This window comes from Ostrinia furnacalis, unplaced genomic scaffold (genome assembly GCF_004193835.3).
Source record: "Ostrinia furnacalis isolate ACB-3 unplaced genomic scaffold, ASM419383v2 OfSCF2637, whole genome shotgun sequence".
Lineage (NCBI taxonomy): Eukaryota > Metazoa > Arthropoda > Insecta > Lepidoptera > Crambidae > Ostrinia > Ostrinia furnacalis.
The window spans coordinates 4051-64998 of NW_021132876.1; the positions used below are offsets into that span (position 1 = coordinate 4051).

Consider the following 60948-nt stretch of genomic DNA (forward strand, 5'->3'; position numbering starts at 1 on the left):
GGGATTATCGATCAGCGCAATCAGTAGTAAACCAGACATTATTGCCACTCGAAAGAATTTGAATTTAAGATAGATAATAAGCTCTGACGACTTATGATTGAGTCTACCAAATGCACCTATACATTTGTGTGTAACTGTGTAACATTGGCAACACGCCGAAAACGCCGCGATAGCTCGTAAAAAGATTTTTATCACTGCTACAGTGATTCGAGACAAACAGTGATTCGATACGAGTGTAAATGTCGTTACGAGACGACTAGGTGTGAATAGGGTTGCCACTTGCCAGGTCCAAAAACCCAAAGGCCGGACTCGGTGCTTAATTTGGCCAGATTTTACCCTGAAAGCCGAGCATACCCTAAAGTCGAAAAATAATTCTCGTCATGGCTTTACTTGTGCGCTTGACTTTCGACTAGGGCGGCAGCGCCGGCAGCCACATAAAAAGCCTAACAAAAGCCGGAGAGGCCGGACGAGAGAATATTAGCCGGACACGTCCGTAAAAAGCCAAACATGTCAGACTAAAGCCGGACGCCTGGCAACCCTAGGTGTGAAAGGTGTGGCTTGACACCGCCGCGTGCCAAGTTCCCTCGTATGGAAGCCATATTGAAAAATAACAATAGCATGCGTATACGTTACCATGTCGATATAATTGGGAAACGGCGATTGATATCACATTAAATAACGAGAGAATCGAAACATGAACGGTACCTATTTCCATATCGATATCACATAATATCGGTGATTTTGTTGTTGTAACAAGCCATTATGTCATGTAGCGCGTTGTCTGAATCTTTATTACATAGTTTCCATAGCTCAGAATATAAGGTAATTCTAATTAGCTGACATGTTTAGCAGGGAAGCGCTGGACGCAGGCCGCTACCAATCGATCAACATGGAAAGCATTGGGGGAGGCCTATGTTCAGCAGTGGACGTCCTATGGCTGAAATGATGATGATGATGATATGTTTTTCTAAAAAAAAAGGAAGCTCATAAGGCTGGATCTCACCTGATGGAAAGTGATGATCATAGTAAAATAGTTCCTTCCTGGTTTGGCGCAGAATGCACATCGTAAATCCTTCTGTGTCTCTTCCCTTTTGAATTGGGACCTTCGTGCCCGTCTCACTTCAATTTCCTCTGCTTTCGAGCTTTTTCCGCTTTTTTGTAAAAGGTAACTGAGAGAACACTAAAGTGTGCGATCGTTTGATTGATTCGACTCTTACGATCCTGCAACATTGATTGCACATGTTGTATTCTGATTGGTGACTTGAGTTTCTTCCGCCACTTCTTCTCAGTACCAGCCAATATGTTGTCCTGAAGTTGTGGTAGGGCATGCTATTTGGGACGTATGTAAGTGCCTTGAAAAGCGCCTACATACTAATAAAGAATTTGAATTTCCCTTGTACAGACGACAGCATATCTGACTTTACATTTTTATAGCACGTGTAGCCAGGATCTACAGCTTCTTGACCGCTATAAAAACCCAAGCAATGAAGGTCAAGTTTGTCCTGGGGAAAGTTAAACTGTCATTGGACCCGCAACGAAATTAATCAGATGAACATAGGAGTTCGAAGTTAAGGTTCGACTTCCCTCCATTGTAAAGCGGACGACAGGTGACTTTAAATTTTTATAGCAATATGGCATCTATCACAAGTTATTAAGATGGCACAGTGCTTAGCTTGAAGTGCCGTCTGTATACTGAATTACTGATGTAGGTACTGAGGTATCTCCAGGTTTCTATCGAAACTCATTAGAATTAACGACTCGATCGGCGTTTTAAGTTAAACACGACAAGGATTAGTGCGTTTCGGGAAATTAGGATGTCGTGACTAGGGATGTGAATGTGCCAAAAAGTATCGATATTTTTGTACGTACATACGACAGCACGTAAGTTAATGTGGGTTCTTGTGTTATGTAGTTGTAATAGTTGCTATATTGCAACTAAAATGTATAGTTTACCTACCGATATCTTATTTTTATTGAAAAAAGATATAACATTGATTGGTTTTGAAATCGCATATTGGAGATCTTAAAATAGCCTACATCCTAACCTAATCCATCGCAATAATATTACACAATCACATAAATAGCAAATAAGCAATCAACAAACATTACGTCTCGTATATCAAATAATCATTATTTGTAATCAATCACCACGATAATAAATAACTGCTTATAATCTTTCGTTAGTTGTTCTGAAAGTAAAACGATTTTAGCGAAAAAATATTGTTTATTATTCAAATTTTTAAATAAACATATCAAAGTATAAAATAATATCCAAAACAAAAAAACAACAAATTGTATGCTCTTTGAACGAAACACAGTGATGACCATTTTAACGTGTCATCATTTTACATATGCTTCACAAATAAAGATTTTTGCATTTGAAAAAAATATTAATTTTATCGATGTTTTTAGACGGGCCTAGTCCTAGCAGTTCGCAAAGTCAAATTGAGGAGTTGATAAGCCCTGCTCGCTTTTAATGGCTTCCTGAACCTTTAATTAGGAAACTGGGATGGTTTTATATTTTCTTCTTGTATTTTTAATATAGATTTTTGTTATTAACTTCTCGACATGGTACAAATTAAAATATTTTGCAAAAAAGGGTCTTGAATAGTCAAGTTGTTTAGCTAAATTCTAAATTACAATCTAAGACCTACAAATTAATTGCACGTAATAATAAAAAATATACTGAGCTTGTAACTAAGGTAAAAAAAAAACAAACTAAGGCAATAATAATAAGTAATAATAACACCTATGCTGTAGGAAAAATATTATATTATTGTACTGTGTAGATAATAATATGATTAAGTCATGTCGTAGCGGTACATAGTCTACCTAAGTCAGTTGTAGACTTGTAGTAAATAAAAATAAAACCTAATTAGAACAGTACAATTCAAAACAGTGTTTCACTAAAAAAAAGTGTTATTAAACCGTATGTATGGCTTTCGGTCAGTTTTTAACAAAAATAAGACACAAAACCGTGTTTTAATCATTGTTTAATAAGAATATCAATTTCAGCTTCATTACAAACAGGTTAGAATTACAACGCCTTTTCTCATAAACGTCCAAATTTAATTTTGATTTACATCCGCCGTGTTAACAGGGACGTATGAAATTAACTTCGCGAACTTCTCCAAGGAAAATTAATGAAACATTGTAAACTTCGTATGCTCAAGGGATCGTAATCGTGAGTTAGGCGTATTGAGAAAAGATAATTAAATTAATTATATCACAATTTGAGACTGACTGACGTGAATTGATAGTCTTAAAAATAGTTCTAGTAAGTAAGTTCTTCACTGTTTTGTGGTTTTCATTAATGATTGGCTGTCGTTAAGTTGGATGATGTATCATGCATGTCACATTACAAATTAATGGTACATTATAATAAAGATACAGGCATACATGTGACGACCTGAAAAATCATAGCAAAAAATCAGATATCGAAAAAAAAAATCGAAAATGTTCTTCCGAATTTTACACAACATTACAATGCGTATTGGCCTATAAATAAATCAATATTATTCCATAAACGTTACTAACAATTGCCCCATAGCTGTAAAATCGCAATAAAATATACATAAAAAATACAGGAAGAGTATCTAGTCTATGACAATCGTAATCGTTACGCAAAGTTCCGACGCGGCGCGCGCGCAGCTATTGCAGCGTTTATGTAACGCCTTTTGCGGTCACACGTTTCGTTATTGAGAATAATTGAGATATAATATGCAGTTTCTGCTTGTGTATAAACATCGAATNGTAAACATATAAAACTGTTTCAAAATAGTACCAGTGAGTGAAGCAGTGCACCTAAATGTTGATATTCTCTGAGTTGCACCACCTAACTTTGACAGTTACTTACTACGTTAACCGATGTGTTTTGTATGGAGTTTGACTTCAGCGGGACAGTCCATCCCAAAAAAAAAAAAAAAAAAATGGAGTTTGACAGATTTTTGACGTTTGTTAAAGTTAAAGTAAGATGGTGCAACCCAGCCTAAGTTGAAGCATTTTTCTGGATAATTGAAAATACTTTCTTTTAATTATACTGTGTAATTTTAATTTTATGTACGAATAGTTTTTCTTTCTATCTTTCATAATGATTGTAACCCAGAAAACTCGTTATTGTACCTTACCTCATCTTTTAATGATAATAACTTTTTAATGATATTTAGTCATAGGGGCAATTAGAGAACACAATCGATACTTTACAAATTATTGAGAGCTGTTATCAAAAATGTATTTCCGATAACGTATTCTAAATGAGAAATTGATAACCTAGATTACTCCCCTCTCTAAATCTGAGGATGGGTTGCACCATTTTACTTTAACTTTGACAAACGTCAAAAATCTGTCAAACTCCATACAAAAACACCAGTTATCGGTAGTTACGGTCAAAGTTAGGCGGTGCAACTCAGCCTAAATATCAAATCGTACACTCCACGAAAAAATCTTGTCAAAAAGAGTTTCCTTTCTAGCCAAGACGTAAACTATAAGAACTCATAAATAGATCACAAAACTAAACGACAAGGGCCTCGAACTTGACCAGTGGGTCTGTCACACAAAAATTAAACAATCTTTTAATTCGGCCAGATTAATATCTTAGCTGTCCAGCATTTGGCAGCGGCATGCACGGATGTCGTCGTGAACACGTTTGATACCTTTTGATACACAATGGAGACATAGGTAGAATGCCCATGCTTTTCTCAGTAGATGGGTTGCGGGATTATATCAAGATGTATTTATTCTACAACCATTTCATTATAGTTTAATATTTGATATACTTTGTTCGTTGTTACTTATTTATAGTTCTGAAATCAAACAATCGAATTCCAGATAGTAATTCATGCTTTTCTAAATGCTGAAATAATTTATAGAATTAGTTACTTACTTGATTATACTTTTCCTAGCGGAACCCCCGTACTACTCCGCCCGCACGCTCTGCCCCTCCCTTGTGCGTAAACAAGTTGGTGCGAGCGAACAACGTCGGTCACGACTCACGAAACGTGGGATAATATTTTTTACGGAACCCTTGCGGCCTTTCCACGGAACCCCAGGGTTCCGCGGACCACCATTCGGGAACCGCTGCCCTAGACAAAGTCACAGTTGTAATTTCGTAATCGTTTCGCTCAGGCGTTTGACTTTCTCGAGCCTACTCTTCGCACATCTACAATACAGCAGAATCGAAACGCCTCATTATCTCACGCACGCCGATGAGCCATAGCCGCGCACTTGACCGTGGAGTGAGTCATCGCTGGCGCTCCTCAATCTCTAGCAAACCAGTCTTCAAATAGCAAGTCTAATACCCCCTAGAGTTACAACTGTCACTATGTCTAGGCACTAGACAAAGTGACAGTTGTAATTTCGTAATCGTTTCGCTCAGGCGTTTGAGTTTCTCGAGCCTACTCTTCGCACATCTATTACAATACAGCAGAATCGAAACGCCTCATTATCTCACGCACGCCGATGAGCCATAGTCGCGCACTTGACCGTGGAGTGAGTCATCGCAGGCGCTCCTCAATCTCTAGCAAACCAGTTTGCGAGTAGCAATTCTAATAACTGCTACGAGACGATATTATCGTAAAATATTGTTTAGACATAGGCGCGCATTGCGAAAGGCACAAACCTCGATTCTAACCAGAAGTTTGTGATTGAAATGAAATGAAAATATTTATTGCCAGAATCAAACAATACAATAACTAAAGGACAGACCTCCAGCTCCACACTAGGCATTGCCTTTGCCTGTCCTGTGGAAATTGGGCTAAAAATTTAAATCCTGAAAGTCCAGAATTTGCTTTTTGATTTGAAAATTTCATTAAATCTAATTTGAAGCGTCAATTCGTAATATTATGGGCTACGAATAAACAGAATGAAAAGCTCAATTCCACCTAAAACTAGTTTGAAACATTAAAACCACTCAATTTCTAGGACTTGACCAAGTAATTACATTCTGGCTTTTGCTTGAGCTTATTGAAATTCATAAGCCTTTTTGAGCAAGAGGACTGAAACGAAGCAGCGATTTATGCACCCTCTATTCTATATTTTAAATCGCACCTACTTGGTGGTAAGTACATTGATGAACGATGAACCCATTCCTTCTAACACTAGAATAAGATTACTTGGGTTAATTAATAGCTAATTGACTAAGTAACAACAATCCGAGTCTTCACCCGGATCGCAAATATTAGACGCCAATTTTAATGGTATCAAAGGATCCGTCATTAAAATTGGGGTCTTATGCTTGTTAATTAGCAAACATCTCGTTACACAGGATTATGTTATACATGTATTTAATATTGTCAGTTCCTAACAACCTTTGAATACTTGCGTCATTTGCTAGTCGGCTGCTATTACCTAAACCAGGATTAATATCAGGGGTATTTAGTTTCTAATATACTGTACAGTCACCAGTCTCCAGTTACAGATCAGGGAGAGCAGACAGTCTACCTCATTTTTTTTAAAATATTATTAGCAATTTGTATTGTATAAATTACTAATACTCCCGTTAGCGGGTCGTACTAAGCTAAATATGCTTGTGTCACGCACGAGTGATCTCACCACTAATAGTCGAACGCGGCGTGGACCGAACCCGCGTTCCCTGGATCACGAGTCGAGTCACTTCACCGTTCGGCTATCGTGGCTTTAAATAAGCGTGGCGTTAAAAATGCCGGTAATGACTTTAAGTACTAGTTAGACAATTATGAAAATAAACATGAATATTTTGTTAATCAGAGGATAAGAGTTATCATCAATAAATGGAACTGATTGCAAAATAGTTTTTGTGAGCTATAATGTGATTCACAGCGTTTAGGAGTTTAGCACATAATGTAAGATACTGTATGATAATGTGCGAGTCCGCTTCGACTCCGTGTGAGCACAAAAACGATCAGGATGAGCTATGTATTTAAAAACCTCAAGTAAAACTGCTGACAAACGGACTTCTTAACTTAATTTTCTGCAGAAGCCGTTAAATCTTGGCTACAGCACAATGTACAGACGGCACGTCAACGTAACCACTGGGTTCTTGTGCGGTTGTAATAGGGGCGAGTTTGCAACAAAAATGGGTAGCCTGATGTGCTGTCGTGTGTACATACGAAATTTGGCATTGGGCGGGCGATTTGGGATAAATAATCTTGGAAATATTGTGCTCCGAGGGCCAGTTCGGCCCGACTTAACTTCTTTTGGCGTTCCAACTTGGCCCTGTATTTGCCGAGCGTATCGGTGGACGTCTCTTAAGACCAGGTACACGAATATTTAATAAAGACGAAATGATAAATTCCTTTGGTGTATTTTCTTGTAAAGAGCGTTTTTTTTGTAGCCCTTTAACCACCCCGAATCGAGTTCTAGGGACAATAATAGATGGTCAAGTGTCACGCGGCCTTATGCGAACTCTTGGGTTTGATGGGTTAAAAGAATATTAGTAATTTTTATTGCACAAATTACTAAAGGTCCCATTAACCCCTCGTGGTAAGCCAATATGCTTGTGTTACGAGTGTGTTCACCACAATTAGTCCAGCGGCGGGGTTTGAACCAGCGTTCCTCGGATCTCGAGTCGGCCAGAACAACACCTTCACCGTTGGGCTATTTTCGCCAATATCTGTCATCTGTTCTTTAATTCTAAAACGTTCCCTTGATTGCTGATCGAGCATTTTTGGATTTTCAGTTTTGTAGAAATCATAATAAAGAGTACTATCGATAATAGAGCATTTCTAACAGACAAAAATGAATTTATTCAGTCAACGTAATTGATCGTGATCGATTTGGCTTGCTATTGCGATATGATAAGTATCATGTTTATCTTTAATCGAGCCAAGTTTTCTATCAATCTTATAGTAGTCCTACAAAAATGTTAATGGATTCCAAGTAAATAGACTCCATCAAGGCGGAATTTCTCTTTATGTGAAATAATTATCAAAATTTTTAATAATAAATTTAAACGCGTTATATGAATGTTCTAAGCTTAAGGAAAGTTACAGACATCAACCAAAATTATCATACGATTACAACTGTCAAGTGTTTAGACAAAAATAAAAGCACTAACGACCAAGTTCGTCCATTCTGAACGTTCTGGTAAAAGTAACAAGTGTTAATAACCACCATTGTCTACGAAACAATGTGACACGCAAACTGTTAACGCTAAACTCGTAATTAACTAAATAGCCTAGGCAATCAACTATTTTTAATTTCATGTAAATTACTTCACAACAATTTGGAGCTAGAACGTTCTGAAATAGTTGTCTATTTCGGAGTATTTTTGACATTTTAACCGACCGAAGGTTCTCGGTTAGACCTGTATTTTATTAGAGTTGTTAATCGTCCTTTCTTTGATTCTTTGTGTGCGACCAAAACAAAAACAATCACAAATTGATTCCGAATATGACGCAACAAGCAAACGAATGATAGCATGTGGTCGCCAAGCACAAAAAATAAACAAAATCAAATCATTAGTCTCAAATGGATTCACTTGAAAAAGTTCATAAATACTAATTGAAGCGTGTGACACGTATAATTTGACGAGAACAGCTGTTCCAATCAGATCATTAATTGATCGTTTCCAACGTTGATGACTTAGATTTCTTCCATCCACAAATGAAGTCCGGTGGATCTGACGAAATGTGGTATAGTCTGGTAGCAAAGTTATCATAAAACTAGTTCGATGAAGCACCTGAATGTCGTGCCCTGAGTGCCCGAGCAACTGCACTCAGGAGGATTTGATTAATGCTGCTGACAACGCCACTCTTGTGGCGGAGTTTTGGGCTGACACTGTGTAGGTTTGTTGTCGACACGAAAAGAAGAAGAATAAACTAACTTTTAATTAAAAACCCTTCCAGATCGGTGTAACGATTTGTTAATTAGATGCCATAGACATGGTGAAAGTAGAGAAGGTAGAGAGAGACTTCCCGATTCATATGGCATACCAAAGGCACAGTCAGGTTTTTAGACTTTTTAGTAGGTAGGCTCTGCCCTTCTGGCAGGGTGCCACATAACCCTCTAGCTGCCTCCTGTCTGGTGGGTATACAATTTATTGTATTTTCCTGACGATAAAAAAGAGCGATCAACTTCTAGCAAAAAAAAAACTACTGAATCAATTTCTAGTGGTGGAACAGTAAAGAAAGCATTGTCAAAGCGATGTATTGTTTAAGAGTAGCCTTGACGGAGTTCTGCGTTTGCAAAGTTCACGGCATTTGTCATGTGAAAGGGGACAGGAACTTAATGGGCCTCGGAATTCAGCGAGATTTTACTGACGTTTACTTAGTAACTGGGTCTTTCGTCATTCTTTTTAACATTCTTCAAAAAATAGTTCTCAATTCGTCTATTTTTTATGTTTAAGTTGGATCAGTCTTTTTATGCTTCATAGCAAACAAATAAACATTCTGTTACGACAATATTTGAAAAGACAACACGAACTGCTTACTCTTGAAACCAGATACTTACATGGTGTTATGAATGAGAATGAATGACGCTCGCAAAACGCCTATTGGCCAAATTACAATAAAATCAGTTCCAGTATTGCGAAGAAACAGATACGTAAAAACCTTTTGCGAGTAAAAATACCGCGTATTTTTAGAAGGTCCCCAAGATACTCGACTTTCATTTTTATCTCTCCATTGACGTGCGCCTATTAAATTTTCCCCAGTTTGCCTTACACAGTAATCGAAACGGCCTGACAAGTCTGCGGTCTGCGGGAAATGAGGAGTAGATCCAGCCAATTCAATTTCATTACTCGCACGTAGGGTTGCCATTCGTCCGGGATTCCCCAGATTAGTCCTAGTTTAGAGGGCGTCCGGGCGGGGTTTCATTCGTAGTCCAGGCTTAAACATTTAATTCTTACGACGATATCTGACCTTTTACCTTAGGCAAAGACCTGTTGACTCTATTTGTTGACCTGGGCTCCAATATCCGAGGGATATTCGCGTCTTATCCTGGTTGCCAAATTTTAGAGATGGCAACCCTACGCGCACGGCACTCGAGGACCGCCAATGACACAATTTAATTACGTAAAGTAGGGTTACAGACAGACTGAGTGTGTGATAATGTTGTCCACCTTGATGAATTCTATTATTGGTAATTTCAATTCCCAGTTATGGCGCAGGTTGTTACTTTACGTGGCCCGAAATACCATATAGCAAGCGTTAAATGTATTGATGAATTCTATTATTGGTAATTTCAATTCCCAGTTATGGCGCAGGTTGTTACTTTACGTGGCCCGAAATACCATATAGCAAGCGTTAAATGTATTCTATAGGACTCTCAAAAAGTAGATTGAAATGATTCTTCAAACGAAATATGAATTGTGTTAATTAATAGCTAGGTCTAAAGACTCAGGGCTGAGCATCATGTAGGAGACTATTACCTAACCTAACCTACTTATAGCTACACTGTTAAGCTACATGATTGATGATAAACTAGGCTTAAATCCACCTGTGGATCTGAGGTGGAATTGTGTAAAGCAATCGTAATCATTTGACAGTACATAACGTACGATAAAGTCAGTTAAACAAAGCGTTTGACAGAATAATCGTACGTTATGAACTGTCAAATGATAACGATTGCTTTACACAATTCCACCTCTGGTCTACAATTTGTCATGTAAAAGGGATCTAATATTTCAAAATTATCTACTAAGTTACAAAGGCTTGGACAAAGGTTACTAAATCATATTCAGGTGTATTAATAAAGATGAAACGGATAGTATAGAACTGACCGATCCTCTAAAATGGATCGCATTAGGAAGGCGCTTACTCTGCGGGATTTTAGACGAGAAGCGTAGTTTGAAAGATGAGTATGTTGCAATAAAAAATGGGATTTAGAAGATCAATGTTACAGCATCAAAAAATGCTTTAATCATGTACCTACCAGTCGTTATCAACCTAGAATCAATTGAAATACATATGTAGCTGATTCAATCTTTCTTCTACTTGCTAGAACTATTCTTTCGCAGAACTAGAAGGCAAATGACCAATTACTTAAGCAAACTGCTCAATAAACCAACCAGTTGCAATTTGCAGTTGTAAATGCTTTAGAAAGTATTTTTTGCGGCAACTCTGATGCAGTATTGTCAGCTCTCACGACAGGCCTTATATGGAGGTGCCCAGAACAGGCTTTACGGTTTTAAAAGGTAGCCCATAGCACAGGTTTTTCAATGTATACCTACCTGATCTGGGCAATACAGTAAGGCTTAAAATCGTATGATGTCCGTTCGATCCGAATATGAGATTGTTTTCGGTGGGGTATCACGGAATATCAGACCGAATAACCTCGGGCTACTGAATAATTAAAATATCGGTTTCGGCTGAAATATTTCCAGAAATTCGATTACAACGAAAATGCTGATGATTTTATATTACATTGAACGAAGCTTTTAGTAATGTCTGCCTACAAAATATTTGAGTACTACGTATGTTTCGCAATTGGAATGAAAAATCAGCCTCAACTTAGCATTTAGCAATAAAATCATTCGATAGGACTGCATTATATATAGGATTTACAGGCCAAATAAGACAACCTTTAATTCATTTTATAAAATTTAAACTTTTAAACAATAATAAGACTATCGCACGTATCTATACCGTTTTCAATCATATTTTCCGCATCCTCAGTATTTTAGTATAACCTAGACAAAATGACCTGCAAAAGTAGTTACATACTAGAGATGAGACGTATTTACTAGAACAGGTCCACACACTAGATATTTTACAGTACTAAGTGGCACCTATTCCAATTTTTAAAATACTTGATCCACTTAGTATTTTTTAAATTACACGATTTCCGACCCTACCATCAAAGTAATAGAGGTTATTATTGCATAATACGTAGTCGTGTATTACACGCACCGCGTATTTCTCGCTAAGTATTTTTTAAATTACACGATTTCCGACCCTACCATCAAAGTAATAGAGGTTATTATTGCATAATCCGTAGTCGTGTATTACGTGCACCGCGTATTTCTCGCTAAGCTTATGTGCGAACGTAGAGATTCACTCCGTCTCTGTCTGACAAACAAATTTGAGCGCAGGCAGGTGTGAGATAGGAATAGGTGTTTGATGTATTACGTAATTTAAACTCTATTTGTACACAGGTAAGGTTTTGAATATTTTAATTTTTGTTCTCTCTCATCCAGCTCACTCCTTGTTGACTAGCCGGTAAAAAACCAGTTTTTATTCTTCCGACAGGTTTGTTTTGGTTTGTTGTCACGCGTCCGTGATAATTGCATAATTTGTATTGAAATAGTAATTTGATAATTAGATTAAATTGGAATAGTTTTCGAGTGTTGATTAGATAGAATTTAACTCCTGTTTCTGAGAAGTTACCCGCTAAAATACCGGTGGTGACAAAAGTTCCCAGAAATTTTTGGTAGTAGATGACCCATGGGGAGTTTTGTCACCAAGATTTTTTGTCTGTGTTTCTTTGTCAATTTGGGCGTGTTCCTTTACATGTATGGAGATTTGCTATTTTTGACATCAACGTTGATAAATTTAGCGATATCTGTGNACAGGCCAAATAAGACAACCTTTAATTCATTTTATATAATTTAAACTTTTAAACAATAATAAGACTATCGCACGTATCTATACCGTTTTCAATCATATTTTCCGCATCCTCAGTATTTTAGTATAACCTAGACAAAATGACCTGCAAAAGTAGTTACATACACCAGTATGTCCGACCTGCATTATGTGTCCGAGGTTGATCGATACTGCGAACTTTATGAACCTTTGCGGTAAGTAAAATGTTTTATGGTGTCATGTGGTGACCGTGACGTAACTGGACCGTTATCAACCCGTTACTGTAACTTATAACTACGATTATACTGTACTTAATCATTAACAAATCATCGGTGATGAGGATGACTCACAAAACCTCGGCAAAAAATTAAAATCATTACATTGAATACAGTAACCTAATGATGTGCTGTTTTTGAACTAAATCAATTTTATTTGATTTGACAGAGACAGAAAAAGAAAGCCACTTGATAAAAGGAACTAAGTAAATGGATACGCCTTCAAAAATAATATTAGTCGTTTAATAATCTGCTAAATTAGGTTTTCTGATAGTTTAATAGCTATTCGGGCAAAAGATATTACCTACAAGGTTAAGTTCATCAAAAAATTAATAAATCGGCCATTCGTCAGATAAAAGCTCTGCGATTGGGACAAATAATAATTGGAATTCTTATTTTTACACAACTTAAATAATTATTTATAAGGTTTTGAAACTATAAAATAGGATTGCGGTACAAGGAAACATACAAACGTATTTGATTATAGACAATTTCAACAAACATACTATGTCTTTGACGTAAAATAATAATCATTTATCCAAATAAATGACAGCAATTTATTGAACAAAGACAGCAACTAAATGCAATAACGGCTGATTTGTTGTATGTTTGTACAAAAATTACCAAACAAAATATTGACCGAAGTAAAAATGAATAGAGGCAAAGGAGAGTCTTCTGGTCTAATAAGATATCATATGCTCAACAATGACAGTTTTACCATCATATCATGATATCAACGAGCAGTAAATTAAAGCACCATAAGCATCTTAATATGTAATTATATTAGGTGGTATTTTACAACAAAATTGTGTAGTACGATATCCTCGACTGTGCTTCATGAAAACTAATATATTATGTATGATATAGTATTGAGTATGACATCATTATGACACATTTATCGACGAAACGTGGACAGAAGTGGCTAGTTTTTTTAATGGGTCTTCCTTGGACAAATAAATACACANGATACAAAGCTTGCTAATGTGTGAACATTTTCTTTTAGTTACAATTTTATTGTTTTAAGGTAGCACTTTTTTGTAAAAAACAAAGCAGATATTTGACTGCAACCACACCTGTAGGCCTAAGATGCGCGCCGCGATAAGCGGTTATCACGCCATTTTATCGATTTTGCCCATACATTTTGACGTCGATAAAAGTTACCACGGCGCGCATCTTAGGCCTACTGAATCCTGATTAAGTGAGAAGCACTAATATTTATGAGCATCCTTCATGTCAACTTTAAATAAAATTATGTCTAGTTATTTACTAACTAACAAGATCTAGAAAGTTTACAAAAGTGCCGCAATATTCCCTAGTCCTCAAATCTCGCATAAAATTATCAAAGTTTCAAATGCAAATACTTTGTGATTAGATTCCGATAAAGGCTTGCGAAGCGAGGTTTCCATTAGTCTGGTCTGCCCACGCTACGGGTAGTTCATTTATCCTAGAGCATTGGTTCCCAAATTTATTTGAGACGCGCCCCCTTCCGACCATGTACAAAAAAATCCGCAGTTGAGAGCAGTTCGACTCCCTGTCGAACTGTTCTTCACCAAGTTACCGGATCCAGAGAGATCTAGCGAATCTCTCAATCGGACCTTGAAGAATTTTCTAATAGAGATGGCGGTTTGAAGATGAGCTTCATCGAGCAATAAATAATCTTGACGGGAGGAGGGGGGGCGCGGAATTTTTTGTATGGTCGAAAGAGGGCGCGTCTCAAATAAGTTTGGTAACCAATGATCTAGAGCTTGCTTTGTCAATAAGGGAAAGGGGAAAAGCTACTGGAGATTTTTTATCCTTTTTGATTTTGAATGCTGCCAATATGGCAGATTAAAATATAATGGAACCTATTCATATTATTTTTGATATTATGACTCAATTCGATCATTGCCTTACATGTATGTTGCCAATATACCTACTTAATTAACAGATTGCGATACCAATGATGCAATTTTTATTGATAATGCGTGTACTCAATTTCACCCGAAAACGCCTTGGTGATCGAGTGATCATCGAATGATTTTCTCGATACAATACAGTGATTCTAGGTTCGGTTACTTACAAGTATCTACTGTAAAAACCAGTATGTGATTTTGCTTCCAGTTTTGTTGAGACGTGGTAGGCTTGAATATACCTGATTATCATATGATTTGGTGTTTGAAATTGACATGTTTTTTTAACCCTGAATTCGACTGAGCAATATTAAACGCCTATGAAAGATTCATTAATTCTGACACTAGGATTGATACCTCCACTTGTTACCAGAAAAACACGGACATTTTTTCTCTATTTCGAGATCTACAAAGAATTGTCTTAAAAAGGCTAACAAGCGACATTAATTTCGATCTTCTTGACACGATAGAACGCGGCACATCCATCGTATACTTAAATATCCGTATATTTTCGTATTCGTAGTGGAAGACAGTCGCCCACGGCGTTTCCCGCGCGTTAAAATTAGATCCTGCATCGGGTGACATAACCCGACTCGACCCTGGTGTTAGAAAGTGCATGCCACTGGATGTTTCACGTGATTTTACCCTTTTCAAGGGTTTATTCTACTATTCTTCATTCCCAAGGTGAAAGGCTTAATGTCGAATCAATTCACCTGGGTGAAATGGTTCAAAGATGATATGAGGAACCAAAAAATCTTTGTTCACCCAGATGAACAATAGTGGAATAATCCTTTTCAAGGAGTTATACTTTATGCTGGTGTAGTTTACGGCCTTGTTTTCAGCAATTCAAAAGACAAATGAGTATATCCGAATATCTATTGTTCTGTATAATCAGTTACGTGTGCTAGTATTATTTACGAGGTTTAGTCCTCATACCCATAATCAATCATACGATATTAATCTCGACTAGATATTATTTTGTTATGAATAACTAACACAGGTTATACTAAGTCAATATAGTTTTAAGTTATACTCATTCACTTACATTTAGTTGTAAAATAATAATAAATGGTCGCGTGTTAATTGCAAGTGATTTTTTAAGTCATTGTAGGTGACTAGATACACAATAGATTTTTTATTGTTCGTGGCTCACCGGTGAGCCGCGTGGCGTCCAACGTGTTATTTTACAATAACACTGGCTACTCATAAAGTGTGAATATACCACGTGAGAAAAAATTGTATAAACAATGGCAATATCAAGAGAGGAACCTGATAAAATCAGTTTATATTGGGATAGAGTAGTTTAAATACCTATCTATACTCATAATAATATGGTTAGATATTATTTTTTAAGGCACAGTAATCAACGTAAGAGACCCAAAAGTGATAAAATTAGATTCTAATACAGAAACAAATAAGAATAAATTACATTATTCCACAAAGTGGAAAATAAGCTCACAACGTAAGGGTATGGCGGCCTTATTATTACGTTAGTGTGCGCCAACCCTGCGTAGTTTATGCATGAGATAGCCTCCGTTTCAGCGTAAACAGTGTCCTATGGTATATCTTAATACACGTAGGTATAATGTGAGCTTATTTACAGGAAAGTTCTCCTTAGGTTAGGAATAAACAAGGGTCAATATTCCATAAAGGATAATATCCAAAATACCTTGGCTGATCAAACATCTTTAGGGTTGATAACTGTAGGCATTATTTTTTATTAGTTAAATAATGTTATAGAGATTTCAATATTTTTGATTACAGCAGAACACTGTATCAAAAAGCTTACTTATAGCAAATGTTTAAACAAATATGATTCCAAATAGAATAATAATATGCTGATGAATACACCAGCCGAACGTGGCACACATAATATAAAACATTGCAACTTTACACAAAAACACACAGATTGCAAATAAGGCGGAAAGCAATTGCATAAATTCCCCAAATATGTATTTCATCGTTCACAGAAATAATTTGATAATGTGTTCGTCATTGCATTCAAGTTATGAATAAAAGATATCTAGGTAACTTGTTGTACTATGTTTTGGGTAAGGTTTTACTAAACTACCCTTTTTAAAATCTTACTGTGAACAGTGAAATACTGTGATATTGAATGTTAAAATCAACGAGTATTCAACAAAACATGAATACAAAATTTTCTCTACACAAACACCAGTAACACATTATAATGTGTTGGATATTTTTAAATGTAGATGACACATTGCACATCTGTTTTTGAATAATGTATTGATATGCTATGTAGTTCTGCAAAACATTCAATATTGTATTTTCACCTAGTTTCTTGAACATTTTAATTATTACTAATAATAAATTTTGCATTGTATTTAGGTGTGAGTTTCATAAACATAACACATTTGAAATATAGGTAATGTATTATGAGTAATTGACAAGTAAGATAAAAAATTACACCAGCCACAATCGGTTGGATGTGAAATACCTATACATTGTATATTAAATCTAATATGTACTTCAGTAACTACTATAAAGCAGGAAAGACTGAATTACTTGCAGTAGGTAGGAGAAAAACGATTAACAATTCCATAATATTTAACTGAATCAATAAAATATGTTACTTATGTACACAAAAATGTGCATTGAAATGACAGAACACATTAAAATATATTTTGGCATTTCAATAGAAGGCAACAGAACTGATAGGTACTAGGAGAAACTACAGCACTAATGTTTGTGTTCTTGGAACTTATAAATAAGTAACAATAAGTGCCATTGTTATAAAGAAAATTGATTATATTACCTTAATTAAGGCAGTAATTAGGTATTGAAATGTCTACTAAATATCTAATTACTTTTGAGTATGACAAAATTAAATTATTTAAGTTCTTACATCATTCAGTGGACAACACTTGCAGTTTCTTAATTGCCTGTAGTTTTTTTTAACTAAATATCTTTGTTTGTTTCATTCACTAATTTGGATTCATATAAGTATTGCATTTAAAGTAATTACAACACAATTGTTTTTAAAGCATTGAGTGCTGTAATAATCAAGTGAAATAATTGACTTCGTTACGTAAATAATATTATGTCCAAAACAATTTTAAACGTCTTTAACAAGCGCAGATGATCTTGTTACCCTGAAAATATGCTATGAAATAGATCATACTAAACAGAGTGTTCTTAGCTGGCTAAGACGAACTGACATGGTACACTGACCATACTTTCTAGCCTCAGATCTAGGTTTGTTGCTCAATTATTTTCCACATATTGATGAAAGACTACTGTACATACGTAACAGTAATGAAACTTTAATCATTCTGGCATAGGTTGATTTTTCACATTTTTAATTGAATATTCAGCTGTGTAACTTTTCCACTTAGGTAGTAAAATTTTGTAGCATCAAAGTAAACAATAATAAATGAATGAAAGAATTATCATAGGGTTACTTTATCTCAATACCAAAATGCTTCATGAAAATCTGTGTTATGGCCTGTGAAACTCACACCAACATAGTAAACATAGAATCTGTGCTAGCAAAAGTTGACTCACCGAAAACAGGGGCCTCTCCCTGGCCGGAGCCGACGCTGCCGTAGTCGTGGGGGGCGCCGGCGTCGGACTCGTCACATGGTCCGCCGGGAGCGACTCCGGGACAGTCTGCAGCGTTGGTCGCATCGTAGTCGACATCTTTGCAAGTTCACCAGGTCAAACACTTTACAAACACCTAGCCCGCCGTCACCTCTCGCATCCTCCGCGGGGTCCCCTCGCCCGACCGCCCCCGACCCTCACCAGCACGGATACACAGCACCAAGGAACGACCAACAACGCCCATCTAACCGCATTTTCCACCAGAAAAATACATCGCGAAACTCTACAGCGACAGCCCGAATTATAAGATTTATAAACTAATAACACTTTCACGATATGCTAACGATCGTCGAGATGGAAAACGGAAATAGACTTTAATATAGACACGCAAAAAACTATTAGAAAGCTTACGGTGTCTTCTCCTGTCACATAAACACTAAGCAGGAATTCGGCGTATCAGCCCTTTATCACTACGCCACACGATTTATATAACGCGACCGGCTAGTTTAAACTATTATAAATCATACGGCTACGAAATAGTGGGCCATTTAATAGTAAAATTATTTAAGATATTCACATAACTCCGATAAAAGTCCTCACATTCTTGAATTCACTCTCAAGATGGCGGATTTTACCAACTCCTCGTAAATGGGCACAAGGCTGACACGAAAACATCAACCGGCTCTCTATCAATCCCTTTCTTTTCGTATCACATAAAACGAGATAGTGATATGTGAACAATATCAACGGAGTTTTGTGATACGACGAGGATACGTCACTGAAAAAAACTGCCAGTGGACATGCGCAAAAATAACGAATGCTATGAACGCACCCATGAACCCATCATGCGTTCAAGTTTTTTTTTTCTAAAGTGTATGAAATAGTAAATTTTTTTAAAAACGTTTACTTAAAATACTAGCTTTCCGCCCGCGGCTTCGCCCGCGAAATTTAGTTTGTCACAGATCGTCATAAATAAATATAGCCTATAAGTTATTCTGAGTTATAAACAACAATACTGTAATGTTTCATCAAAATCCGTTCAGCAGTTTTTGCGTGAAAGAGTAACAAACATCACAAACATCCAGATGATCCAGACATCCAAACTTTTGCATTTATAATATTAGTAGGAAGTAGGATATTAGTAAGAAGTAGGATAATGCAAGTTTTTTGTAAATCAATAGTCTTGTTCTTGTAACAACTACTGCTAGACCGTGCTAGAACTGTTGTTGTTTTAAGGTAACTTTAGACAAACTTCGTCTCCCAAGTGTTTCAGAGTTATACTATAATGAAGCATCGCGTTTTCGCAACAATAAAATTAGATAAAAAGAACAGAAAGCGTACCTGAATAAAATAAAGATCAATCAAAATGCGATCAAAACGTCACCTTCTGGAGTTTTGTAACACTAAATAGTATTTTTTTTACTCATTTAGTAGCAACATAGAAGTATGATTTTTGGCAATGGCAAGTTGGGCGCGCAAGCGCCATATTGTAGAAAATGGCTGCCTTGTTGTTGGCGACTGTTGGGTGCTTGTTTGCAAATTAATGTTTATTTCTTTCCTTTATTATGAGTTGAATTAGTTGTTTGTGCTATTTATCGTGAGATGTAATATACGACTACTTCCTTTGGTAAGTAATGTTTTGATTCTATATATTTTATGTATTTACTGTGCAGTCGTAGATGTAACTGCTGAATTAAAAAGCAACGTGAGCTTTCCTTGGCCATAAAGTTTCCTGTGTTTTCATAATAATCAGGTTAGATATCGACTATTTCTAAGTATACATCTTTCATCTAAAGGATTTACAAGATCAATAATATGCAATTCACTTATTTACCTACGTTGTGACCTTACAAATCGTCACACGGGGAGTAACAAAAGATTTCAACTATGGTTTCATTGTTACTGCAATTTTCTCGATGTTTTGAAGTTTTCATCTCTGTGTAGCTCAGCCAAGGTTTAAATTGAATTGATGGAGGGTGAAATAGTTAATTTACTGTGCAGCTGGGATGTTCTTCGGGAAGTCGATTCGTTTGTATTCGTGGTAATAAAATAAAAAAGTAGGTTGAATGAACCATGAATCTATCCGAATAACTGCTTTCTACGTTGCTAATGTTTGAGTTGTATCTTAATAATAACCCATTTAAGCCAAAACACTCGTTAATTCCATTAAGTCTTCGTAACTACAATGGCGTAATAAATACCTACCACAATAATTAGGGGTTCACTAATGACAGTTAGTCATGAAGGATTACTAAGATGATTTGCATACTTAAAATCCATTAATGTTACGCATTTGGTCATTAGAAATGTACTTGTCAATGATCACTTTACTATTAATTAACTACCCCTTTGAGTGTTCTATCATAAGCTAAGCACCATATTTTGTGCTAAAGCTCAAGCCCTATTTAGGTATTTGGTTGAAGCAGTAGCAGTTAGTTTTCTTCCAGCTTTGGTTGAGATTATTTGTATCAGCTGTTGTGTGTGTGTTTATAAATAAAGTGCAAATAGGCTCTTCATTGTGACCTTTGAGAGAGATCCCAGTTAAATATGATTCCTGGTAAGTTTAGTTTCTAAAGATTGTTGACAGTGTTGTCTTTTGGAACTTTTGATAATTTACTAGGTAGGTACCTACCTATTTTTAATTTTAAGTAAATTTATTTGCTAAAATAAAATATTACAACTACATAATAATATTTAAAGAAACTACTTAATTAACTAAACTAAACCTAATTTAAAAATAATAAAATAAAATACAAGTCTTTAAATAGAATAAAATCACAAACATTCATTGACTTTCAAATCTGAACATGATGTTACAAAATCAATATGATTTGATTTGTGTAACTTTTTTCTAACTTTAATTTATCTAACTTCAAAGAAAAAGTATTTAAATAATTGAAAGCATCAAACAAGTGAATTTTAATATGTACCTTCAAAAAATATATTTTTGTCTGTGCTCCATACAATAATGCCTCTAATTAAAAATTTTCAATACAAAAATCTCTTTAGAATCTAAATAGAATTCATCAAATTGTATCAAACACTGAATCCAAATTGTATTAAATGTTCAAATTATTAACTACATACTACAATAAATTCTCAGTTACAAAAGTAAATCTTAGTCAACAGCATGTGGTGTTTTCTTTATCAGCACCTATTGTTATTGAATTAGCACTTCATTGTTATCACTTACCCCTTCCAGTGTTCTACCTTAAGTACCATTTGTAAAGCTCAAGCCCTAAGTATTTGGTTGAAGGAGCAGTTAGTTTGCTCCCAGCTTTGGTTGGGGTGACACTGTTCTAAGCACAGCTGAAAGGCTCTGTGTAAAGTGATTATTTTGGATAGGTGTTGTGAGTGTTTATAAGTAAAGTGCAAATAGGCTTCATTGTGACCCTTGAGAGATCCTAAGTTCAATATGATTTCTGGTAAGTTTAGTAAGATTTTTACCTATTCTACTGCAATATTTTGTTTCTTAGAACTTTTGATAATTTAACAGGTCTATTTTTTGTGTTAAAGTCACAAACATTCATTGAGTTTCAAATAAATGAAAAAACTTTTAAAATCTGAACATGATGTTTAAATCTGAACATGATGGATGATACTAAATCCATAAAATAATGCCTAGAATGACAATTTTTAAAAATCTATTTAGAATCTAAATAGAATTCAAAATATTAGATTACCCTGCCAAATTGTGTCAAACACATAATCTAAATTATATGAACACATTTTTTATTTTACTCATTAAGGTAATTTTGTAATTTAAAACTACATTATACAAGATTGCTTATAAATTTATTGACCTACTACAGTCCAAAATTAAATCTTAGTCAACAGCATGTGGTGTTTTCTTTATCAGCACCTATTGTTATTGAATTACCTCTTTATTGTTATCACTTACCCCTTCCAGTGTCTACCTTAAGTACCATTTGTAAAGCTCAAGCCCTGAGTATTTGGTTGAAGGAGCAGTTAGTTTGCTCCCAGCTTTGGTTGGGATAACACTATTCTAAGTGTTCTGTGAGTGTTTATAAGTAAAGTGCAAGTAGGCTTCATTGTGACCCTTGAGAGATCCTCAATTCAATATGATTTCTGGTAAGTTTATTAATATTCACCTATTCTACTGACAATATTTTGTTGATTAGAACTTTTGATAATTTAACAAGGTCTATTTTTTATGTGTTAAAGTCACAAACATTCATTGAGTTTCAAATAAATGAATAAACTTTTAAATCTGAACATGATGGATAGGTACTAAATCAATAAAATAATGCCTAGAATAAAAATCTTTCAATAAAAATCTGTTTAGAATCTAAATAGAATTCAAAATATTAGATAACCCTGCCAAATTGTCTCGAACACATAATCTAAATTATATGAAACACATTTTTTATTTTAATCATTCAGGTAATTTTCTAATTTAAAAATATACAAGATTATTGCTTATAAATTTATTGACCTACTACAGTCCAAAAGTAAATCTTAGTCAACAGAATGTGGTGTTTTCTTTATCAGCACCTATTGTTATTGAATTAGCACTTCATTGTTATCACTTACCCCTTCCAGTGTTCTACCTTAAGTACCATTTGTAAAGCTCAAGCCCTAAGTATTTGGTTGAAGGAGCAGTTAGTTTGCTCCCAGCTTTGGTTGGGATAACACTGTTCTAAGTGTTCAGTGAGTGTTTATAAGTAAAGTGCAAGTAGGCTTCATTGTGACTCTTGAGAGATCCTCAATTCAATATGATTTCTGGTAAGTTTATTAAGATTTTTACCTATTCTACTGACAATATTTTGTTTCTTGGAACTTTTGATAATTTAACAAGGTCTATTTTTTATGTGTTAAAGTCACAAACATTCATTGAGTTTCAAATAAATGAATAAACTTTTAAATCTGAACATGATGGATACTAAATCAATAAAATAATGCCTAGAATAAAAATCTTTCAATAAAAATCTGTTTAGAATCTAAATAGAATTCAAAATATTAGATAACCCTGCCAAATTGTCTCGAACACATAATCTAAATTATATGAAACACATTTTTTATTTTAATTACAGGTAATTTTGTAATTTAAAAATACATATTCAAGATTGCTTATAAATTTATTGACCTACTACAGTCCAAAATTAAATCTTAGTCAACAGCATGTGGTGTTTTCTTTATCAGCACCTATTGTTATTGAATTACCTCTTTATTGTTATCACTTACCCCTTCCAGTGTTCTACCTTAAGTACCATTTGTAAAGCTCAAGCCCTAAGTATTTGGTTGAAGCAGCAGTTAGTTTGCTCCCAGCTTTGGTTGGGGTGACACTGTTCTAAGCACAGCTGAAGGGCTCTGTGAGATAGGTGTTGTGTTAGTGTTTATAAATAAAGTGCTCTTCATTGTGACCCTTGAGAGATCCTAAGTTCAATATGATTTCTGGTAAGTGTAGTTTATAAAATTGTTGTCAAGCTTCCAAGAAAAATTGATTGAAAATAATTGCAAACAACATACCTACTTATTTTAAAGTAAATTTTAAATTCTACAAAAAATAGCTCTCTTTTTGATCCCAACTTATATATTATATATATAATATATTATTTATTATTTATATATTTATAATATTATAAATGCGAAAGTAACTCTGTCTGTCTGTCTGTCTGTTACGCTTTCCCGCTTAAACCTCGCAACCGATTTTGATGAAATTTGGCATAGAGATAGTTGGAGTCCCGGGAAAGAACATAGGATAGTTTTTATCCCGGTTTTTGAAACAGGGACGCGCGCGATAAAGTTTTTCTGTGACAGACAAAATTCCACGCGGGCGAAGCCGCGGGCGGAAAGCTAGTTCTTAATAAAATAATGTGAAAATCTTTCAATTAAAAAATCTATTTAGAATCTAAATAGAATTTAAAATATTAAAATCCTACCTACTACCCAATTGTATCAACCACTTAATCCAAATTGTATTGAACACATTTATTTTGTTGATTCTACACATCTTAATTCTGAATTTTAGATTAAAAAAAAAACAAGATTTCTTATAAAAGCCTACTACAGTCAATTCACAGACCAAAAGTTAATCTTAGTCAACAGCATGTGGTGTTTTCTTTATCAGCACCTATTGTTATTGTATTACCTCTTTATTGTTCACTTACCCCTTCCAGTGTTCTACCTTAAGTACCATTTGTAAAGCTCAAGCCCTTAAGTATTTGGTTGAAGGAGCAGTTAGTTTACTCCCAGCTTTGGTTGGGATAACACTGTTCTAAGAACAGGTGAAGGGCTCTTTGTATAGTGATTATTTTGCATAGGTGTTGCTTGAGTGTTTATAAGTAATGTGCAAATAGGCTTCATTGTGACCCTTGAGAGATCATCAATTAAATATGATTTCTGGTAAGTGTACTAGTTTGAGAATAAAGATTTTGAGACTTTGGTATTTTCTAATTGGTCTTTTTAGAAGTGTAAAACATTAATTGACTCTCAAATCTTAGCATGATGATACTAAACCAATATGATTTGTCTAACTTTAATCAAGTTGAGCCAAAAAGTGCTTAAAAATAATTTAAAATCATTAAACTTATTGTAAATTTTAAATTGTGCAAAAATACAGTTCTGTCTGTTTTCCATAAAATAATGAAAATCTTTCAAATTCAAGTCTATTTAGATTAGATTATCTTACCTATTAGATTCTAACAAACCTAAACTCATAAACACATTGTTTATTCTAATTTGTTGATTCCACTAAAACTAAAGTATGTTAGGTGATTTTTTTATAAAACATTTAACAAGATTGCTTAGGTATTATTGATTAATTAATTTAAAAAATCTCTGACCAAACAAAAGTAAACCTTTCTCAAATACCTCTTTTCATGACATGTAGTATTTTTAGCTTTTTTTATCCTTATCAGCTGTGGCTATTGTTATTTAAAAAGCCCACAAGGAGCCCCTTTTGTTAAATAAAGCCTTTTGTAAAGTAATATTGATAAAGCTAGTTAATGTAGGAAACTGAATGTGGTTTTGTGTTGAAGAAAGTTTTATATTGGTTTTAAAATATAAGAATATGTTTATCTTTATCTTGATATTTCAAACCTGACTCAAGAAAATCTAAAATGACAAAAATGTTTTAGAATTATTTCTTGTTCTTTAACAATACAGTTATTAGCATCATAGATACTTCAAGGTTAGTTGATCATTATATTTTACATTTGAAATGTCATCCTTACATTACAAAATACATTGCTTAAGATATGATAAAACATATGATAAAAATCTTGTCGAACTAAAGTTAAGTTCAGTGTCTTACATTATTTCACTGTATCCAAAAATAGGTTTCTAAAAATATCTAACTGATAAAAAGTTTGGTGGCAATATTTCACTTTATTTCTTTGAAAAATTGCTAGTCTGTTAGCGCGGGTACAGCGAACAACGTGACTTGCCGAAAGTTTGTCCCTTCACGTTCTTGTACACGTTGTTTAGGGATTACAAGAGCGAAAGCTGAGAGTTTGATTTATGGTTTAACTGAAATTCCGCGGTAAAAACTTTTTACCGCTAAAATAATTAACTATAGCTTTTTACTAAAAAGCTATAGTTAATTATTTCGTTATGAAATGTATCTATTCGATAATTCTCCTCAATGACTTTGTATATTCACTCCCAACTACATACAATATTTCGCTTTTAAATACCGATATCAGATCATAGCGGAGACGTTGTCACCTCCTTCAGGAAATCACAATGATCTGTGGGAAGACATGCGTAATTACTTGACTTCGCTTGTGCTTCACGGTTTGCGACTTCGGGTTATGTAATTAGCACTTAAAATTATCTTTATTACCGAATAGGTACTTTTTGTATTACGGACCTTTGCCTTAGCGCTACGGGACTCTCCTACGCTTACTACTTTGTTTCTTTCCTGATCACACATCCTGGGCACAAGAGCTGTACCTTTCAACCACTATTCGCGTGAATTCTTTTAGGGGGGGCCTGTGGGCCCCTGTTATGCCATGTCAGCTACGATTAGTATTAGCTCATGAGTTAGTACTATCAAAAATCATCTTCAAATCAGTATCCCAACATCTTAGGGGGCACCAGACCATTCCGGGGGCGTGCCACCCCGACCCCCCCGCTATACAGGGTGGAATTACATCGATNGTAATGCCACCTGGAGGGAAAGTACTCTTCATATTGTAGATAGAAATTTTTTCTCAAAGAAAACTTTATTTTTGAAAAGAAATAGAACTGCATTCAAAGATTTCCAAAAATTTGCTTGCCACATCTGGGATTCGAACTTTTATTGCATCGATCGTTAGGGTTAAGTATTAGAATGAAACTTCTCTAACAAATTTGATAAATCAAATTAAAGGAAAACCATGAAATCTTAAATTATTTTAATTATGTACAGGAAATTGTATGGTATGGTAGGGAATTTTGGAAAAATTTTCGAAAATCTTTGAATGCAGTTCTCTTTCTTTTAAAAAATAAAGGAATGTTTTCTTTCAGTAAAATTTTCTATCTACAGTATTAAGAGTACTTTCCCTCCAGGTGGTATTTCAAAATTCCACCCTGTATACGCGCATGGAGAAGGGTCAAGAAGAATTCAAGAAAGACTGACCTAATTATTATTTCTTGTTGCTGCAGGTCGTACCCCGCGGTCTAGCTACTTCCCCAGACAGCGCCGAGCCAGAATGTGGCCCGCGTCGCAGTACCACTCGGGCGCCCACCAGCCGGGCAAGCCCAACGAGCACCAGAACCAGCAGAACCTCAAGACGCTGGGCATGACCTCCGCTATCTCTATGGCAGGTTGGTTCATCATCGTCATCATTTCAGGCATAGGAATCCTATAATGGTTGTGGACCGACGATCTGGTAAAGGTCGCGGGAAGAACCTGGTTGCGGGCAATGCAGGACCGTTCATTATGGAAAGCCTGCACCCCTAATGCCTCCGCCTTTGTCCAGCAGTGGACGTCATTTTGCTGAAACGAACGAACGAATCCTGTAACAAGATTCCCACTGCTGAACATAGGCCTCCCCAAATCATTTCCAGATTGGCCGGTTAGTAACGACCTGTGTGCTACCTTTAGGAGTTCGTCTGTCCACATCCACAAAAACTTGAAACAGAGTTTCCAATTTGCTGTGAAATTTTATATTGTTAGTAGCTATGAATAAATTACTAGTAAATTGAGTTCGAGAATTGGTGACATGATCAAAGTCTCTTTGCCAAACAATTTTTTTTAGTGTCTATTTACTAGTGGTGTGTATCCAATGCCAATACAAAGTATCACAACATCAAATAAATTCAAATTATTTTTACAGGTCCAAAGCCGATCGACATCGAGAAGACGAATGAGCTCAAAGAGTCCCTCGTTCCCTTCAACGTGTTTGAGTCAGAAGACGAGATGCACCATCGTATGGAGGTGCTGGGCTCCTTACATCGCCTGGTCCGCCAGTGGATCCGCGACGAGTCGCTCCGCAAGAACATGCCTCCCAACGTGGCGGAAACCGTCGGCGGGAATATATACACCTTCGGATCGTACCGGCTCGGGGTAAGTGGTCCGAAGACTCCTTGTATGGTCCTCGCTTCGTATGGAGNACATCGATCGTTAGGGTTAAGTATTAGAATGAATCTTCTCTAACAAATTTGATAAATCAAATTAAAGGAAAACCATGAAATCTTAAATTATTTTAATTATGTACAGGAAATTGTATGGTATGGTACGGAATTTTCGAAAAATTTTCGAAAATCTTTGAATGCAGTTCTCTTTCTTTTCAAAAATAAAGGAATGTTTTCTTTCAGTAAAATTTTCTATCTACAGTATTAAGAGTACTTTCCCTCCAGGTGGCATTTCAAAATTCCACCCTGTATACGCGCATGGAGAAGGGTCAAGAAGAAGTCAAGAAAGACTGACCTAATGATTATTTCTTATTGCTGCAGGTCGTACCCCGCGGTCTAGCTACTTCCCCAGACAGCGCCGAGCCAGAATGTGGCCCGCGTCGCAGTACCACTCGGGCGCCCACCAGCCGGGCAAGCCCAACGAGCACCAGAACCAGCAGAACCTCAAGACGCTGGGCATGACCTCTGCTATCTCTATGGCAGGTTAGTTGAGGGTTTTATTAATTGAGTAATTGTACGTTAGCGCCGTAACTAGAGCGGTTCCCACAGGCACAAAGCGCAACTGTTTGGACAGGCTGATTGAAGATATAACCGCCCGCGTATAATTGGGTAGTTGACATTATTAACCGGCAGACAGTGGTGACTGAGTTTGTTGCGGCGCTTCTTCTCAGCACTTGCCAAATGTTGGTCTCGAAGCGCTGGTAGGGTAAAAAGATTATGAGACATGTATAGGCTCCTTAAGAGCAAAATGACGATTTTTAAGAACTATTTATTAGTCTAATCAAATAACGAAATTTTGACTTTGACTTTGAATCATTTCTAAGAAATTACTTTTAAAAACACTGCATTCTAGCTTTGAAAACCGACCTGTCAATTTTCCGTAATAAAACTTGATTTATAGTAGCTTTAGTATCGATAAAATTCAATTGTATTCGAGAACTGGTCAAGTCACAGATCTTCTTTTTGCCATACAAAATCCATAGGAGTCGCGTTTGGACAGCTAGAAAGAAGTGGTATCTTGTAATAATTGGTTAATTAACTGTCACAACTACCCAGTTACGTGAAAAACATAGTGTCACGAAATTGAGTAGTAAAAAACTTACACCATATAATTTTCTTTACAGGTCCAAAACCGATCGACATCGAGAAGACGAATGAGCTCAAAGAGTCCCTCGTTCCCTTCAACGTGTTTGAGTCAGAAGACGAGATGCACCATCGTATGGAGGTGCTGGGCTCCTTACATCGCCTGGTCCGCCAGTGGATCCGCGATGAGTCGCTCCGCAAGAACATGCCTCCCAACGTGGCGGAAACCGTCGGCGGGAATATATACACCTTCGGATCGTACCGGCTCGGGGTAAGTGGTCCAAAGACTCCTAGTATAGTCCTATCTTTGTATGGAGGTGCTGGGCTCCTTGCATCGCCTGGTCCGCCAGTGGATCCGCGATGAATCCCTGCGAACTTTGGATCGTACCGGCTCGGGGTAAGTGGTCCGAAGACTCCTAGTATAGTCCTCGCTTTGTATGGTGCTGGGTTCCCTACATCGCCTGGTCCGCCAGTGGATCCGCGACGAGTCACTCCGCAAGAACATGCCTCCCACTGTGGCGGAGACCGTCGGCGGGAATATATACACCTTCGGATCGTACCGGCTTGGGGTAAGTGGTCCAAAGACTCCTGGTTTAGTCCTTCTTTAGTATGGAGGTGCTGGGCTCCCTACATCGCCTGGTCCGCCAGTGGATCCGCGATGAATCCCTGCGAACTTTGGATCGTACCGGCTCGGGGTAAGTGTTCCAAAGACTCCTAGTATAGTCCTCGCTTCGTATGGTGCTGGGCTCCTTACATCGCCTGGTCCGCCAGTGGATCCGCGATGAATCCCTGCGAACTTTGGATCGTACCGGCTCGGGGTAAGTGTTCCAAAGACTCCTAGTATAGTCCTATCTTTGTATGGAGTTGCTGGGCTCCTTACATCGCCTGGTCCGCCAGTGGATCCGCGATGAGTCGCTCCGCAAGAACATGCCTCAGTGTATGCCTACTAGCGGATGCCTACGTCATAACATCTACCTGCATTCCAAATTTCAGCCCGATCCGTCCAGTGGTTTGGGCTGTGCGTTGATAAAACACTATGTCAGTCAGTCACCTTTNTCGGTCACCTTTGAGTTATACAGGGTGTCCCAAAATGGGTGAATCAAACTGCTAGGGGAGGTAGCTCTACTAATGTACTATCCCTAAAAAATATGACAACCTGTATATTATTATTTTGTTATCAATCGATACTCAATCGATGTCTCACAATCGTCGTTTCGTTCGCAGGTGCATCACCGCGGCGCCGATATCGACGCGCTGTGCGTGGCGCCGCGCCACATCGACCGGACCGACTACTTCCAGTCCTTCTACGAACTGCTGAAGCAGCAGCCGCAGGTACGTCTAGAGTTCAGTTTGCACCCATCAAAACCTAAGTTTCTAAGCTGGCTAAACAAATCTGATTTGCCTCCCATAGCGGTTGGTTACGTCCATTTATGGGTGTTATACTGTATACAGTACGCCAAGAAAACCCTGTCCAATTTTAAACAATCAAGTTTTTCAAGGAACCATTGAAGTCTTCTTTACTTGTTGACTGTAAGCCTAGGCGCAGACTACAGACTTTTAGTCCGTCGAAGTTGGCCCGATTCTAATTTGTATGAAGAATCGGCCGATCCAATGTGCGCACTTTCATACATCTCCATACTGATTAACTGCCCGACTGAACTATCGGCCAACTAAAAATCGGTGGTCTGCGCCTAAACTAAACGGTCGCATGAGACCGTGGTAATAATTTCTATAGTCAGTCGCAGGTAATTCAGGGGTTTATTTTATTGCTGTGCTGTTTTTTTGCACCAGGTGACCTGAGATTTGGCGACTTGACCTTTCACTTAATTTTGTCTCAAAAGATATTACATTTTGACATTCATAAATGCCAAATTAAATACTTATGTGTCACAGGAAAATCGTGTTTACAAGTATGTTAACTGTAATAGTCTAGCGGTCGAACATCTTCTCATCGCCGGTTAAGCTTTTCGCGTCTCCCTGCAGACTTTTATTTCTTTCTTCTTTTTGTAGTGCACAAATTACTAATGTTATCTGTTTGTTCTACAGGTCAAAGACTTGCGAGCGGTGGAAGACGCTTTCGTACCGGTAATCAAAATGAACTTCGACGGCATTGAGATAGATTTGCTTTTCGCGCGACTGGCGCTGAAGGAGATACCTGGTAAGCAAATTGTTAAAGATACTCAAATTACGCTCGTTTTCACAAACGATACTTGCTTAAGTGAAGCATCAAATCGAACGCACAGCGTTGAATGGAGTTATCTGATGGTTCGTGTGTCACCCTGTGCGTCTACGCGCGAGGCGTTAGTGTATTTAACTTTTTCTAGACTGTTGCGAATTTGGAAATAAGTGTCATACTAATTATTTGTCTTTTAGATTCATAACATATTATTTCAGTAAATAATATGTTATGAATACCTAAGCCAAAGATGTTTTGATAAAGAAGTCAGTAAAAATTGCCATTTATATGTTGAAATCCAGGTCACGAGCTTACCATTTCCATTTCGGTCACTAGCACACATATGTTCACATTTATTGGCATGATGACAATGAGTTTATTTTCTTCGAGTTAATGAAAAAATTTAAAGGAAAAAATCTATATTTTTTGAAAAGCGACCCTTATGTATGGACAAATGTCTTTTTATGTGTTACCATAGGGGCTACTTAAAAATTAGGGATTGATGGTGAAAACGGGCATTAGTGTCGCATTAGAAATTCACACACATAAAGTAATCAAAATATGTGCTCATTATCCACTGCGGTATCAGTACTCAACGTTCGAATAATCTTTAGTGCTACGCAAGCAATGTAAACTGTTTACATTCCATTATGACGTCGCTGCTGTCATCATTGCTGTTACGAGCAATGTGTTCTGTTTTTGGGCATATTGCTGCGACACCGGCCCCGCCCCCTTGTCACATCTCCCTTAAGTTTCTGTGATCTGTGTATCTAAAGCCTGGTCCGTGAGCACGTAGAATTTTGTTGCTGTCGCGCTCGCACACTCACTGCGGGCGCCCGTCGCACAGTCGCGACAGCAATATAATTACGCGCGAGCGATAAGGATGGGTAGCTTGGGGTCATTGGACAAAATTATACGTGCTCACGGACCAGGCTTTAACAATGTTCTCTCTCCAGATTCCTTCGACCTCCGCGACGATATGCTGCTCAAGAATTTGGACCAGAAATGCGTGCGTTCGCTGAACGGATGCCGCGTCACCGATGAGATACTTCGCCTCGTGCCCAACATCAACAATTTTAGGCTGACGCTGCGAGCCATCAAGTTGTGGGCCAAGCGTAAGTATTTATTGTAACACTAGCTTTCTGGCCGCGGCTTCGCCCGCGTAGAATTTTATCTGTCACAGAAAAACATTATCGCGCGCGTCCCTGTTTCAAAAACCGTGATACAAAAACTATCCTATGTCCTTTCCCGGGACTCAAACTATCTCTATGTCAAATTTCATCAAAATCGGTTCAGTGGTTTAGGCGTGAAAGCAAGACAGACAGAGTTACTTTCGCATTTATAATATTAGTGTATATTAATTAATTTTGATAAGAATTACTACACATCTAAGGGTTACAATATTAATCGGCGCAGGCGGTACTGCCAGTTCCCAAAGACTGGATTTTGTAGCCTCAAGTTTCAAAGCTGGCTAAACAAAACTGATTTGCCTCTCATGGGCCAGGCCTCGAGGCTGGTTATATTTACGTCATGAAATTTGAAATTTTCAACAATCAAAAATGAATTTATTTGGGCAACAGAATCACCTGTCTTCAGATTTTTACAAGTTTATTTTGACAGCATTGTTAAGAAATAGGTACAAGCTTTGTTTACTAAATTGCAGTGCGCAGTGTGAAAATCAGGGTTCGAAAGAATATGTTATTATTACGATAATTATCATGAAGCCTAACTTGAACTTGATAATTTCGAACCCTGGTGAAAATTAATGTAGGCTTCCTGCGTGTATAAGAATAAGAATAAGAAATTTATTCATAATGTTCATTACATGTCAAATTTTCAATATATTTTCTTATTAATCATAAACAATTGCAGTATTAATAAGAAAGAAATACACATCATGTCCAAATAAATTAATAATACAAATAGAATTAAATGTCAAAATAAATAGTGTCAATAATAATTAAATTCCAAACAGTTCGTCAATTTTATAGAACGCCTGCTATAGTTTTAATGTCGTTAGAACTTTATTTATTTCCCTATCTCCTCATCAGGCCACGGCATCTACTCCAACACGCTCGGCTACCTCGGCGGCGTGTCGTGGGCCATGCTGGTGGCTCGCACGTGCCAACTATACCCCAACGCGTTACCCGCGACCCTCGTGCACAAGTTCTTCCTGGTCTTCAGCCAGTGGAAGTGGCCGCAGCCGGTGTTGCTGAAGCAACCTGACGCCGTCAACCTCGGCTTCCCCGTGTGGGACCCAAGGGTAAGTCTTCATCATCCATCATCTTCACCAGCTAGGGAAATTGCTGAAGTGATTGGACGCCGTCAACCCAGGTTTTTCCGTGTGGGACCCTCGGGCAAGTTCTCATTCCATCGCCATCACCTTGAAAATCCGTCTCGAAGGACCAATATGCTGCTTTGATACTGTGTAGTTAAGTTTTGCAGTACAATCGAGTAGCACTTAGCCTCTTGATTGGGCCATTGTGAGACTATACTGATACTGTGTAGTGGAGAAATAAAAATAGCGAGTGGATTATATTAAATTATATTGACTTTGGTAATCACAATTTTCAAACTAAACGAATGTTATTTACGCGAGTGTTCAAAATTGCTGATCACAGATGTCTTGTATGCTTAGATTTTATAAACCAAAGTAACTATGCGGTTTTTATATTGAGTGAGGTCAGTGATTTTATACACCACTATATTTTTATCACCGAAAAAAATTTAACAGTTTATGTAGAAATGTGTGAAAAATTTAAAGTTAAAAAATAAATAAAAAGAATTTCAGTTATTTTTTTTCATTAAATTTTCTTCAGTCCGTATTTTACGCGTCACAGCTGTGGCACTCCGCTGCTCGCTAGAGTAGTTGTATGCGCTCGCACATTGCCCCGATCTTCTGTCTCGCTCACGCTTCGACCACGCTTCCAGTGTTATTATTACTTACTTAGCTAACTTCAAGTAATTTTGAGTTCTAATAAATGTTACATTATCTTACGTAAATAGTGCTAGCGACGCGTGTGTCCATAAATTACCAATTTTGGGATGAAATTTTGTGTAACTTTATTTAACTTTTTTTTTGCATAAATAGGATCAGTATCAATAACTCATTACCCAGTTTTTTTTTTCGGTGATAAAAATGAAGTGGTGTATTGAGTGTCGCTGGTCACTAGTATTACACATATGCCACTAACTTATTTCTTAGAACCTTCTATCTATAGTATAGTCTTTCTAAAACTTATTTACACTGAAGTCTAAAACATATCTTTGTTTGTACACAGGTGAACGTAGCGGACCGCTTCCACCTGATGCCGATCATAACGCCCGCCTACCCGCAGCAGAATTCCACCTTCAACGTGTCAGCTTCTACAAGGACCGTCATCATGGAGGAGTTCCGGCTTGGTGAGTGCCTGCGTCTAAGAAACCAAGATAATTTAAGCTGCTTCTCAGTACTGGTCCATTTATTGATATGTACATGTTATTGACTACACAAATATGCGACCGTCAAGCCTGCCCAACCCGTCTGGCTATTGAACTATTCTCAACTCTCGTTCCCATCGCTCTAACTCCTGTGTAGCCAGGATCTACAGTTTGACTGGCAATAACCCAACCAGTCTTTTTTTTTCTTTAGACCCGGTTCAGTGACTAATCTACTTATCAGGTCATTTAGTTTAAGGAAGTGTTGCTCTCAATGTGTAAAGTTAATTTATTTTCTCGAAATAGGCTTGTACTAAGCACTTTTACATGTTCCAGTATAACTTTAACCCTACCACTTAGGACAATAAGTAAGAACTCGGATTGAGTTCTTCTTACTTTGGTCACTCTCCAATTAATCAGAGGCAAATGTAGGATTTAGCCTACACTCATTAAACAATTGTATGCAATAAAGGCTTGACTATCACAACGTATAACACTCACAATAAATACAATTTGAAACTAAAACGCATCTTTCCCCAGGGCTGGCCATCACGGACGAGATAATGCTGAACAAGTGCGGCTGGGAGCGTCTGTTCGAAGCGCCCAACTTCTTCTCGCGGTACAAGCACTTTATAGTGCTGCTCGCCGCCGCCGCCTCCTCCGACGACCAGCTGCAGTGGTGCGGACTGATCGAGAGCAAGATCCGACATCTCATCAGTGAGTACACACACCCACACATAAGATACGCACACTATACGCAAACAGGAGCGCTCATAAACACAATATAGATGTCCAACACTGAACCGTCCCAGCTTTGTTGAACAAAAAAGCCACATTGGACAACCATGTAATTATGACATTTACATGAGGACTAATATCTAACCTACTGGGTTGTTAATGTTAGATTTTTTCCACTTAGTGTTTCTATACATTACTTTCTACATTTATCTATCTAATCCATTAGTTTCCAAACTTATTTGAGACGCGCCCGCTTTCGACCATACAAAAAATTCCGCGCCCCCCCTCCTCCAGTCAAGATTATTTATTGGTCGTATCGAGCAGTCTGAAATGCATTCTCTCGGCGGTCGCAGGTTTCTTAGAGATGGCCCGCGCCTCCCTTAAAAGGTCTTTGCGCCCCCCCACTTTGGGAACCAGTCCATCCATCTGTAGATAATGTTAAATCGCAATGTAGAAAGTTTGTAACCATTCCAGTGACCATTTATGCCCAAAAAAAAGTCAACAGACTCTGATTTTTTTTTTATTGAGGATTGTCTCGAGTTTCCTGTGATCCTAACTTAGAGAATGGAGATGGCTACTTGAATAGCACTGCAAAATAATTTGACACACACTTATAAAATGAGTTGCTATGGTCGATATTAACTCGTTCCTTTGTCCACAGCTACGCTGGAGCGCAACCAACACATCACCATCGCGCACGTCAACCCGGAATGCTACACCAGCGTGCCCTTGAACACCAACGACGGACAGCCGATGGCCTTACCACCAGGTGAATACACTATAACAGTGTTTTTCAACCTTTTTCATGACACGACCCCTAGATACACTATAACAGTGTTCGTTCGCGCTAAGATTGCCGGTNTCACCTTTGAGTTAACGACGTCCACTGCTGAACATAGGCCTCCCCCAATGACTTCCACATCGCACGGTTGGTAGCGGCCTGCATCCAGCGCCTTCCTGCTACCTAACGGATTAGCAAGCTGAAGTGGCAGTGGGCAGGGCACATAGTACGCAGAACTGACGGCTGATTGGGCAGCAAGGTTCTGGAATGGAGGCCGCGTACCGGAAAACGCAGCGTGGGACGTCCATCCATAAGGTGGACCGACGACCTGATAAAGAGTTGTACATATAGATTTATTATTTTGTTATTAATCGATACTCAATCGATGTCTCACAATCGCCGTTTTATTCCCAGGTGCATCACCGCGGCGCCGATATTGACGCGCTGTGCGTGGCGCCGCGCCACATCGACCGCACCGACTACTTCCAGTCCTTCTACGAACTGCTGAAGCAGCAGCCGCAGGTAAGTCATCTCTCGAGTTCAGTTTGCACCCATCAAACCCTAAGCGGTCGCATGAGACCGCACTAGTAATAATAGGCTGGTTTCCTTAAATATTACTTTTATTCCGTCAATTACATTATATTACATTATCAAAAAATATTGGACACTTTTATTTTTATTAGTCAATCTAACAAGTAATTACGAAGTTATGACTTATGATGCGTTGAAGTTCCGCGTGACGTCACAATGTGCTACACTTTAAGCACGCCTTGACGTCACCGGCCTCTTCGTTTGAACTTTGACGCTCTTTTTACCTCTCAATTTTCATTAGTTTGAAAAAGTTAAAAATACGTGTCGAGTATTTTTTAATAAGTTAACCGACAGACTAATTCAAACTTAGGTGCTTTTTCACCCAGGAAGCATCCCTATTGCCTGGAGTCGCGGATTCTTGAAGGGTTAATTTATTGCTGTGCTGTTTTTTGCACCGGGTGACCTGAGATTCTGTCGCTTTTCTTTCAACATTTCACTTAATTTTGTCTCCAAGAGATTTTAGGACTCAAAAGATATTACATTTTGACGTTCATAAATGCCAAATTTAATTAAGTGGTTTTATCTTCTTCATTGAAGCCTGGTTTTACAGTAAATTAAATACTTATGTGTCATAGGAAAATCGTGTTTAGAAGTATGTAACTGTGTCTAGCGGTCGAACATCTTCTCATCGCCGGCTAAGCTTTTCGCGTCTCCCTGCTGACTTTTCTTTCTTCATTTTGTAGTGCACGAATTACTAATGTTATCTATTCGTCCTACAGGTCAAAGACTTGCGAGCGGTGGAAGACGCCTTCGTGCCGGTAATTAAAATGAACTTCGACGGCATTGAGATAGATTTGCTTTTCGCGCGACTGGCGCTGAAGGAGATACCTGGTAAGTAAATTGTTAAAGATACTTAAATTAGTGTTTTTAAAGCTAGTCTGAAAATAAGTGAATCTCTCTTAGATACGTAAAAATACTTTTAAATTAGGTATGCCAATACTTATTCGGTTTGTCAAAGTAGTCAGTAAAAATTGGCATTTTTATGTTGAAATCCAGGTCACGAGCTAAACATTTCCATTTCGGTCACTAGCACACCTATTTTATGTTTGTTAACATTTATTGGCATGATGACAACGCGTTTAGGTTATTTCACAGTATTTAAAAAGTAAAGTATCTACAGTATCCAATTGTCAAAAATAAAAATTGGGAGTCCCCTGATTACTGATGACAATTTGTATGAAAATTTTATTTCGTAAGATTTAAACTTCTTTCTCTGGGGAAATGTTGTTGGATTTGAGCAGTAGAATAAATCCTTTTTTGTATGATCATCCACTAATGGGTCACTCTGTATAAATTAAGATTAAAAGTAGGTTATTTAGGTAGGTAGATTAAAATGTCCAGGGATATTTATTATTATTAATAGGTAGATTAAAATCTAGTTATAAATATATTGCCTTCAGTCGTCCCTAACCCATTTGGCCAGCTTATACAGGGTGGAATTTTGTAATGCCACCTGGAGGGAAAGTACTCTTAATATTGTAGATAGAACATTTTTCGCAAAGAAAACATTCCTTTATTTTTGAAAAGAAATAGAACTACATTCAAAGATTTCCAAAAATTTGCTTGCCACACCCGGGAATCGAACCAACTAAAATCTGTTAAAAATTACACCCTGTATATTTTATTACATCGATCGTTAGGATTAAGTATAAGGATGAAATCTCTCTAACAAAATTGATAAATCAAATGAAAGGAAAACCATGAAATCTTAAATTATTTTAATCTATTATATAAAAGAAAGTCGTGTTAGTTACTCCACTTATAACTCAAGAACGGCTTAACCGATTTAGCTGAAAATTGTCAGGGAGGTAGTTTAGAGCCAGGGGAAGGACATAGGATACTTTTTATCCCGTTATTTATTGCCATTAAGGCGGAACAAAGTTCGCCGGGTCAGCTAGTTAATGATAAACTGAAACTGAGTACAGAAAACTGTATGGTATGAATGGTATATCGAAAAAGTTTGAATGCAGTTCACTTTCTTTTCAAAAATAAAGGAATGTTTTCTTTGAGTAAAATTTTATATCTACAGTATTAAGAGTACTTTCCCTCCAGGTGGCATTACAAAATTCCACCCTGTATATGCGGGGGGTAGGCCCAATCATAAATTTGGTAAATAGGAGAGGGTTGTGTTCTTGCACTGAAGTTGGTTGGATATAGATGATGACATTATAAAGACCACCATTAGGAACCTAACCAATGTTCTTCCCCCAGATTCCTTCGACCTCCGCGACGATATGCTGCTCAAGAATCTGGACCAGAAATGCGTGCGCTCGCTCAACGGATGCCGCGTCACCGATGAGATACTTCGCCTCGTGCCCAACATCAACAATTTTAGGCTGACGCTGCGAGCCATCAAGTTGTGGGCTAAACGTGAGTGTGATTACATTTCGCACCCTTAATAATATAGGGGCACAACTCAAAATTTTTGGTTTTTTACTTTTTGTACTAGAGAGGCACATTTTCGTATGTTCTACAAGATGGCTTTCACAGAAATCGAAAATAATGATCAGATACAAGAGTTCTACATTTTGTGCCCCTTCCANATCAATAATAATAAATAAAAAATATCTATATATATAAAAGAAAGTCGTGTTAGTTACTCCACTTATAACTCAAGAACGGCTGAACCGATTTAGCTGAAAATTGTCAGGGAGGTAGTTTAGAGCCAGGAGAAGGACATAGGATACTTTTTATCCCGATCGAAATTAAAAAAAAAGTCTGCTTATTTATTGCCATTAAGGCGGAACAAAGTTCGCCGGGTCAGCTAGTTTTAAATATATGTAGTTTGATTAGACGCTTTTCTTCGAGTGACGTCATATCGCCAGCGGCAAACTTAAAGCGAACGGATAGTACACTCTATTACAGTATTTTTCAACCTTTTTCATGACACGACACCTAGTATGAAAAAATATTTTGAGACCATCCGGTTACCGCTACCGTTTGCTTTTATTTTCATACATTTTATACTGTTACAAAGATGTTGTAGGGACCGAATACTTCAATCCATACAACATTTATGCATTTGCATTTAGATTTCGTATAAATCTATCTTTATAACTTTACTGGTTTTTTTACCTAAGGTAGTTTTTACGACCTCTCGCGACCCCCTCTATACTGACTAAAAACACTGCTCTATAATATACAGCATAAGGTTCGATTTCAATGTGCCTAACAGCATTGCTAACGTCCATTTTTGCTCGCAGGCTCGACAGTGTCTACGGATCCTGCTACGGAGATCAGCAATGATGACAACGTAAGTGGAATCTTGCATTTGTTTTTACATAATAGTAATATATTCTAGTAAATTCAGTCCGTTACGGTTTTCAGCTTGTCCATTTATAACAGGGGTGGCCAACTTGATTGGACATATGATCTACTGTTTACTAACAAAACCCACGGCGATCTACCACTTACATACTTCTTAAAACCTTAAATGAAACAGCATAGTTTAGTGTACAATAATTTTTGCCTTACCACGATCGACCGGTTGGCCACCACTGATTTATATCAATTGTTTAGATTAGAATAAAAATAAGTTTTTTTAATTTTTATGAGTTTTTGTTCCACATTTGACGTCTTTTTTTCAAAATTATGAATTGACGAAACTTGGACTACTATTTAGGAATTATTTTTGATCATCTTCATGTTTCTAAAGTAAAACCGTGTAGTGTATTTAATTATCTGAGTTAACATATATTTGTGTGAAGTTATGTTGTAGATATTGAGACTGTATTACTGCTACTGCCATATTGCTAAATGCAAAATTTTCCCCTTTTTTTTGGTAAGAAAAGCCCGCCACAAACTAACCCATATCTCGTTTCCAGGGCGAGAGGATACCCAACCTCTGTTCCATGTGGTTCATCGGGCTGGTGTTCGAGAAGACTAGTGTGACGGTGGACCTGACCTACGACATCTCGTCGTTCACCAAGGCCGTGCACTACCAGGCCGACCATAACAGCATGTTGCGCGCCGGAATGACCATCGAGGTAAGTGTTACCTGGATATATCCTGGGTTATCGGTGTCCCTTGTCAAATGTAACACTAGATCTGCCATTACGCCATTTTATTGTACAGGGTGGCCCAGAAGAAAGTTCACTTTTGAAAATTCAAGGAAACGAAAACTGTACATTTTTATAGAACTTTAAATATTGCAATTTAAAGGAAATTTAATGCAATTTATTTTTAAATATACCTTTATTAAATTACATCCCCCAGGAGATTTCCCTGACGCTTACAACATTCGATCAACATACATCAAAATGTTGAAATGCGTTCGTTAGAATTACCTCGAAATCTATTTTAAATTTTTTGCCGAATGCTCAGCTTCAGTTGCTGCATGGTTGTTGGATTATAAAAGTACACTCTATTCTTAATGTAACACCACAAAAAAGAATTTTCTGGAATGAGATCAGGACTTCCTGGGGGCCAGGAGATGTCACCCCTGCCTGAAATTATTTTTTTGTGGGAACATGTCTCTTACCATCTAAATGCTCTCATTTGAAGTGTGGCACGTAGCCCCATCTTGATGAAACCAAGTGCCCCGGTTATAGCCTTGCGAATCTTGCAGCTTTGAAATCAAAAAGCTTTTCAGCCTACTAGTATAGCGCTCTCAAAAATTAATCATCCTTTTAATGCAACAAACCAATTAAGCAGGGGTGAAATCTCACTGCCTCTAAGAAGCGCTAATCTCATTCCAGCAGACTTCTTTTTGTGGGGTTACCTTATGAGCAGAGTCATCTAACATCGTTCATCTTCAAATCGGTAACCCATAAATCCTGGGGGGCACCAGACCAGGGGGGGATCGCCCCGGGTGCTAACCCATGACCCATGCTACGCCGCCACTGATTATGACACTATGTCTATATCCCGAAGGCCCCTAAAGGCTCTTACTTGCCCACTTAGCAAATGATCTAACGTTGTTTTCTCTCCACAGGCTCGGCACGTGCGGCGCAAGCAGCTGCCTCAGTATCTGTCCGCGTCGCTTCTTAAGCGCGAGCGCACCGCGTCGGGCAACAAGCGCCGCCTGCCAGACGCGCGCCCCGCTCCCACTAAGAAGCACAAGAGATTGTCTGAGAGCAGCGTGAGTACACTTACTGTTCGGGACTATTCCCACCTCTCGTTCCCACCACTGCAACTCCTGTGTAGTTAGGATCTACAGCTTGACCGCCATAAACCCAACCAATGAAGTTTGTCCCGGGGGAAAGTTAAACTGTCCGCAACTGGCCGCCAACGAATTTAATCAGAAGAACATAGGAGTTCGAAATTAAGGTACGCTTACTGTTGTTGAAACTCATCTTCGTGAGGTCTTTTAGTCTCCACTGCAGAAGCACAACCTTGAGTACTAGAGGCAAATGGAGGATTTGGCCCACACTTATTCTCTCCCATACGGGCTAGACAGGTTGGGAAGGCCTGATGTTCACATATTTGTCCCTTAGTCGCGTCTTACGACATTTATGGAAGAATGTCATTACGAGTCAGAAAGTCATTATTATTTTTTGCAATAAGACTTATAAAAGCATTTTACATATCTCTTCAATCCTGACCACTGCTTCAGGATAATAATGTGTGCTAGTACTGCCAAGAAGCGCAAGAAACTTGTCACTATTGCCAGCCTCTTTTTCAAAGGTTTAATAAAGTATTTACACACATATTATACAGGGTGTCTGGATCAATCACCCAAACATATCAAAATGGGTTTAGGGAACCCACCACCCACCAGATAATCTGGAAAAAGTAGATTTTTTCATTTTTAATTGGAGTTAAAAAAAGCTTCTAAACAAGTCTCCTTGGAGTTATGTTTACTTATAAGCATACTGATTTATTTCTCCTCCTTCCCAGACGGACGAAGTCAGCATCCTGTCCTACAACGAAGACTCAAACTCGTCCAACATGTACGAGGTCAACATCCAGAACGGGACCGCGCCCGCGCACGCCGCCGACAAAGACAAGGAGCCTTCCACATCCGCTTCAATCGCTTGCACGTAGCACTACGAGCAATGGCGGACGCGCTTCATCTACGGCACCGCCAAGCGGCTGTGAACGCTCGCTGCTCGTGATATAAACTAAAGTGAAGTGATCGTGTTGTAAAGTGGACCTTTTGAGGCTGAAAGTGAAATAAGGCCGGTCAAAGCCGAATCGTTATGAACTTTTTTGATTATTTTGGCAATGGATATCGCAGGTAGAATGTACTCAATGAAAACCTGCGATTGAAGCAATTTGAATTTGGTCTGCAGTTATGGCTGATTTTGAGCTACAAGCCATTGGTCGACTCTAATCTTACTGTAAATAATGATCAATTGAGATTGGAGTGAGCCTAGCCATATCTTTTTAAAATGACTAGGCGTGGAAGACAAATATTGCCAGTTGATTTTTAACCATGATGACTTGAAATAAAACCCCAATTTGTGTGGGAAATGTGCAGTCTGGATAAAGACGGGTGTGCGGATCTCTTGTACATAGTGCTAGGAGTCCGTTAGCAAGCCAAGCAATTGTGGACTTTGCGAACGTGTGAAAGTGACTTGTGTTAGTGAACTCTATTGGATGTGATCTTACTTACCGCAGTGCATCGAATTTATTCATTGGTAAGTAAGAGGTGGTAACGGTTTTGATTATAAGTGAAGCAATGCGACGTCGTGAATTGCCACCATGGCGTTGTAGGTTTACCTTTACTGAAGATTTTTAAACAAGTTAGTAATTTGATATTTTCAGTCTTTACCTATTGGTTTATAAAAATGTCAAATTACCAATGGGAATCCTGGGTGGGTTTCGGGCCAACAGGATGTAGTAATTTTCACAAGTAATTCTATATGTTAGCAATATTCTCAATGTTGTTTATTCATCTATTTGTCTTGAAATCATCAATGTAGATGATGGTGGACTTTTTACACTAAAGTTTGTCGAAAAACACTATTTTATGCAGGTTTAGCTTTTAATGAGACAAACTTATAGGTCTACCATCTGGTTCAACAAGAAAATTGGTAAAAATTAATGGGTGTAACATTTACAAAATACACCTATGGGTTGTGTAGATATTTCAACGATAACAAGCATTTTGACCCACTGAAGATAGTTTAGGTCAGATAAACTTCTCTAGGATAATCTACGTCTATAATTTAAATTGTAAGCAATGTCTGACTTTAAATTTTATAAGTAAAAATATATATTTTATTTAAATTCATATTCTCTAGATGTCTCGGGACGACGATCGGCATCGTGGCTACGTAAGTTTTGAATGCATTAGAATAGTGGATGCATTTTGATGAAAAATTTAAAAAAATATGTTTCTAGGTGTTGTTTTCGATGTTTGACAATAGCGGGGTCCGCTATTCTTTAAGTTGGTCGGTCTTTGCTTGCAGATTTCTGGCGGACGACGGCGGCAACAAGTAAGTTGGTTTACACAAAACACTGTCGTTTGCAAGGGTACTAATTAAATGCTCCGCTTAAATACAGTAACAAACATGCACATTTTAACCTTTAAAACAATACCCATATTGAACAAATTTAGTTTTAACTACCCGGTCTGTGAGCACGTAGAATTTAATCTTGGGGTCATTGGACAAAATTCTACGTGCTTGCAGACCAGACTATAGACGACTGATAACTCATTAACTGGAGAACAAATTAACAATGCGATGGACAGAAGCGCTGATGTAATCAAAACTGTGATATCTGTATTAATTCATGAAATAGTTCAATTTTAAATAGTAACTCCTTGCAAACGATTAGATAGTACAAAGTGGAAGAAATCCATTATTATTTTATAAAAACTATAAATACACCTCTTACAAAGTGCGATGTGTACTTAGATACTTGTTGATATTGTAAATTATTGGAATATACGGTAGGTTTGTTGTATCGTTTATTTCGCATTTTCTATCGGCTATCTCTACGTCATTGTGAAAGGTGTCATTTATAATTTCCAATGACTCACTCTCTTTGTTGCATAGGTATTACTTGACAACTTATTTATGGATCTCCCAAAATTATTATCAAAATCGGTTTAGCCGTTTGAAGATTACAATATTTGTGATATTTTTTGTGTTGTCCTTATCACACTTTCATAACAGTTTCATAACTAACAATTCCTTGTAGATATATACTAAAATTACTAAATTACCATCATCATACATAAAAAATGCAAACACAATCATCTTCCATGAAATAAATTGATGTTGTCTGTATTAAATGTTAATTTTTCAAAAGCTGTATGTAAAATTTTCCTAAACTAGCATAATATTATCTGTCTTCCTTTCTTATTGCATTTAATTTTAGCCATCTTCAATTTCAAACGAAAAACTAACTGCCTAATCTCTTCTACATTGACCATGATATTAAAGTTGTCAAGTAATACCTGTTACCCATGATTTGCATAGTATTTTTATTAAAAATATGCAAATGTCTTCTGCTTTTGATTAAAACAATTCAGGGTATCCTTTGCTTATATTTCCCGGATAATATTCGGTAGGTACCCGCACTTTTACTTAGATATAACGAAATGATTCCACCTAGATATAAGACTCAATGTAGTTGATGATAAGGACCTTCTCTATTGTAAGTTGTATATAACGATAGCCAATTGATTATTATATATGGAGATATATATCTGGAAAAAATATTAAAATTTGAAAAAAAAAAAGCGAAATAAATGTATATACAAAACATATTGTTTCATTTCTAGATTGTTAATTCCTTGCACTCTTTACATTTTCAGGTATTACACAGCTCACAACATTGATCCCATTCAATTTTAAGCATAGATTGAAACCACACACAATTCACACACACTATAAAGTACAAAGACATTATAAACAACTCATTAGTTAACCTTTCTGGGTTTTCACATTTTCTAATCTAAAGCATTGAAAAACTCACTCATACTAGTCATATAACAGTTTTCTCTTACAATAAATTGCATCAGAATAATGGAAACACACGTAAGCTTCAAAATAAGTTTATTTTCATGTTAATAATACTTATAAAATAATAAATTAGACTATCTAATTAAAATCATGAGATTGGTCAAATTCAATACTGTATAACAAGATCCACAATAAATACCTGAAACAAAAAACATGTTTGAATCGTTTAGACATACAACAGTGACACAAGTGAATGGGTAGGCTATTTATTTACATGACTCTAATTTCATCATCAGGTTATTAATTAGTCTACTACAGGAGCACGACCAGAGGCAAATGGAGGATTTGACTACCTCCCACACTGGCCAGATAGTTTGGGAAACCTTTTACGACAGCCACAAGCTAATTATTTACAGTCAAATAGAGGATATCACACTCCTCGCTGGGTTGGCCGAAACAAATCATCCCTCCTATATATAGATCGTTTCATCCACGAAGACGCGCCCCACCATTCTTCTGCTAATGTTTGACACGCTAAATGATCCATGAGTGCACACGCACACTACAATAATGCCGCTCGGATTGCTCGGATCAAACTCCCCGCACCCCTCGCTTCCCTCGACAAAAAATTGGTGGGGCGCGTCTTATATAACACTACCATGATTGAGGCAATACACCCGGTCCGGCGTCGAGCCGGTGTCGGTTATTTAAATCAATGGCCGCCGTCATTCATCCTATTATCACTTACCACTGTTGAGGCCACCATCAGCTGCTGTCTTCGTCCCTAGGATGTTGGGCTACCAATTTGAAGATGTAGGTGCTAGTACTAACCATGAGCTTAGAATCTAGTCACACCCCCCCGTGACATGGAATGTCAGGGGAAAAAGAAGCCTAGACACGCCAATGTCGAGCAGTCTGTGTATGGCTGGTCTTAGTCTCTATCACTTACCATGATAGTGACCCTCAGCTGCTGTCCAGCGTGGCCTGCAGCGCTAGCGTGGTGAAATGGAACTGAAATGAAATGGCTGGTCTTAGTCGCCGTAAAACTCACTATATCGCTGTAACACTTACCATTGATAGTGACCCTCAGCTGCTGTCCTTCAGCGTGGCTTGAAGCGCGCGTGGGCGCAACGCTTGTGGGCTGCTATAGTCTGGTCCGTTATAAGCTACCCATCCTTATCGCTCGCGCCTAATTATGATGCTATCGCGCTCGCACACTCACTGCGGGCGCCCGTCGCACAGTCGCGACAGCAATATAATTACGCGCGAGCGATAAGGATGGGTAGCTTGGGGTTATTGGACAAAATTCTACGTGCTCACGGACCGGGCTTTATATGCACCTGGCAAAGTAACTACTCGAGCAGTTTGTGTATGAATGGCGGGTCTTAATCAGTTAGCCTCCGTCACTTACCATGATAGTGACCCTCAGCTGCTGTCCTTCAGCGTGGCTTGAAGCGCGCGTTGGCGCAACGCTTGTGGTCTGCTAGATGCACCTGGCAAAGTAACTACTCGAGCAGTCTGTGTATGGCTGGTCTTAGCCAACAGCTTGAAGCTGCCAGTGACAACTGCTCGAGCAGTTGGTATTAACTGCTCAACAAATCTCAAGCGCGCGCGCCGTGGAATGAAGAAAGTGGGCGGAGCTAACTGCGCAAAAGCTGTCGACAGCTCGAGCAGTCAGTGTATGGCTGGCGACTGCTTGACCGCACGATGAAAATTCACCGTGCTGTCGACCGCCCGAATCAGTTGCAACTGCTCGAGCGGTTCGTGTATGTGCGTCCATAGAACTCTGCAGTTCACTGTGCAGTCGCAGCTTGAAGCTGTCGACCCTGACTGTTTCAAGCGGTCCGTGTATTGCCGGCCTTAGTCTCTGTCACTTACCATGATAGTGACCCTCAGCTGCTGTCCTCTTGTGTGGCCTGCAGTGCGAGCACGTGGTGTTGTAGCGCGACACTAAGCTCATGAACGGGCACGGGCGCGGCGGCGGGCGCTTGAGTAGAACGCGCGCGACGCTATGCACCGGGCAGAGTAACTGCTCCAGCAGTTTACGCTGCTAGACCTAGCACAGTAACAGCTCGACACGAACCGAGTACATTGCTCTGGCGCTGACTAAGAAATAATTCTTGTCTGCGCTAGATACAACACGCGGCGGATGTCTANCCCTTCCATACTTTCGTCTATCTTCCCGCTAGAAGGGCTGAATCAGAGACATGCCGATATTTGTCGAATCCGGCCCACGCGACTGTGGTCCAATTTGGAGTTGTGCCTTTGTGTGACAATTTTTAAGTAAGTGTTAGTGAGCTAAGACTAATTAATTCCTTATATTTCTAATAATATGTTACATTTTCATTTTTATTACATTGATAAAGTCCCTTTTTTATTACACTGATAAAGTTATTCATAGAAAATAATAAAATATAACTTTAACTTTAGTTAGGCGGACCATGGATGGGTGTTTGTAGTTAAATTTAGAACTCTCCTATAAAAGTAATTTGCTTCTTGGTATTAATTTTCATACCTATTGGTTGATTGGGAGCCTATAGGATGTTTTATCGCGATGCTAAGAAATAAAGCGGTGGTTATGAAATACTTCCCGACAAATAAACTAATGATTAATAAAATAAGAGACATACCTACGTGTTAAGGCTATTAACGTTCGCTCGGGGCTCGGGTTGGCTTTTTTCTTTGTTTATTTTATGAATAAACGCACTAGTCAGCCAAAAGGTGAATTACTTTAATATGATAGTGTTACAATTTTTAATTATATTATTCATTAATTTATTACGGTCACATAAATTGATGCTAATTAATCACTCAGATTCTGAGGACTGAGAATACATCGAATTTATTTTAAAATTCTCTTTTCACGTATTAAGTTACTACAATTTTACTGATCAGCTATTAGACCTTAAAATTTTCAGTTTGTCTAAATTTAAGTTCTAAAGTGCTTTTTGTCTTAAAAATGTGAGTTCGTAATGTAATCTTGTGTTAACACCAGTTTTTATTAATATGTGGCAAATATTGTACACAAAAGCAAAGAAAAAAGATCACGGAGTTTGTGATAACAAACCAAGCATACTCTGGGATAAAAATTGTACAAAATAATAAATATTGGGTGTCCAATATCGTCGTAAACCTTGTGTACCTAGACTCTTTGCAATACTGAAGTCAAGCAGGACGTAAAGGGCTTCTATTTGGAGGGCCAAAGATATGTATTGAGCTTTCTAATCACTAAAATGATCAAAAGCAAAATGATGATGAGTACGGAAAAATTAAAAGCAGCTATCTTCGATGGACTGCAAATCCGTGCTCTTATAAAAGACTGTATTTGTAAACCATATAACACAAATTGAATCTGAAGCATGGCTAAGGTGCTTTAGTAGTAAAATATTTTTTGGGGAATGTTAGAACACCAGAATAGATATTCTTGTGTTCAAAATTGGTTGCTAAAATCCTTCAAAAATTACACACGCCAATTTGAGTATTAAATTGTATTTTTTACAATAGCCATTTGAACTGATTCCCACATAATGTGGGTGATTATAGTAAGGGACAAGGAGAACGGTTCCTTCCACCAGGACAGCAGGATAGTGGAAAAAAGATACCAAGGTACTGGCTGTTGGACTTTAATAAGTGATTATCCTGAACAAATCCATAACAGAAAACCTTACAGAAAAAGTTTTTGTAGGTTTTTTCTTTATTTGATGAAAAGCATATTTTTTATAGGGTAAGAGTCCCTATCTATCTTAGTAAAAATATTTTGAACGCATAAAATTAGTATTTTCATGTCGGTTTTCTCAGAGAAATAGCTAATAGTCTTTATTTTAATCTAATTCGACATATCTAATAATTTTCTAGTATTCAGCACCCTACTCTTATACTGAATTGGCTTTAAGCTACTATAACGCACAATAACTGTCCCCAATGTTATTGGGCGTAAATCAATATAAAAATCGAAATACACTTATTTTTAAATATTAGAGAGCAATATTAGGGAATATGCCATATAAAACAATTCAGCCTAAGGATTAGATGGGCACAAGTACAAGTAATACCCAAAATCACAACAACAGAAATAGTAAAATAAAGGCCTAACTTTGAAATATTTTTTTAAACAATTTTTTTAAATACTCATAATCAATATTTTCAAAAATGTCTTATGTCAAATTATATAACAGATACCAGTGATGAAGTATGCTTAGTTTGAAAGTTGTAGCTGATAAAATAAAGATTTTAGAGCCAATTATGTAAAAAACCGCGATCCGCCGATTGGTTTTTTGGCTTTTCCCAAAAAACTTAATTTTGGAGTTGTGCCCATTCATTATTAAGGGTGCGATTTGTAGTTTGTACACTGTGCTATCATGTAACTGTAACCAGTTTTGAGACATACAACCCGAGCGTAAATACACTCGGCATCAAATAAATCGCAACTCCCGCGACAAGCACTTCTCAAACGTATGCATCCCCACTTCCCACCAACATTGGTTGCATTTGAAAGCCTAGTTCTAACCTTCATTTCATTAAAGGAAAGGTTTTTATCCCAAAAATGTGTTTTTAGAAGGGTCCAGAGTCACTTTTTCAAAAAATAGGTAGTTACGTTTGAGTCAACTTTTATGGCTATAAAACTGTTAAATTGGGATTAATCGCTATCTATCTGTTAAAAAGGACACGTAAGATCATTATTTGGTTCTATAACCACAAAAACTGGTCTAATTGATCCCAGAGGTGAGCCCAAAGTGAGGCCTTTTTTCAAGTCACATTTATGGTACCTGTTAATTGTTTATAAAAAAATTAAATGTGTTTTTCTTGAAGTTTATTTATTGGGCTTTCAAATAACACCAATATTGTTGGGGCACTATGATTGTGTCAGAAGAAAATCTTTAAAGTTCGCGTCGCGGAAGGTGCGATTTATTTGATGTTGAGTATACTTTCTATCTATTTGTGTTCGTTCGTTCGTTTCAACTAAAAGCCAACAAACCCAACAAGGATTTCTGGTTTTGCATTGACCGCATCCAGGTGCTTCCCGCGACTTTCACCAGATCGTTGGTGAATCGAGTGAGAGGACTATCTACACTTGACTAAGATTTTTGGTTACTCAATAACTTTTTTGCTCCAACAGACATTAGCTATTTCAACTGCCACATGTATAAAAGTGCGCACATTATACCAATTTGGTATCGGTCGATTCTTCATACAAATTAAAAGCTGACTGAAGTCTCTAGTCTACAGGTTGTCCAAGCGCAGGGGACCTTATTAAAAAATCTGATTTATATCGTACATCTAGCACTTTTAAGATACAAGCTTTGCTCAGTTAGTTTTTGTGTAAAAACTGCCTCAAATGTTAGAACTTACATTTATTCAAAATTTCTTAGCGATAAGAGTCGCTTCTCAAACTAAAGCGGTCATAACAGCGTATTAAAAATTTACATTTAAAATTTCGACGGGTTCATTTAGTGTCTTAAGTAGCTCAGTTGGAAGAGCAGTCGCCCGGCAAGCGAAAGGTCGTGGGTTCGGTTCCCGCCTTAAGCAGTTCGATTTTTTCAAGTTATTTCAAAATATTTATTTCCCTATCTCTCCATCAGGCCACGGCATCTACTCCAACACGCTCGGCTACCTCGGCGGCGTGTCGTGGGCCATGCTGGTGGCTCGCACGTGCCAACTATACCCCAACGCGCTGCCCGCGACCCTCGTACACAAGTTCTTCCTGGTCTTCAGCCAGTGGAAGTGGCCGCAGCCGGTGTTGCTGAAGCAGCCTGACGCCGTCAACCTCGGCTTCCCCGTGTGGGACCCAAGGGTAAGTCTTCATCCATCATCTTCACTAGCTAGGAAAATTGCTGAAGTGATTGGACGCCATCAACCTAGGCTTTCCCGTCTGGGACCCAAGGGTAAGTACCAGAGCCGTCATCATTGTCATCGGGCCAAGTCATCTACTCCAACATGCACGGCTGAAGTCCGGTCGCCGAGCCCATATAATTTCGTTCAATGACCCCAAGCGACTGCGACGGGCGGCCGCAGTGAGTGCGAGCGCGACAGCAATATAATTACGCGCGAGTTAAAAACTTAAAACTCATTTATTTCTGTAAATAGGCTTTAAAAAAGCACTTTTACACGTCCCAGTATTAACCCTACCACTGCTTCAAGACAATAAATGGGCCAGTGCTGAGAACAAGCAGCGCAAGAAACTCAGTCACTATTGTCAGTCTCTTTTTCATAAGGATGGGTAGCTTGGGGTCATTGGACGAAATTATATGTGCTCGGCGACCGGATTCTACCTCGGCGGCGTGTCGTGGGCCATGCTGGTCGCTCGCACGTGCCAACTATACCCCAACGCGCTACCCGCTACCCTCGTGCACAAGTTCTTCCTGGTCTTCAGCCAGTGGAAGTGGCCGCAGCCGGTGTTGCTGAAGCAGCCTGACGCCGTCAACCTCGGCTTCCCCGTGTGGGACCCAAGGGTAAGTCTTCATCATCCATCATCGTCACCAGAAATGGCCGCAGTTGTTGCTGGTAATAAGACGCCGTCAACCTAGGCTTTCCCGTCTGGGACCCAAGGGTAAGTACCAGAGCCGTCATCATTGTCATCGGGCCAAGGCATCTACTCCAACATGCACGGCTGAAGTCCGGTTGCCGTGCCCATATAATTTCGTTCAATGACCCCAAGCGACTGTGCGACGGGCGGCCGCAGTGAGTGCGAGCGCGACAGCAATATAATTACGCGCGAGTGATAAGGATGGGTAGCTTGGGGTCATTGGACGAAATTCTATCTCGGCGATCGGACTTTACCTCGGCGGCGTATCGTGGGCCATGCTGGTCGCTCGCACGTGCCAACTATACCCCAACGCGTTACCCGCGACCCTCGTGCACAAGTTCTTCCTGGTCTTCAGCCAGTGGAAGTGGCCGCAGCCGGTGTTGCTGAAGCAGCCTGACGCCGTCAACCTCGGCTTCCCCGTGTGGGACCCAAGGGTAAGTCTTCATCATCCATCATCGTCACCAGGTAGGGAAATGCTTAGACGCCGTCAACGCAGACCTTCCTGAGTGGGACCCAAAGGTAAGTACCAGCGCCGTCGTTATTATTATCATTAGGCCAAGGCATCTACTCCAATATGCACGGCTAAAGTCCGGTTGCCGAGCCCATATAATTTCCTTCAATGACCCCAAGCGACTGCGACGGGCGGCCGCAGGGAGTGTGCGAGCGCGACAGCAATATAATTACGCGCGAGTGATAAGGATGGGTGGCTTGGGGTCATTGGACGAAATTCTTTGTGCTCGGCGACCGGACTTTACCTCGGCGGCGTGTCGTGGGCCATGCTGGTGGCTCGCACGTGCCAACTATACCCCAACGCGTTACCCGCTACCCTCGTGCACAAGTTCTTCCTGGTCTTCAGCCAGTGGAAGTGGCCGCAGCCGGTGTTGCTGAAGCAGCCTGACGCCGTCAACCTCGGCTTCCCCGTGTGGGACCCAAGGGTAAGTCTTCATCATCATCGTCACCAGCTAGGGAAATGGCCGCAGTTGTTGCTGGTAATAAGATGCCGTCAACCTCGGCTTCCCCATGTGGGACCCAAGGGTAAGTAACTACCACCCTCGTCGCTATTATCATCAGGCCAAGGCATCTACTCTAACACCCTCGGCTAAAGTCCGGTCGCCGAGCCGAGAGTCCGGGACCCAAGGGTAAGTCATCATCATCCATCATCGTCACCAGCTAGGGAAATGGCCGTTGGTGCTACTGAAATAATAAGACGCCGTTAACCCAGGCTTCCCTGTCTGGGACCCTCGGGTAACTTCTCCTTCCACCGCCATCACCTTCAAAATCCGGCTCGAAGGACCAAAAATTAAAAAAAAAAAAGCAAGCGAGTGCTGAAAGCTGATCAGCTATCTTATACGCATAGATCTTTTAAACCACGCAACTAATTTTAATGCGGTTTTCATAAATAGTGTGATTCAAAAGGAAGGTTTATATTATTTTTAATACATTGAACGCGTGCAAAGCCCCGGCGGGTTCATCATCATCATCGTCTCGGCTACAACTTCTTGTAGCCGAGACGATGATGATGATGAAGCCACTGCTGAACATGGCATCCCCAAATGATTTCCACATTGTCCGCTTGGTAACAGCGCTTTCTTTCCTGCTACATTTACGCGGCGAATTGCTAGTTTCTAATAAATCACGTTTGTCTGTACACAGGTGAACGTAGCGGACCGCTTCCACCTGATGCCGATCATAACGCCCGCCTACCCGCAACAGAATTCCACCTTCAACGTGTCAGCTTCTACAAGGACCGTCATCATGGAGGAGTTCCGGCTTGGTGAGTACCAGCTCTTACACTTATAGGGCAAATACGAGTATGTACCATCCTAGATTGCATCTCACTTAGCATCAGTAGCCTTATTCACGTAACAAAACTTCAACGACAACAAATCGCTGAGTTGTGATCCTGTCGAGTAATCGTTCTATCGAAATGACCCTTGTGAATACGCATTTAGAACAGTTTTTCAATCGGACGACTTCTAAACGTCAACAAGATTTTGACTGTGTCAAAATACGTGATTTAGACCACAGGTGTGATTGCGGTCTAATACCTGCTATGTTCTGTATAAAAAAATCATAGGAAACAAAAACAATCTAAGCAGCTTCCCAGTACTGGCCCATATTATTGATACACAGTGGTAGGGTTTACTACACAAATATTCATTTGGCCGGACATTTTACCCTAAAAGACGGACACATTTTTAATAGCTAACGTACCATGTCACGGTGCAGCAATTAGCGTCATTAGCTTATGAGTGACTATCATCTTTGAATGAACTACTGTGGCTCGAGTTTCGACTGGCACGGCAGTCACATAAAAAGCCGGACAGGTCGGACCAGACAATTTTTCGCCGGACAAGTCCCTAAAAAGCCAAACATGTCCGGCTGGCAACTCTATCTCCAATTAGTAATTATCGGAGGCAAATGAATTACATTCACTACCACTCAATGAGGGCTATCGTTTTAGCGCCACTGTAGAGTAAGGTCCTGTCACTTGCTAGTAGCGAAGACAGTGGCACCAACTGGTGAACGCTAAAGTGGTAGGAGGACTATCGCATTTGCACTCATCAAGATGGCGCCACTGTAGAGTAAGGTCCTGGCAATCGCCAGGGGTGCCAACTGTTAAGTATAAAAACGATAGCCCTCATTATTTTGTGCCATATTTATTTAAAACTCATTTGTTCCCCAGGGCTGGCCATCACGGACGAGATAATGCTGAACAAGTGCGGCTGGGAGCGTCTGTTCGAAGCGCCCAACTTCTTCTCGCGGTACAAGCACTTCATAGTGCTGCTCGCCGCCGCCGCCTCGTCCGACGACCAGCTGCAGTGGTGCGGACTGATCGAGAGCAAGATCCGACATCTCATCAGTGAGTACACACACCCACACATAAGACACGCACACTATACGCAAACAGGAGCGCTCATAAACACAATATAGATGTCCAACACTGAACCGTCCCAGCTTTGTTGGACAACCAAGCCACATTGGACAACCATGTAATTATGACATTTACATGAGGACTAATATCTAACCTACTGGGTTGTTAATGTTAGATTTTTGCACTTAATGTTTCTATACATTACTTTCTACATTTATCTATCTAATCCATTAGTTCCCAAACTTATTTGAGACGCGCCCGCTTTCGACCATACAAAAAATTCCACGCCCCCCCCTCCTCCAGTCAAGATTATTTATTGGTCGTATCGAGCAGTCTGAAATGCATTCTCTCGGCGGTCGCAGGTTTCTTAGAGATGGCCCGCGCCTCCCTTAAAAGGTCTTTGCGCCCCCCCACTTTGGGAACCAGTCCATCCATCTGTAGATAATGTTAAATCGCAATGTAGAAAGTTTGGAACCATTCCAGTGATCATTTATGCCAAAAAAAAGTCAACAGATACGGATTTTTTTTTTATTGAGGATTGTCTGGAGTTTCCTGTGATCCTAACTTAGAGAATGGAGATATTGGGACTACTTGAATAGCACTGCAGGATAATTAAAAACACATACATAAAAAACTTGACAGTCAAACAACCATATTCTTTTAAGTCACTTAAAATGAGTTGCTATGGTCGATATTAACTCGTTCCTTTGCCCACAGCTACGCTGGAGCGCAACCAGCACATCACCATCGCGCACGTCAACCCGGAATGCTACACCAGCGTGCCCTTGAACACCAACGACGGACAGCCGATGGCCTTACCACCAGGTGAATATCTCTATAACAGTGTTTTTCAACCTTCATCATGACACGACCCCTAGATACTACCCATTCGCGCTAAGTTTGCCGGTCCGTGGAATGCGCGTCCCCTCCAAAAAATCAAAATCAAAAGTATTTATTCAGTTTAGACCACAAGTGGCACTTATCCCCCAACCGCGATTAAACGCAATGAGGGCTATCGTTTTTATACTTAACAGTTGGCACCCCTGGCGATTGACAGGACCTTACTCTACAGTGGCGCCATCTTGATGAGTGCAAATGCGATAGTCCTCCTACCACTTTAGCGCTCACCAGTTGGTGCCACTGTCTTCGCTACTAGCAAGTGACAGGACCTTACTCTACAGTGGCGCTAACTGGTGAGCGCTAAAACGATAGCCCTCATTAATGTGTCTTATTTTACGCAAATACACAATTTTTGTCAATAATAATAAATATTTTCAATATAGTTTGATAAAGTTATAGACGCTTTTCTTCGAGTGACTTCATATCGCCAGCGGCAAACGGATAGTACACTCTATAACAGTGTTTTTCAACCTTTTTTATGACACGACCCCTAATATGAAAAAATATTTTGCGACAACCCCCGCTACCGTTCGCTTTTTTTTTTCATGCATTTTATAATGTTACAAAGATGTTGTAGGGACCGAATACTTCAATCCATATAACATTTAATTTTATGCATTTGTATTTAGATTTCGGATAAATCTATCTTTTTAAATTTACTGTTTTTTTACTAAGGTAGTGTTTTCGACCTCTCGCGATCCCCCTATAGTGACTAAAAACACTGCTCTATAATATATATCATAAGGTTCGATTTCATTGTGCGTAACAGCATTGCTAACGTCCATTTTTGCTCGCAGGCTCGACAGTGTCTACGGATCCTGCTCCAGAGATCAGCAATGATGACAACGTAAGTGGAATCTTGCATTTGTTTTTACATAAAAATAATATATTCTAGTAAATTCAGTCCGTTACGGTTTTCAGCTTGTCCATTTATAACAGGGGTGGCCAACTTGATTGGACATATGATCTACTGTGTACTAAAAAAAACCCTGGGCGATCTACCACTTACATACTTCTTAAAACCTTAAGTGAAACAGCATAGTTTAGTGTACAATCATGTAGTATTTTTTGCCTTGCCACGATCGACCGGTTGGCCACCACTGATTTATATCAATTGTTTAGATTAGAATAAAAATCAGTTTCTTGTATTTTTATGAGCTTTTGAATCACATTTGACTTCTGTTTTTCAAAATTATAAATTGACAAATTAGGATCCCTATTTAAGTGTAAAATTTGACCATCCTCTATAATCCGGGCTGAAACTGTCAAATAAAACCTGAAGTAAAGACTTATGTAGGGCTGGAAAATCGGAGGATGGAGTCGATATTTTTCATAATAATCAAAATTTCCACATCGCACGGTTGGTAGCGCCTCCCTGTTACCTTTATCAGTAATTGGGGAGACTTATGTTCAGCAGTAGACGTCCTGTGGCTGAAATGATGTTTTTTTTTATGAAAGACAAGGCAGGTATTTTACCGCAATCGCACCTGGTGTTAAGTGAGATGCAGTCTAGGATCCAAGTTTTTCTTTGGCAAGAAAAGTCCAGCAACTAACCCATATCTCGTTTCCAGGGCGAGAGGATACCCAACCTCTGTTCCATGTGGTTCATCGGGCTGGTGTTCGAGAAGACTAGTGTGACGGTGGACCTGACTTACGACATCTCGTCGTTCACCAAGGCCGTGCACTACCAGGCCGACCATAACAGCATGTTGCGCGCCGGAATGACCATCGAGGTAAGTGTTACTGGGATATACCCTAGGTTATTGTTGTCCCCTGTTGGCCTACTTATGTAGGCCTAGAATGCGCGCCGCAATAACTTTTTATCGCGTCATTTTGTCGATTTTACGCGATAAGCCCATCGATAAGATTTACTTGATGCAGTAATGCCTTATAGTTCCCTGCATAATGAACAGTCCCCTGTGTGATACAACTTTCCTCTGTCGATGCAGAAGTCTTTTGTGTAATGCAGTAATAGTTTTCTGTATAATACAAGTCCCTTATCGATGTAGAAGTTCCCGTTATGATCAGTAAACCTTGTATGATGAAACAGTTTCCACCTATTGCAGCAGTCCCCCTGCATAATGCAACAGTCCCCTGCCAATACAAAACTTCCCTGCCTGTAGCAGGGTAACTCTGGATAAAGCTTCAAGCACCAAAAGGCTCAATCTTCCATTTTTATGCATTCACTATGATAAATATTTTTGATGCCGTTGGAAAATTGAGATGGGGGACTTGTGATTAATATTGCCAGTCAAATGACCTCTAATTTTAGGCTGAGTTGCACCACCTAACTTTAACTGGTGCTTTTTGTATGGAGTTTGACAGATTTTTGACGTTTGTCAAAGTTAAAGTAAGACGGTGCAACTCAGCCTTAGTGTATTTTTTAAAAGTACCTACATACATTTTGCGTTAAATAGTTACAAATATCTTCAAAAACTTTACTATCCATCTCTCGAATGTTAAATAGACCCTTTTTACGATTATGACACTCATGTCTATGTCCTAAAGGCCCCTAAAGGCTCTTACTTGCCCACTTTTTTTTATTTGAGTTGAGCGACTATTCTAGTTCAATAAAGCCCTGGTATCACCGATACCGACCTATTGTGATCGCCGCTATTTTACTTACAGTTCACCTCCGAGTCCTGCATCCATTAGGTAGTGCAGTATCTTTTGGGGGGCGATATGTTTTACATCTTGTGGGCTTAGGATGTTTGCCCAGGTGTAAGCTCCGCTTGCGCATCAAAGGTCCGCAGTCCGTGAGAATGTGTAGTGGCGTTTCATCTGCCTCTGCACGTTCTTGTGGGCAGTCCCATGTGGACAAGTGCTTGTTACTGTACTTGTACTTACCCACTTAGCAAATGATCTAACGTTGTTTTCTCTCCACAGGCGCGGCACGTGCGGCGCAAGCAGCTGCCTCAGTATCTGTCCGCGTCGCTTCTCAAGCGCGAGCGCACCGCGTCGGGCAACAAGCGCCGCCTGCCCGACGCGCGCCCCGCTCCCACTAAGAAGCACAAGAGATTGTCTGAGAGCAGCGTGAGTACACTTCTTTAATGTATTGTATATTGTATCCTGTATTTTTGTGTGAGAAATAAATAAACCTTATTATTATTATTATTATTACTTACTGTAGCTGAAAGTCATCGTAGTCAGGTCTTTTCATAGAGATATAGAGAGATTCCAACTAATGCGCCGAGTTCGAAACTCAGAGACACAAAGTAATAAAATATCATATTTTATGCAGTGGATAAGGGGCCATCCATAAAGTACGTCACACGAATTTTATGATTTTTTGACCCCTCCCCTGTCCTTGTCACAGGTGGTCACATTTCTGAAACCTCCCCCTCCCTAGTGTGACGTCACATGTTTTGCAATTTCACATAGAAAAATTATTAAATTAACAAAAAAATAGCAAAAAATAGAAACAATAAAATCACGCGCGAGGTACGGTGCGTTTGGCGGCATTATAGGCCAGTAGAATTAGATTTTAAATCTGAAATAATACCTACAATTGGTTGCCCATTAAGACTCTCTTAGGTTTTCGACTTCGACGGAGTTGTGCTAAAGTGGTGGGGGTATTTTAAGTTTAATTTATATTTCAAATTACGCGATTAGTACCTCTAGATATATTAGATGTTGAAATGTGATGTCACGAAACTTAGGACCCCTCCCACCCCTTGTCACACCATGTCACACTTTGTCGACCCCCTCCCCCCCTCTTTACGTGTGACGTACTTTATGGATGACCCCTAATGAGCACATTTTAAATAATATGTGCTCATTATCCACTGCGGTACAATCGAATGATATTTTGCGTTGCAACAGCTAACTGCTTGCAACTTGCAAGCAATGTAAGCTGTTTACATTATGACGTCGCTTTCACTAGCAATGTCTTCTGTTTTTAAGCATATTGCTGCGACACCGGCCCCGCCCTTTTGTCACATCTCTTTACTTTCTGTGATCTGTAGGTCTTTTAGTCTCCATTGCAAGAGCATGACCCTCCAATACTTTGGAGGGTACTCTAGTCTAGTAATCTAAAGACAAATGGTGAATTTGGCGTACACTCCTCCATGCTAACTAGACGGGTTAGGCTGCTTTCGCGAAGATGCGTAGCGAGGGAACGTAGTTTGTAAAGAACCAATAGAATCGCTTCATTTACCGAGGCTAGGTAACTTTTTCAAAAGTTTACAAAAGTATTTACACACACATTATACAGAGTAAGATCACCTATACAGATATGAAAGTGGGCTTAGGGAACCCAAACCCATCCACCAGAATGCCAGAAAAAAATTGATTATTTCATTTTTAATTGGAGTTAAAAAAGCTTCTAAACAAGTCTCCTTGGAGTTATGTTTACTTATAAGCATACTGATTTATTTCTCCTCCTTCCCAGACGGACGAAGTCAGCATCCTGTCCTACAACGAAGACTCAAACTCGTCCAACATGTACGAGGTCAACATACAGAACGGGACCGCGCCCGCGCACGCCGCCGACAAAGACAAGGAGCCTTCGACGTCTGCTTCCATCGCTTGCACGTAGCACTACGAGCAATGGCGGACGCGCTTCATCTACGGCACCGCCAAGCGGCTGTGAACGCTCGCTGCTCGTGATATGAACTAAAGTGAAGTGTTCGTGTTGTAAAGTGGACCTATTGAGGCTGAAAGTGAAATAAGGCCGGTCAAAGCCGAATCGTTATGAACTTTTTTGATTATTTTGGCAATGGATATCGCAGGTAGAATGTACTCAATGAAAACCTGCTATTGAAGCACTTTGAACTGGTCTGCAGTTATGGCTGATTTTGTGCCACGAGCCATTGGTCGACTCTAATCTGACTGTAAATAATGATCAATTGAGATTGGAGTGAGCCTAGCCATATCTTTTTAAAATGACTAGGCGTGGAAGACAAATATTGCCAGTTGATTTTTAACCATGATGACTTGAAATAAAACCCCAATTTGTGTGGGAAATGTGCAGTCTGGATAAAGACGGGTGTGCGGATCTCCTATTGTACATAGTGCTAGGAGTCCATTAGCTAGCCAAGCAATTGTGGACTTTGCGAACGTGTGAGTGACTTGTGTTAGTGAACTCTATTGGATGTGATCTTACTTACCGCAGTGCATCGAATTTATTCATTGGTAAGTAAGAGGTGGTAACGGTTTTGATTATAAGTGAAGCAATGCGTCGTCGTGAATTGCCACCGT

At 38.8% G+C, this 60948-nt stretch overlaps 2 protein-coding genes and 1 long non-coding RNA gene across 6 annotated transcripts; 2 read left to right on the forward strand and 1 right to left on the reverse strand.

Moving 5' to 3' along the window:
- Positions 1-20684: 20684 nt before the first annotated feature.
- Positions 20685-28147, forward strand: LOC114356090 (poly(A) polymerase type 3-like). Its single transcript, XM_028309174.1, has 4 exons — positions 20685-20782; positions 26836-26997; positions 27510-27777; positions 28129-28147. Exons 1-4 carry the CDS (start codon positions 20773-20775, stop codon positions 28145-28147), a joined length of 459 nt encoding a protein of 152 aa, XP_028164975.1. The 5' UTR covers positions 20685-20772.
- hrg (poly(A) polymerase hiiragi) lies at positions 28134-60745 on the forward strand. 4 transcript variants are annotated; one of them, XM_028309177.1, is made up of 13 exons: positions 28134-28290; positions 28932-29161; positions 36417-36524; positions 37313-37424; positions 38805-38963; positions 51031-51242; positions 53628-53748; positions 54661-54837; positions 55567-55674; positions 56547-56596; positions 57321-57482; positions 58636-58782; positions 60140-60745. In XM_028309177.1, the coding sequence occupies exons 1-13, from the start codon at positions 28176-28178 to the stop codon at positions 60284-60286; spliced, it is 1848 nt and encodes a 615-aa protein (XP_028164978.1). In that variant the 5' UTR covers positions 28134-28175; the 3' UTR covers positions 60287-60745. The 4 variants fall into 4 exon arrangements, with proteins under 4 accessions (XP_028164978.1, XP_028164976.1, XP_028164980.1 ...); XM_028309175.1 differs by lacking the exons at positions 36417-36524; positions 37313-37424; positions 38805-38963; ... (6 more) ...; positions 58636-58782; positions 60140-60745 and adding exons at positions 30115-30222; positions 30937-31048; positions 32023-32181; ... (6 more) ...; positions 41527-41673; positions 42432-43535; XM_028309179.1 differs by lacking the exons at positions 28134-28290; positions 28932-29161 and adding an exon at positions 29365-29459.
- On the reverse strand, positions 45528-47593 carry LOC114356092 (uncharacterized). The gene is made up of 2 exons (XR_003656164.1): positions 47330-47593; positions 45528-45650 (listed from the first exon to the last, which is right to left on the reverse strand). It is a non-coding gene; the product is annotated as an uncharacterized LOC114356092 (long non-coding RNA).
- Positions 60746-60948: the final 203 nt, after the last annotated feature.

Bases quoted from the DNA above. Each gene is read 5' to 3' on its own strand.
- LOC114356090 (XM_028309174.1), top strand. The intron at 26,998-27,509 runs GTTGGTTCATCA...TTATTTTTACAG, and splicing joins CTCCGCTATCTCTATGGCAG to GTCCAAAGCCGATCGACATC.
- hrg (XM_028309177.1), top strand. From the start codon at position 28,176: ATGTGGCCCGCGTCGCAGTACCACTCGGGCGCCCACCAGCCGGGCAAG. The intron at 29,162-36,416 runs GTAAGTGGTCCA...TTTTATTCCCAG, and splicing joins TCGGATCGTACCGGCTCGGG to GTGCATCACCGCGGCGCCGA. The intron at 37,425-38,804 runs GTAAGTAAATTG...TTCTTCCCCCAG, and splicing joins GGCGCTGAAGGAGATACCTG to ATTCCTTCGACCTCCGCGAC.